At 43.1% G+C, this 72,089-nt stretch overlaps 5 protein-coding genes across 5 annotated transcripts in view; 2 read left to right on the top strand and 3 right to left on the bottom strand.

Moving 5' to 3' along the window:
* Positions 1 to 10,457: 10,457 nt before the first annotated feature.
* Positions 10,458 to 11,018, bottom strand: LOC133900521 (mini zinc finger protein 1-like). Its single transcript, XM_062341681.1, has one exon. The coding sequence runs from the start codon at positions 10,904 to 10,906 to the stop codon at positions 10,646 to 10,648; it is 261 nt and encodes an 86-aa protein (XP_062197665.1). The 5' UTR covers positions 10,907 to 11,018; the 3' UTR covers positions 10,458 to 10,645.
* Positions 11,019 to 42,400: 31,382 nt separating this feature from the next.
* On the top strand, positions 42,401 to 43,220 carry LOC133900888 (small ribosomal subunit protein uS9-like). Its single transcript, XM_062342160.1, has one exon. The coding sequence runs from the start codon at positions 42,481 to 42,483 to the stop codon at positions 42,928 to 42,930; it is 450 nt and encodes a 149-aa protein (XP_062198144.1). The 5' UTR covers positions 42,401 to 42,480; the 3' UTR covers positions 42,931 to 43,220.
* Positions 43,221 to 49,591: 6,371 nt separating this feature from the next.
* On the top strand, positions 49,592 to 53,468 carry LOC133900605 (uncharacterized). Its single transcript, XM_062341799.1, has 9 exons — positions 49,592 to 49,762; positions 49,873 to 49,979; positions 51,521 to 51,623; positions 51,745 to 51,804; positions 52,108 to 52,170; positions 52,253 to 52,453; positions 52,520 to 52,616; positions 52,695 to 52,909; positions 53,049 to 53,468. Exons 2-9 carry the CDS (start codon positions 49,873 to 49,875, stop codon positions 53,139 to 53,141), a joined length of 939 nt encoding a protein of 312 aa, XP_062197783.1. The 5' UTR covers positions 49,592 to 49,762; the 3' UTR covers positions 53,142 to 53,468.
* A 2,461-nt stretch (positions 53,469 to 55,929) lies between these two features.
* LOC133900512 (NAC domain-containing protein 77-like) lies at positions 55,930 to 57,772 on the bottom strand. The gene is made up of 3 exons (XM_062341672.1): positions 57,448 to 57,772; positions 56,981 to 57,273; positions 55,930 to 56,874 (listed from the first exon to the last, which is right to left on the bottom strand). Exons 1-3 carry the CDS (start codon positions 57,629 to 57,631, stop codon positions 56,263 to 56,265), a joined length of 1,089 nt encoding a protein of 362 aa, XP_062197656.1. The 5' UTR covers positions 57,632 to 57,772; the 3' UTR covers positions 55,930 to 56,262.
* Positions 57,773 to 71,461: 13,689 nt separating this feature from the next.
* LOC133899909 (NAC transcription factor 29-like) overlaps positions 71,462 to 72,089 on the bottom strand; it is a 1,829-nt gene continuing 1,201 nt past the window's right edge. Inside the window, exon 3 of the mRNA XM_062340941.1 lies at positions 71,462 to 72,089. This exon is cut by the window's right edge and continues 372 nt beyond it. Coding sequence (XP_062196925.1) covers positions 71,790 to 72,089 — 300 coding nt within the window. The 3' untranslated portion in view covers positions 71,462 to 71,789.

Raw genomic sequence — 72,089 nt, 5'->3', positions numbered from 1 at the left:
AGTTCAGTCACCTTTCATCCTTCTTTTCTATGAACCCCGTCACAAACTCACCCGCTACAGTAGCAACATTTTTTTTAGCTCACATTTTTATTTCAAGCTAGGCCCTCTACCTCGTTCATGCGCCAACTACCTTTCTTTAGCACTGATCCAACAAAAAAGTTCGCCCTCTTTTTGTCCTTGTTCGTGAATGTTGCCGGTACTTATATGTGTTGTCATCTTCTTGTTGTCACCAATTTTAAATAGCTCCCGAATTCGTGGATCTCCATCTACTGGCTAGCATAAAGAACTAATGTCAAGTATCATCGAATTTATCGCATGCTATCTCCATCTGCTTCCACCTTTATCAAAATCGATCAGTTATATATCCGTTCCACAAAATTTTGGATAGATGGGATTAGAACTCGATAGATCGACGCAGGTATACCCTATCTATATGTAACCCAAATAGTAGAAGCTAGTCATGTGGCATCCCCTTAATTTTATTCTCACTCGAGTATTTGGAAACAAAGTACAAAAGGGTAAAATAGAGAAGAATCATCACATATATATAGTCAACAACAAATGGGTAGCCAAAGCTCAAAGCTCGCTATTGCATGAAAGGTAAAAAGATATATATGTGACATACATGCAACCCAACATTGCAAAATCTTCCCCGATCAAACAACCAGCTTTTTCAAGAAAAAGAAGCAATCCCAATCAAACAGCAACAGATTGAGGTCCTAGAACATCCACACATAAGTAGATTGATAGCGTGGTTGTTTGTGCTTGAGCTAGCGCATGATATATGCATTGAAAGCTAAAGAGCGCTACCAAATTGAACGAGCTGGATCAATAGAAGATTGGAGGTGTGAAATGATGGCTCCGCGTCGTCTCCCTGGTGACTCAGCCCCCACCACCGTCCTACCACAGCCACACCTCCGTCCTTCTGTCGTTGCCTCCGGGGCCCCCTCCTCCCAACCAGCCAAGGCTCCTTCGCCGCCTACAGGAGCCAATCCCCCGTTTCCCTCCCTGCTTGCAGGTTTCTAGCAGCTCCACTCCCACCCGCGAATACCCCTCCCCCCCCCCCGAGATCTGGGTGGATTCCTGGTGGATTCACCTCTACCACCACCACCTCGGCTCCCTCTACCTAGCCTCGTGGATGATATCATCATCCCTGAGTCCCCTGCTCTCCCCGCCCTGCTCGATCCTATGTGGAGGTTCTCATGGCGCCCCTTCCACCGTCATCGTAGCTCCCACCTCCTCCACTACTGCCCAGACCCCTACTCCCCCAGCTCTCCACCCCGGGTGCCACACCGTTGCTCCTTCCTCGTCACCAGTGGTGAACTCCTTCTAACAGTCGCTCAGCTTGGGATGTGCCGCGTGCCCCGTCTAGATCTACAGCCTCGCCCCCTTAGGGTTCTCAGGGCGCCTCCTCCTCCGCCCTACCTGTGTTCTCATTTCAGCTCCCCACTGGTCATCCATAGGCACCACCAAGTTCCTACTCCAAGACACGCTCCCCGCAGCGCCAGGACCCCCCTCCCAGATTGGGGTCATCTCGTCAGTTGTCACACCCAGTTTTCAAAAGAACAAAACAGATGTATTCCACATGTATGCCAGAATCAAGTTTCCATACATGAAGTGACATCATCAGTGATAACATAATTATGTCATTAATTAATGATAATATTCCTTACAAAAGGACACGTAGGTCTAAAAGAAAACACTAAGAAATCTTCCAGCGGCAGTAGGACTTCCATCTATCCACAAGCGTTGTCCGGGGGAGCGCCAGCCTATGATATGGTCTTCAGAGCGACGTCTTCCTTCACCTAGAACTTAGCACCATCGTCCAGAAGGTCTTCGAAAACTTCGCCTTCTGAGTAGCATCCGGAAATTGGGAGAAGGCAAGCGTGAGTACATAGAGTACTCAGCAAGTGATGGAAAATATGACATGTAGGCTTTATGACAAGGAAAAGCTTGGCTCGGGGGTGACTGCAACTATGCCAAACTAAACTAGGACTCAAAAGACATAGCAATCTATTTACTAGGTTATGACTCCAACATTAAAGGAAACAACTCATCGGATTCCATCCGACTACCAGACTCACCAGATATCCCATATCCGGCTACCGACTCATTGGGGGTTCCACCACCCGACTACCCAAACCAACCATTCAAGATCCCCACTAATTATAAAGAAGTCCAAGCCCGCTCTTAACCATGAGCACGGCTGATTGATCAGTTTTATTACTCTGCAGAGTTTGCACACATTACCCACGAGTCGTGATTCCCGTTTTGCTTTACACTTCCGGTGTGTAGAGTCGGGGTCTCACTACAAGGCCATTACAAAGCACCTCCAAATATATATGCACCCACTAAAATTTCACCGCTAACAGGGATTCCATCCACTGCAGAGGCCTCCTCTTGTGCCACTTAACCGTCCACTGGTGCGTACAGAACATGAAGGGAAACTAATTATTTGGCCAGGCTATACCCATATAAGTCTCGTGGTTGTGCTTTTGTGCCGGGTAACAGGCTTCACAAATCGGTCCTTAGGATCCCACACATGAACAAACACAACCCTGTTGTGCAGCTCCACCTCAAACTAGCCATCCAGTTGGAATCCCTATACCATGTTACTACAAGATTACCATACCCAATTTCTTGTTACATAAATATTAGTGTAGGTTAATCTTTACCCCTACCATGACATCACTAGCACATCTACACTTTATTTCCCATAACTCTTCAATGGCTACAAGGAATGTCACGCAAATTCTAGTAGAACTCTAACTATGGGATTCCATATTAAGCAAGCATGCATCTAGGAAAATAAAAACTACATTGTCCTACAATGGTGTCAAAGTGGTCAAGGACACTTGCCTTCGAATACAGGTTGATCAAACTCCTCGAATGCCTGGTCCTACAAGCTGACACACTGCTCATCTCCTAAAGCAATCGCGCACACCGGAAAGCAAACAAACACAATAGCTAAGTACATCACACAAAACAGAGGCCAAGCACTATAAAAAGGGTACTAATGGATATTACACGCTGCTACGATCGTATGAGCGCAAGAATCGCCTAAATCGGAGCTTGTATGAAAAAGTTGTGATAGTTTTAATCTACAGTGGCTTTTCTAAAAAATTACAGGGACTAGATTGCAAAAATAGAAATCTCTAGGGACCTATATGTAAACTTTAGGGACCTATTTGTAATTATACAAAAGTTCAGGGGCAAAAAGTAAAGTACAGAACTAACCAGGGGTATATTTATGAAAATAGAAAAATTTGGGGCCTAAATGTAAAATTTCCTATTTTCAGGGAATAAGGGAACTATTTTTGTACTGGAAAACCTATTTATTGCGTCCGCAGGCTGACTGGGCTCGGTGGGCTGACGTGGCGGCTTACGCGGCTGCTGACTCGACTCAGAAGCTGACGTGGTGCCTACGAGGTTGCTGACAGGGACGGTGGACCGGTACTATGGACTGGGTCCACGGGTCCAAGGTGGACCGAAAAGGTATGGGCTCGGTTGATCTAATCTGGGCCGTCGGTGGAAGATCCTACGGTTCTCGGCGTTTGAGGAGGGAGGGGTGGCGGCAGGGGCTAGTGGACGGCGGCGCCGCCGTGGGTTTCGCCGGAGCATCACCGGCGAAGCTCAATCTAGTGCTACGAGCTACCAAACTCGACGATTTATGGCGCAAACGAACAAGACGACAACGGGGAGAGCTCAGACGTGGCGGACGGCGATCGGCGGAGCTCGGCGACGGCAATGACGGCTCAGGAAAGGAAGAGGGAGTGCATGGTGGGGGAGTTGCATGGGCTGCGGCGCATCTTAAAGCACCGAGATGTGCAAGCTGTTACGGAGATCATGGGCGCGGGGGCTGGATGTGATGGCAAAATCGGAAGATGCGGCGTGACAGTTGTGGGCGCTGGCGCGAGGTTGAAGCTGATGTACGGGGTCCGGCTGTCAGCGAGAGCAAGGAGGGAGATGGGCTGGGCTACGGCTGAAGAATTGGGTTAGGCGCGCAAAAAAATTCAGACGTCACATCGATGCTCCACCTTCACTGTGTAGATCCGTGCCCCCTCCCTTCATCACCTGTTGTGCTTCCACCTCCACGCCACCCACCTATGCAAAGGCCGTTAGGAGGTCAGCCACTTTCTTTCGCCTCCTTGCTTCGGCGGAAGTCGCTCTTCACACTACGGGGCTGAAGAACGGATGCCATAACTCCGCCCCTAGCCTGACGCCTCTTCGCTCTGGCCGCTAGTCTCATCGTCATGTTCACCCTGTGACGGCCTCAAGTGGTGCGTCTCGGTGGCCTCTGCAACCCAATGCATTGAGGATCCAACGAGATCTAGATTGGACATCGGTTTGGGGAAGATACTAGTGGCATAAAGTCTAGCAATCAATTCCGAGGCCACTCATCTCGCATGGGCGTGCCTCTTCTCGCCGCATTTCCATGACTTCTTCCCGCTTCAGAGAGCTCATGCATGGGCACTGCTGAAATTGCTTGGCACGCAACCACCGCGCTGCAGCTGGTCGTGACCCAATTCGGTGTCTCTCCTATAAACGCTTCGGCCACCATGCGAAGGAGTGTCGTCGGCGCTATGCTATGTCGCACTCAAGGCCAAATCGCCCAAACCTTGCATCTCAGTCAGTTCGATGTCTATCCTATAAACGATTCGGCCACTGTGCGAAGGAGTGTTGTCAGTGTCGTGTGACACCTCGCTCAAGGTCGAATCGCCTAGACCCTGCTTCTCGGCTCCGTCGTGCTTCTCCTCCGAGCTTTATCCCACTCATCCATGTGACCACTCAGGGTCGCCCTCATCTACCCATGCCGCCTAGTAGAACGGCCCCTACCTTGGAAAGACCTGACCACCAGCTCGAGGTTCATTCACGCTAGTGGCACCTGTACAATCAAAGCTCTACCGAAAAAGGTGCCAATTCATATGGCAACGGTCTCTCGGTGCTGCCATCGCTAGACCCCATGCTGGAGTTTCTCTCTACCCCCTCTCTTGGGTCCTAGCAACCAACCTAGGACCCCATGATTGAGGAGGTGGCGGCTGGCGGCTGCATGCTTGTCATTGCCCCTCCAATCCCTATGACAGTGGTGGAGTTTGAAGAAAACCTACCCCAAATAGCGAGCACCACTGACATGCGCCACTGGCCGGAACTTGTCGATGCCCCTCCAACCCCTGTGACGACGGTGTCCATAGCCTCCAAGCTAGGACTCACATTAGGAGGGCTGGGCCTCGACACCTTTGAGCTGGGCCTAGACATATTTGGGCTAGGACCTGACACTGTGCTGACGCCTCGGCTTGATGCGGATGGGCCGGACACCGATGCAAGCTTGGGCTTCGAGGGCTGCACGTCAGCCACAGCAACCACCTTGGGCTCCTCCACGGAACAACGATCACCTCCGACATGGACAACTGGCGAACCCGCTCGCACACCTCGCCAAGTGGTCAGCCCATCAAAGGCTTCAAAATCACTTAATGTTTGTCCGCCGGAGTGAGCATGCCAAAGTGCTATCATCACGCGTGGCACCATCAACACTGACACCACTATAGTAATTCATGGCACGGGTGTCCAAGCCAGCTGGTGGCGTCCTCCCTGATCCTTCAGTCATCAACAAGCACCGCCGAACAGCAACGCAGCCATAGTCGCTCCCATGACGTAGTCTGCGCATTGCAACCTCCGGTCACCTTTCTTCAGCTATGGCGCAAGCACAACACATCGTCATGAGGAGGCTAGGTATCGTCCAAGATCGGGAAGCAATCGACCCGGCTGTGCAAGATCGCTATGCCCGCCTCTTTGACGTGCTGTTGTCACGCGCCCACGCTGAAGTGCTTGCGGCGTTGTTCAGCTGGGTGCCCCCCAACGCCTCACAACTGTCGCAAGTCGATGCACTCGACATTGTCATTTGAGTGTCCTAGGCTTTAGACCGTACTAGGTGTGATTGATTGCTAATGGATGTCTAAAAAATCCTCGCTTGTCTCAAAAATTGTTAATTGGCGCACGTGGCAGATCTGGTGACCAGTAGGCTCTGCGTGTCACCGGTTTTAGTGGGCACGGGTACTTGCATTTTTCTACACTGAGATGGGCCGCCCCTCCCTTAGCGGTTTTCTAGGTGGTTACGGTGGATGGTTGTCCTGCTCGTCGACTCACAATCGCTCAGTTCGACAGTCTTGGTTGGGCCCTTGCTGGCGCGCTTGTTCAACTAGCTCAACCACTTTTTGTGCAGGTTTCTGGGGTGGGGAGATGCGAGTGAAAGCTCTGTTCGGTTTGCTGGTGCAAATGTAGTTGACGCCCTTGGGCGCCATTCCCTCCCTAAAGGCGGCATTTTCGCGTCTTCTCCACCTTAGATGTTTCTTCGATGAAAACCTTGTCTGAATGTTCGGATGGGCGACTGTGGCATTGATGTCATTAACTTTCTGAAGGTGTTGCTTCGAGAATCCCTTGCTCTCTTCGACTGATTTGCCGGCTTCTTCTGTAGGTTTACCCCTACGTCCTTGACTCACAACGGCTCTTCTTTCTGGATTGGCACTTCATAACACTAATTTGGTCCAATACGCGCTCCTCTGAATCGACGTGCTACTGACTTGTGTGTTAGAGAGGTGTAGTATGGGAGCAGGGCTCCGCCGAATTGAGTTGTGAGGGAGAGATTGGTTGGTTAGCACGCAAGTTGAGTTAGGTTGGTTCGATCTATTGTGTGGTTGTGCCTCTTAGTATGAGCGTCGTCTATTGAGTTGATGTCGTGTTGTCGTCTTAGGGTAAAATGCCGGTTTTACTCTCTGAAATCATGCATTTGTTAATATTTTTGGGTCTAAAATCGTACATTTGTTAATATTTTATGACCTAGTTTTCCTTATAAACCAAATCAATTATCTTCTTCTTTTTAATATATACTCAGCTCGAGCTTTATGTAGCCGTGATCTAAAAAAATTCCTACTCCGATTAACTTGCGTCGTACATGCTACTGCTACCTGAATCGAATAGATTTAGGTGGCAGCATCCACGACGATGGCCAGCTGGGTCCCAGTACATAGTTGCAGCAGGGCTAGGCACCATAGAATGCTTGGCAATCCAATTGAACAGGAGGATCAACGGACGAGGGTGGTGGCGTAGCGGCAATTAATGTAGCATATACTCGCTCGTGCAAAATTAGTACGTATCAGCAGCAACATACCAGCTGCATATCCCATGTTGGCATTTGACAAGAACATGTGATGTGCCTCCCACACAGTACATGCAGTACTCCACTTAGTTCTTGATTCGGATCATTAGCGGCCTTCAACTAGAGATGCAAATCGGTAAACCTAAGGTAACCACTGATCATTTTTAATTTAACTAATTATACTAGTTTTTTAAAAACTTAATTTTAAAAAATAATGTTATTAGTTGAACTAAGAAGGATCAATATATACCCTTAGGTTTAATAATTTGCACCCTACTTTCGACTGAGTCACGGATACTACATCTATAGCAACAGCGAGCATCAATGAATTGATAACAATGGACCAGCTGTGTCACACCCGGTTTTAAAAGAACAAACTAGATACATTTCACATGTATGCCAAGATCAAGTTTCATATATATGGTGACTTCATAAGTGATAACATAACAAAGGATAAGATTTATTACAAAGGACCTGTAGGTCTTAAAGAAAACACTAAGGTAACTTTCAGTAGTAGCGGGTCTTCCATGCATCCACAGGTATTGTTCGGGGGATCGCCAGCCTAGAATATGGTCTTCAGGTCAAAGACTTCCTTCGCCTAAAACTCAGCTTCCATCATCCGGGATGTCCTCAAAGTCTTAACCTTCTAAGCAGCATCAAGAGGTTAGGAGAAGGTAAGCGTGAGTACATGCAGTACTCAGCAAGTATGGAAAAATATGATATGAAGGCTTAAGGCAAGAAAGGCTCGACTTAGGTTGATTGTATCTATGTCATCCTAATCTAGGACTTAAAAAGGATTTAGCAATTCTATTTACTATGTGTGACGACTCCAACATTAAAGGAACAGCTCATCGGATTCCATCCGACTACCAGACGCACTAGATATCCTATACCCAGCTACCAACTCATCAGGGTACCACCACCCAACTACCCAAAACCAACCATTCAAGACCCCACTAATCATGAAGAAGTCCAAACCCGTTCTTGACCGTGAGCACGGCTGATCGATTAGTTTTATACTCTATAGGGTCTGCACACTTTACCCACGAGTCATGATCAACTCTTTTGTCGGTACCCATTGGTACCTTACACACTTCCAAGGTGTACGCCGAGAGATCACTACAAGGCTGTTACAAAGCTCCCGCTAAACTGCAAGCACCCACTGAGGTTTCACCGCAAACAGCGATTCCATCACTGCAGAAGCCCCCTTCTTGTGCTACTCAATCATCCAATAGTGCTCACAGAATCGGAGGGGTGACTAATTAATTGGCCATGTTGTACTCATATAGGCCTCGTGGTTGCGCTGTTATGCCGGATTACATGTCCATGAATCAGTCCTTAAGATCTCAAGCAGATACTCGCACATCACCCAATACGCACACATCAGCCATACCAACCAAACTAACATTCCTAGATCCCTATGTTCCATGTTGCTACAAAAGATTATCCAAACCGGTTCATGTTGCATAGACCATTAATAAAATTAATATTTATCCACCTGACTTGATAGCCCAACTAAGCATTTCTACCCTTGACACTCAACTATAACACATGTGACAATGATAATCATGGAAAGTACTAATAAATTCTAAACATGGGATTCATATTGACAAAACATGCAATTAGAAAGTAAAAGACACATTTTCCTACAATATGATCAATATGATCAAGGACACTTTCCTTCAGCAGCGGGCTGCTCAAACTCTTCAAAAGTTCGATCCTGTAGATTCACGAACTGCTCGTCTCCTATTGCAATCGTGTACATTGAAAACAAACAAATATAAACATCTAATAATAGTACACTAAACAGAAGCAAAACGCTATGAAAAACCTACTAACGGATAGTACTCACTACTACGATTGTGAGAGCGTAAGAATCGCCTAAAACGGAGCTCGTATGGAAAAGTTATGAGAATTTTAAGCTACAGGAGATTTTCTAAAAAGAACAATGGCTAATTTGTAAAAATAGAAAATTTCAAGGACTTATTTACAAATAAATAAAACTACGAGTGGCTAAAAGTAAAATAACAGGGGCGGAAATGGGCTTTTTTGTGAAACCCCAAAAGTCTAGAGACCTAATTGCAAAATTACCTATTTAAAAGAATTAACAGATTAATTTTAATTTAGAGAACCTAATTATGACATCAACATGATGTCAGCATGCTGACGTAGCTGTTAACTGGCTCGACTCAATTGACGTGGACCGACACATGGAAGGCATGTGGCGCTGACGTGGACTATGAGTGCTGACTGAGATTATGTGACACATGGCGGCTTCCTAGTGGCTCACGAAGGGGTATAGCTGGATCTAATCGTGGTCATTCATCTACGATCAGATGGTGGGGGGGGGGCTACCTTGGATCCATCTTAGGACATTGACGACGATGAGGTCGGGACGAAGGTGGACGACCAGAGAAGGACGACGACGACGCTGTGACGATCAGGGAACTCCGACAAACAATGAAAGACGATCTTCGGGCATCAGGGAGTTCGTTTGATGGGCACGTCGGCGTCAGAGCATGGCGGGGCGGCCTGGCGATGGTGAGCTTTAACGGCATAGCTTTAGCGGCGGCTAAAGTTTTGTGCGGTGGCTGGGCTTCAACGGGAAACAACGGGAGACTCGGCTTGAATGGCGTTGGGGTTGCGTGGAGAAGCTCGGCGACGGTGAGGGTGCTCGACGGAGTTCGACAGCGGCTCGTAAGCTCATGGGTGGATGAAATCCGGCGGGATTTGAAGGTGCGAGTGCATTGAGGTAAAAGAAGGCTCAACCAGATGTTCGATTTGGATTTATAGATAGGGGGAGTGGTTGCAGAGTTGAGAGAGAGATTGTGGCGATGATTTTAGCCGAGTGGGCAAGAGGGGAGCGGGGATGAGTGTGGCGTGGGCCCCACAAGCTGACTCCCCATATAAGCATATTATACTGCATAGCTCACAATTTTCACCCATAAAGTCACGAAGATCCGTCCGCATGATGAACCATGCATCATTGATCCGTGCTAGTGGGAAGATAACATAATATAGTAATCCCACCCAATTAAACAAAATAAAGTGTGCTGATTCCTTTCACAGTACAACAAGCTAGGAAAGGCATCGGCTCGATAATGCTAGAACCACCAAGTAATGCAGAATCATCTATTCATAGCCCCCGGGGAAAATTCAAAGTATGATTCGGGGACACAAGCTCCAAACAAGAAGCATATGTATCGACAGAATATTAGATCGATGTTCATTTCTATAAGGAAATAACAGTGCAATCACAGTACGACTATATACACAGACAGTGCAATTATATTGCAAGCTCATATACGTACGAACGATCGACACATATATTACATCACACATAAATTTCAGTGAGAATATATCCAAGACCAAGAGGAAAAAGGTACAAAATAAATATGGGTCCATGCAAATATGGCTGGATGCACCTACCAAACCATTTCAGTGCCCCAATGGTCTCACCCGTCGGCTCACATGCGCAAAGCAGGCACTGGTTCAGCGGGAGGTGGTGGAGGAGCAGTCGCACTCGGCCTCCACCTCGCGCCTGTGGAAGCTGCGGTGGCACCCGCAGGCCGCGCACACGAGCGCCGCGGCCGTGCCCTCCGCGCCCGACGCCATGAACTCGCGGCACCCATCCACGGCGTGCCCGCCGATGGTCGCCGCGTGGTTGCGCTGGCACTCCCTGTAGTGCACCACCTTGGTCTCCTTCCTCGCCGCCGTGCCGTTGGCCATGGACCGATCTTGCTTAGGCCCCATCGATGACGATGGAGATGAGAGGAGCTCCGGGAGGAAAGCTGAGCTGAAATGGTGGGGAGGAGTAGAAAGACTTTGTTGCTATCACGATTTGGACCTTGGAGGAGGGTGGGGGACTTTTTATACGGAGAGAGGAGGCACGGGTTAGGTTAGGTTAGGAAGCAACCGGCTATCTTCTTGGTGCGGCCTTCTGTTTCGCATAATACTGAAGTGGCAATACTTGCACTCTTTTGTTTAATTTGTTATTTCATGAACCATTAGTTTTCCACGCATTTTGCTTTTCTAAAAAGATGATGAGTCGTCAAGTGATGTAATACCACCTTTAATTATCACATCTTACCGATTTGTCTATCTTTGTAACCGAATCTGTTTCAGAGAATAGTAACACGTGCATTCCCTCCTTGTTTTATATTGTATTTTTGCTATCTTTTATTTACTTTTTTCCAAATGTACCAAGCACAGTCGTATGCTACTTTTATGAACCAAGCATTGAGGATGAGCTCATCATCTATTTTCGAAATTGAGATGCATGCACTCTTATGTATTTAGTTACATATAATTTAATCTTTCTATATGGATCGTGAGTCATGTAGTAATCCGGAACCACTTTATGAACCACACACTATTTTAATTGTTTATTTTGACGCAATCATATGTTACTCATAATAGTAATGTGTATACTCATTGTTTATTTATTTTTTCCGTTACACGTAATTTACTTGGCTAAATGGACTCTGAGTAACAGAGTAGGCTGGTACTACTTTATGAATCACACATTAGGGCAACTAGTTATCTTTGTGTGGCCTTCCGTTTCACGGAATAGGTGTGTGCACTCGCCTTATTATTTGTTATGTCTCAAGTAACATACTCAACCAGTTCGGAGTGACTCATGTGGTCAAGTGTAGTGTAGAGCATGTTTTTCAGCGGTAAATATAATTTATCGGATGTACCGAATAAAATTGAAACAAATATCATTAAACATAGTAATTTTTTATCAGGTCCATGGGTATACCCGGTTTATCACTGTTTTTTGGCCAAATTTTTTTCCCGGGTGTGGAGTGACTTATATATGCTAGAGTATAATTCATCTCAGTCACAATAAATCACCACCAACTAACCCTTTTACACAAAGTCACTCTAAGCTAACCCTTAGTTCCTATCGTCTCATTAATTTTAAGGCAATTCCTCTTTTTCAAAGAGACTATATGAACTTGCACGAATATACTGTTTTTATACATGTTTATTTTGAATTGATCTAGCTGAGCACGTTGGCACACTATGCATGAACTAGTTTTGTCTTTATTTCTGTTGGCAATGGTAAATTGTTTGCACCGACAAAAAGCTACCTCCTATCTTCTGGTGTTGCCACCAAGAGGGTCACTACAGTGGCAGTTTGGTGAGTCGTGTTGTTAATTGTTAAAGAATAAAATCCATCATGACCAATTAACCAGCATTTTTAGTAGGTCCATTATTGGACAAGATTAGATCTGAATTGACTTGACAAAACGTCTTAGGCGTCTCAGGGAGATTGAGAGTCGTACAGTTGCATTTGCGACAGGTTTTCGTTTACTGACACTGACATCTAGACGACGAAAAATGAAACAGAAAGGGAAAAGGGCAGGCCCAATTTGGCCAACATTGATAGATTCAGCGACCTGTGTAGGAGCACAAAGCAAAATAAGAAAAATTAGGCCTGAAAAGAAGTTTCTTTGGATGCACATAGGAGGTTGGGTAGAGAAGCACTCCTCTCCAGTTGACTCTTCCTCCTCCGGCTTCTCTATCTGTTCCTTGCTTGTGGCACCTTCCCTCTGGTACTTTTTTCTGATAGACATCTGACCCATTGAACTATTATATTGAACTATTTTATGCTCATGTGCTCCAATTCATCAGGTCACCAATGGTCAGTAATGATGTTTATGATGTGCAGCTGTATGATATATTGGTACAACATCTTAAAATTGAATGCAAGTCCCGACACATTTCTAGAGGGCAACTCCAACAGCTACACAAAATACTGTGCTGCAACACTGTACCACCTTTTTGCCGATCAAGCCTGCTGTCAAACCTCTCTAGCAAAGTCATTTTCCAGTGCGACAGTATTACAGAGAGAGAATGATGCACTCTAAATTTGCTGATTCTTTCTTCTATCCGTATCATTGTGCACAGATGATGATTATAGATTCCAAGGAAAGAGAAGAGTAATAAAAGGTAAAAATAGGTAGCTATAAAAGATGTAAAAAAAATACTATAATAATATTAAAGAATATTATAATAGTATTATAGAGAATAAATTTTTAAAATATTTGTTGAATATGGTCTCATAGCTGGCAGCGTTACTTCATATTATATATGTGCCTATTTGGCCACATTTGAGCACGATTTGTAGTCGGTAAGAAAACAAGCCAGGGTAGAGATCGTCCCAGATTAAGGCTGGATACATGAAAGATACCATGACATGTGCTTGTCAAGTATGAGAGATCTCTTCAGGAAACAGGAAAAAGGATTTATAGTTGTGGTAGAATTGACTGGAGCGGTAGAGTAGAGATCCAAGCCTCCAACCATGGCGACAAAGATACAGAAAGGTCGTTTTCAGCAGCCAAACTTGTCCTGTGGTGGAACCGGTGATCAAAGAATTCATGTTTTGTTCTCTCTAAAAGAAGAAATACTGTGAGCAAAATATATTCACAGCACGATTCTATTATCTGAAAAATATATTCTGTAGTGACAATTTTGTACGTATTCTTGGTCTTCCGTATTCCAGGCAGGAAATGCCATTGTTGGTCCCACTGTAAGTCTTCTCAAAGTTGTAAAATAAAAAGTTAAACAACATTGCAAAAACAGTATATTGAACAGTAGAACTTAATTTGTTAAGTTTTCACCTGTACATTGTAGTATATTGATATCACGGGGAACGATCGGAGGTAAATGTTTATCAGGATTTTGTTAAACAACATTGCAAAAACTTTGTTTTTTTAGAATACACATCACTGGTAAACAGAATGGCGAATTAGATACTAGTAACACCTGAAGTCCTTATCCTGAAAATACAGTGACAGTTTTGCTCCCTGCCTCCCTCCATTGACTGAAACTAACATATAAGAGAAATTTGTCAAAATTGCATTTGTCTTCTAAAATTCGATTGTTCGTGTACGATAATGTTTGCTAGATGTCATTATCACTGTTCCATAATAATTCTGCTTGGCTTTATGGATTAAAATAAGCACTTGATGAGAATGATAATCTTCTCAGTAGATGCAGTACAGTAATTAAAGAACATATGCACTTGACAAGTTGATATAATTTATCAACCAACCAAATGGACTTCAACCAGTTTTTAATAATTAGCATTAATTGCTGAAAATCCAACTTTGATTTGAGGAAATTGCTAGTTTCATCGTCACAAGCAACAAGAATGAACAATGGACTATTATTATATTAGTAGTACTAGTACCCCACGGGCTGCACTAAACCATATCTTGGAAAAGTTAGACAAGGACATCGGGTTAAATGGACTGGCAATTGCCAAGTGTCACTACTAGTAAAGACGGGCTCGATTTGTTTGAGCTTATGAAGTTTCAGAGAAGGGAAGGGCCTACTAGCTGGTGGATAATGTGATATTAGCGTGGCTTCACCTATCAACCAATCGTGCAACAAGATTCTACCAAGATGGAGCACACTGTCACTGAAGGTTCATCAATTTTGCTCTGCCATTTCCCTCTGTCCTCAGGCCAGCAGAATGTTTGTTTTTCATGCCAATGCCATCGAAGATCAGACGTACAGTGTTTCAGTTGCCGTCAGTGGAATAATTCAGCTTCTGAAGCTTATCATTTCTGCTCTCACCTTAGCTAGCAGCAAACAAATCACACACTATTTCATAGGAAGATGTGAAAGGAGGTCCCCTACCAATTGTTGTTGCTATTGTATGGTTTGCTTATTGTGGGGATGGGCACACTATTTCAGAGGTTGATGAATTGGCTGGCATCCTTTGCGACGGATATGAATTTGCATGTGAAGGGTTGCGTGCAACTCAAGGCCTTTTCTTTTCGGCCAGCTTGTCTTCCTCCCCACCACAAATTTGGTTGGATTCGAGCTGCTCTCTTCTCTTCTATGAACGTTTGACAGATCCAAGACAAGTGCATGCATGTCTTCCAACTGGATATGCGGTTGCTCATCTGAAAAAGGAGAGAACAGCTTTGCAACAGCGACTTGTGGTGTAAAGAAGAAGAGCGAGGTGGACCGAGAATAGCGACTAAGGGTCTAAATGTTAGAATTATTAGGCTGACTCATTTAATAATTTTTAATAAATCTCAAAGATCCATATTATAGAGAGGTGACACATGTTGAGATCCACTATCCATTAGTATAATATTGTTAATTGAGGTAGAAATAGAGAGTTTTCTCCCTATATATATGTAAGGATTTCACCTCATTGGATACACAAATAATATAGACTGCTAATTGATAATAGCCCTAAAATTAGTAACACTCTTATTACGTGAGTGTAGGTGATATGCCCTAGAGGTGAACACATATGTGGATTGGATCTGCGAGTGGGATTTAATATGATTAAAGGTCCATTAGAATTTAGAGTCATAATGGCTTTAATGTGATTAAAGATCCATTAGCGTACTCTATATAAGAGGAGGAGGGGTCATAGGCGCATGAGTTGATCCCTCCATAAAACCCTGGCCGCCACCTCTTCCCGAACTCCCTGCGAATCCCTAGCCGGGCGCGCGGTGCTAGCACATCAGCGTACGGCGTTCCATTCCTGTACGTGTGGATACCGTAAAGACGCTATTGTTATTGCAGTATTAATCTTCTCGGTGTGAAGATCGCAGCGCTATACATGCTCTGTGGTCGATAAGGTGATCGACTATTTCCTCTTCGTGATCGGGGATGTGATTGAGGCCTCCCCGTCGTGGTCGCTGCTTCCTCTATTTGGTCGAGGAGCATGACCACCTGCTCAGAGTTGATCGAAGAGCACGACCACCTATTCAGAGTTGGTCGAGGAGCACGACCACCTTCTCAGAGTTGGTCGAGGAGAACGACCATCTGCTCGGAGTTGATCAAGGAGCACGACCACCTGCTTGTAGGTTGTTGAGGAGCACGACCACCTGCGCGGGGCTGGTCGCGGATCTGATCGAGAAGCTACTTGAGGAGTTTGACGCGCACGACGTTGGATCGGTCTACTCCAACTCTTCTTCCGCTGCACTGCGCATCGAGCGGTAACGATCTATGATCTCCTACTAGCATGATTTCTTGAGTGAATGTGCTAGATATATTTTGTTTTAGGCTAGTGTAGCCTGCCTATTTTCCAACAGTGGTATCAGAGCTATCTTGCATAGTTTTTGATCTTGATCGGTCACATATAAGAGATATATGGTAGAAGTAGATTGGGTCTATTCTGTTCTTGTGATTGGTTCATGTGATGGATCGGTCGACGCACGATTCGATGTTAATAGGATTGGATGAGGTGTGAGTCGATGAAACCATATGACCACAAGATTAGCTTGATCTCCCATCTGGTCACGCGTGCGACTTGCCCCTACCGGCTGGAATCACCATCGGGGCTAACAGCGCGCGCAACTTAATGGTTGGAAGAACAGCAGATTGAGATTATATGTGTTGTTGTTGTTTCTTGAAAATCTCACGCGATGATCAATGTGATTGATCTAGTGGAAATTGAGGCATTGTGAATGACCTAGAATCGGCTTGATATGATCAATTCGATAATATTTTCATAGCGATTTCATAGATACGATCTATGAATTTTCGAGAGGTTTTCAGGGTGCTGCCCTGAAACCCGCTGGGGGTGGCTCCCCCTCGACCCCCCCTCTCGCTGATCGGTTAGTGGGACCGCCATGATGTCCGAGCCTAGGGCTTTTAAGGATAACATGTTCACGTCGTGACATTAGAATTCGATTCTACGCTTCACTCTTTTTTGCAGAGAATGTTGTGACTAGTATGGCCTTGTTATGTATATGATGCATGTGTGTAATTTTTATGGCCTGCGTGTCATGGTTAATTACAGCCCAAGGCTGTCATGTTATTGTATAACGGCCTGCATGCCGACTTGTGATGCTTCTTTATGTCATGTAATTTGTCTAGTGCTATTAGGTGTAGTAGACTAGCACATATTCATGGAGACACGAAGCATGATGACCCGAAGGACAGGAACCGTGGCGATAGAGATCACCATGTGAAGGGACTATACTATGTCATAGTTAATATGATTGCCTGTGATGTTTTTATGTTCCTGTCATAATATTCTTTCATGTTTTATATGCGATGGATATGATTACCATGATAGAGTAGCTTCTCTCAGAAAAATTAAGAGTAATTGATGCTCTTTCAATAGCTGCACCTACATTGGTTTTGATCATTATGTGGTAGGTCTGCCAAAGCAGGGTGCCATCATTTATCTTAACCAGTTAGGATGGATATCAGACATCTACACATATAGTGTTGGTTTACTTAACAAGCTATCAAAACAGTTTTTGGCTTGGGGCATGGTGTTGGGCGCCGGGGCATTCGATGCCATCCAACAAACAAGAGTCATATAAAGATGTGATTAGCAATGTGTTGCTTACCTATGTCACCTAGGTTTCTGCAGTGATGCCAAAGCTCACTAGAATTTAGTTGAATATAGATCTTGTCTCATTGTATTGCGTTTGAGGGAATTATAAAACATACAATAGGAGTATCTTCAGATAAATTATTTATTGGAGGATACACACAAACATAGTATTGAAGCGTTGCATATATTTTGTTATAGATTTTGGAAGTAGTTCCCCTTACAATTTTGAATTAAATTGTGACAATTGATATGAAATTGATTTGGGATTTTTTCTCACTTAATGATGCAAGGGATGTGTTCTAGAGGTTCTTGTCCTGATGAACTAGCTCAAAGGTGCTATCTTGTAACCCACAGAGTTTATGAGAAACATTGTGATTGCTCACTTTATGACCACAATCTCACATTGAATATGATTTCAATATGATTGAAGGGCATATTGCATTGTGGAGAACTGCGGTTAGCCGAAAGATACTTGATCTTGAAAGCCTCACTTGTTTACAAGTGTAGAAAGTGGGGTACTAGATGCCAAGTATAGCACTAAAAGGGTTGTGAACATGTCATGATAGTTCAAAACCGGGAATACTTGGAAGATCCCGAGAAAAGGAAGTGCGACTTGTAGCCCTAGATACCAATGATATCGACTTGGATCTTTCCATTTTCTCTTATAACTCTTGGGTAGCTGATACTAGAATCAAACTAAAGTTTTTGGCAAGAGGTGAAGTTGATATGTGCATCGGCAATATAGAAAATGATTGTTGTTGCCGTTGGCACTGTATCTTCGTTATTATCCTCGGAGTTTTTAATGGAATAATTGTTATTCCAATCTTAACTTGACTATGATCATAAAATCTGCTTTGAAAGTAGAGGATTGTGGACAGATATTGTTTATCTTTCTAGCAACTTGGTCTATTCATGATCTATTGGTGAATGGATTTTGAGGATATGTGAGTCTATAACATTGATTGGCCCCATTTTATTTGGCTACAAGTGGTTCTCGGTACAAATCTAATTCATTCGAAAGTTCAAGGAGTTCCAAATGAGGTACAAGATCATACGGACAAGATAGTTACATTCCAGCGATTGGATCATGGAGTTGAATACTTGAGCCATGATATGATGGTCATCTAAAGCAATGTGGAAGTGTTTCATAGTAGACTCCATACGACATGCCATGAAATGGGTGTCTAAACGGATGAACTATACTTTGTTGGACATTGTTTCGATGTTTGATGAGCCAATCTGATCTTCCATTATCTTTCTGGGGTACGCTCTAGAAATTGTTGTTTTCATGTTAAAGGATTTCCAGCTATGTCTATGAAGGAGACATCATATGAGATATGGACAAGGAAATGTCCTGTGTTGTCTTTCCTTAAGATCTGGGGTTGTGAGGTCTATGTAAAACGCATGACGTCTAATAAGTTCACTCCAAAAATAGATAAATGCTTCTTGTGAGGTATCCTTAGGAAGAATGCAAAGTGTTTGTCGCCCGAAATAGTGTTCTTCTAGAAAAGAGTTTCTGTTGAAGAAATTCAGTGGGAGCACGATGCAACTCGAAGCAATTCGGGAAACTTCAGAAAGTGTTTCAGCTCCTATTGAACCTCAACAGGTTTAGAAGATGTTGTAAGAACCCGTTGTTGAGACACAACCCCATGGTAGTCATAAAGGGCATGTCACGCACTTGAAAGGTTCATGTGCGCCATTGCTGTTGGACAATGATGAGCCTTACACTGATACGGAAGCGATGGTGGGATTAGACTCTGAGAGATGGATTGAGATCTGGATTAGAATCCATGCGAGAAAACCAAGTTTGGAACTTGGTCGATCCACCTAATGGTGTAAAAACCTATTGAGCGTAAATGGGTTTGAAGGAAAAAAGATAGACGTTGGTGGAAATGTTTACATCTATAAGGCATGATTGGTGGCAAAAAATTTCAGACAGATTCAAGGTGTTGATTATGATGAAACATTTTCGCCTGTCGCAATGCTAAAAGTCTATCCAGATCATCTTAGCAATTTCCACATATTACGACTATGAGATATAGTAGATATATGTCAAAATATCTTTCCTTAATGGAAACCTAAGTGAGGATGTGTACGTGGCACAGCCTGAAGGTTTTTGTCGATCCTAAAAATGCTAGGAAGCTATGCAAGCTTCAATAGTCTATCTGTGGATTGAGGCAAGCATATCAGAGTTAGAATTTTCACTTTGATGAGGTGGTCAAAGGAGTTTGAATCTATCAAGAGTGAGTAAAGAAACTTGTGTTTACAATAAGGCTAGTGGGAGCACATTTTTCTGATATCATAAATATTTATGACATATTATTGATCGAGAATAACAATCCTATGCATTATGTTTCTCAAATCTTCATTGAGAAATGGTTTCAAGATGAAATTGTGGGAATAGGGCATAAAGATCTATATTGATAGATCAAAGGAGGCCAATGTACATATATTGATAAGGTATTGAAAAGGTTAAATATGCATGATTCCAAGAATGGTTTCATGACAATGTCATATTGTGTTAGCTCTTGCGAGACTCGGTGTGTTGTGACACCTGAGCATGATGTCCTGAATATGATGCCCAGAGAAATGCTAATAAGATTAAGCCGAAGAACACACATTGATAAGGTATTGAAAAGATTCAATATGCAGGATTCCAAGAAAGGTTTCTTACCAATGCCATGTTGCGTTTTTGCGAGACTCAGTGTGTTATGACACCTAATGAGCAGGGAAATTTAGATATCAATCACAAGTCTTGTTGATGGTTATCAGGAAAAATCATCCTCTAGTACTAGAGAATAATGAGGATGCAACCATGATTTTTGAAGAAAAGGAAAAAGGGTCTGTCGGACCCCTCCTTTGGGGTCACCTCGTGTAGCTCATACCAGTCCCTGGATCAGTAGCTGGTACGCACGAACTCCAACAGAAGTAGACATCATAGTCATACATTGGATAAATACGATAATAAAGCACAATACAGAGTTTATTACAACTGAAGCCCGAAGGCATAATCTTACAAACCCTCAAAACACAGCGGAAACACACAAAAGCGACCCAAGCCCTACAGGCAGCTTGAGTGCAGACGAAACCGGCTTCTCTAATCTTCATCTTCTTCTTCGGCGAAGTCGGCCTCTGGATCATCTGGATCCACAATTAGCAAGTATGAGTACATAAGGTACTCAGCAAGTCCTACCTCAAGGGGAGAAATTAGATGCTTAAGGGTAGTTCAAGGATAAGGCTGTAGAGTCTTTTAGGTTTTGCGGAAAGCTAGTTTTATTGATGCAGGGTTCATTTTGCAAAGACTAACTTTTAATAAAAACACTTTCAAAAGAAATACATAAGTTGAGCTTATGGGGGGGTTGACGGCCCTGGGGGAGGTACATCCGTCCCGCCAGTTCGCACAAGACTTTGCCAGTGAACACACAGTCAAGGAGGCTTAGGGCACAAAGCCAAAACCATTCTTTTAGAAAACACGGGCACACAACCCACAGAACTTTGCCAGCGGACACACAGTCCAGGAGGCTTAGGGCTCAAAGCCAAAACCATTCTTTTAGAAAACACGGGCACACAGCCCACTCACACGCCAAGGAGTTACTCACGCCAAAAAGCTAATCATTGTGACTAAACCATAGCATGTCCTTGACCGAGGACACGGCTATCCGGATAGGTTTTAACACTCTGCAGAGGTTGTACACTTTACCCACAAGATATGCACAGGCTCCCACCTTAGCAACTGGTGAAGCCGTCATAACGAGACGTAACGACCTCACAACGAAGCCACAATATCCACCCATGGGGCACTAAGATACCAGGGGCTTTAGAAGATCACTTAGCAATCCCAAGGCTTGACTCAGCCTTAACAATATTACCAGCCGGACCTTGGGCTACACACTACCCAAGTCTTCTCCTGGTCCCCATTGCTACTACCGGCCTCCGGGTGGGTACCGCACTAAGTCAGAGGGGTTAGGTCAAGTCCTGCCCATACAGGCCATGTGGTTGTACGAGTGGATACTATGTGAGATGTCACAGCGAACCGGTCCTTATATGACCGAGGTAAGAGTCTCCCAGCAAGAACACCACAAAGGCGAACCTTGCTCCAAGGTGGCTCCCACCTTTGTGGGGCACCTTACTCACCCTCGTCAACACTACTCTAGAGTTTTCCCAAGAACACAAGTTTTACACGCACCAAGCACCAAGCACACACCATTTCACATTGTAAAGCATGATTATCATATGTAAATGATCTAGTTCTTTCTTTTGAGCAAAGCAATCCTAAGCATACTAGTAAACAAGCAATCTTTCAAACAATCATTATAGTTGATGTTGGGAATCTTCTAGGGTTTCAACGGAATAATGGTAACAATGACAAGGCATGGGATAAACAAGCTGGGTTATAACTATTCTAGCATTTCTTTAAGAATCATAAGTAATAATCTAAACATGCATACTCCTATTATTTGAAACAATGGCTCTACGGGTTGTGTTTAAAAACATAGGATCAACATGGTCAACGGTTGTAGGACTTGCCTTCGTTGAAGTCCTCGCCTGCTCCTTCAAACTCCGGGTCCTCGGGGTCGTCCTCGAATGCTCCTTCCTCTAATAATCGCAACAACGACAAAGGCACAATCAATCAAACAATTAAAATAATGACCAAACAATTCACAAAAATTATGAAATTGACATGATTGGATAGATCTCGAATTTAGATGAATATCGTTGGAAGAATCGACGAAAACGGAGTTAGGACGGAGGAGAAACGGGCTTCGGAAGTTTTGCCGGGAGAAAAATTCAGAAAAAGAAAAGGGGGAGAATATTCCAGGAATATTCCATTTGGGTCAGCTCATGGCTCGGCTCGGCTCAGACTCGGCTCAGGCTCAACGGTTCAGCTCGGCTGCTGTCGGTGGGCTCGGTGGCTCGGCTCGGTCTGGGATCGGCTCGGCTTCCACGGGCGGCTTGGCTCAAGGAAACGGGCCCACCCGTCAGCTGCACAGAGGGGAGAGAGATAAAAGGGAGAGAGAGAGAGAGAGAGAGAGAGAGAGAGAGAGAGAGAGAGAGAGAGAGCAGGGGGCGGCCGGCTCAAGCACAGAGAGGGAACGGGAGGGAGAGAGGCGGCTCAGGCGGTGCTGGCGCAGCGGCGGCGGGCCGACGGCGAAGGGCGGCGGCGGGCCTAGCCGGCGGAGGAGGATGGCGGCAGACCTCACCGGTTGGATCTGGCCGGCGGGCGGCCGAGGCCGTGGAGGCAGCGGCGGCCCAGCGACGGGGAGCGACGGGGAGGCGGCGGCGACCGACGACAGAGACGGTGGCGGCCGGCGATGAAAGAGGCCCAGGTACGCCTTCGGGGAGAGGGAAAGGAGGGGAGGAAGAGGGAGGTGCTCACTGGCGGTGACGCGCACGTAGAGAGAGAGCGGCTTCGGCTCGGCGACGGTGAGAGCTCGGGAGTGAGAGGTGAAGTGAGGAAGGGGATGGCACTGTTCACCGCTTTTATAGCGGCCGGCGGGGCTCGGAGCGGCTCGCGGGGTGAGGCAGCGCGGGGCTCGGAGCGGCGCGGGGCGCGAGGCACAGCGCGGGGCGCGAGGCTCGGGCGCGGGGTGCGAGGCTCGGGCACAGGGCGCGAGGTCTGCCGGTGGCGACAGGACGGCGAGCGGCGCTGCGCGCGGCGATGGGACGGCGAGTCACGGGGAGAGAGAGAGAGAGAAGAGAGAAAGAGAGGGAGAGGAGAGAGGAAAGGGGGGAAATTTTTTAGGGATTTGACAGGGTCATTGTAAATAGTTACATCGATGCTAGATTCCAACAAAGGAACCATGGTATGAAATTTGGTTATATGTGAATAATGGAACGGTGAGCTAAAAGTATCCTATGCAAGAACCGTTGCCTGCTCTACAACAATTGCTAAGTACATCACAGCTTTTGAAGTCGCATTTGAAATTGCTTGGATTAGAAAATTGGTTTCTGAGTTATGTGTGGTTTGCAATGTGTTCAGTCCAATGGATCTCTATTGTCGATAGTAGACCTATTTCTCGAGCACTGGGTGCATTGGTACCACCATAATTTTGAGCATCTACTTTGGCATGCATACATCATTTTGAATTGAATGAAGAAGTGATGTAAATATATGGAATGGGTATTGGATACCTATCGGACTGGATTTGTTAGCTTGTCTTATCTTACAGCCTGAAAGAAGGTGCACTATCAAACAATAGGTATTGAATACCTATCTGACTGGCTCTAGTGCAAGAAGGAAAGTTTTGGTGATATACCGAAAAGGCGATCATGGAGATGATTGTATTACTTCTATGTTTGTGTTGTCTTGAGTAATTTGTTACTCTATTCCTTGAATGACCATTATAGACATTGATCAGCAAGTGCGTGACTTGCTCATGATACTCATTGTTTGATGTCATTCTAAATGGTCCCTGGTTTCATATAATCATGAGGAACAATGATGATTCATAAACTAGCACGAGTATTGATTGGTGATCATGTTTCATGGATTATAGATATGGAGATATAAAATCAATAATGTAGACACATGTTAGCGAATATGGTGTTAGGCAGACCCACCTCGAGACACTGATGGGATAGTTAAGTGAAGTGCTATCAGTTGTAGTCTCGAATGGTGTACCTGTAGAATCCTTAGACCTGAGATCGTCATTGATTCCCAGAATGTGTAATAACACACTTAGGGGCTTCCAAACGCTACTCTATAACTGGGTAGTTATAAAGGTTGCTTTCGGGTATGTTATAAAGCATGTCATGGGGTGTGAGTGGTTAAGATGGAATTTACCCCTCCTACTTAATGGGAGAGATATCTCTGGGCCCCTCGAGATGGTTGGATTGTGAAAGTGCATGGCCATGCCAATATGATTAAATAGTTAATCATGATCAATCCACTACTTGATCGAGTGAATGGTCGAGCTGTCACAAGGGTGGCACGAATCTCACCTTGAGCTTGACTGGTATCGTGTGGCAAAGGGATTGGTGCATGAGTATATCAAGGTTTAGCCGTTATGATATTTATGTGTGCTCGAGAGTCAATATGTGCTGCTAGGTACCGCTATTGACTTGCAATTCAGAAAGAGTTTCCGGGTAGCTGCCGTTTACACATGAATCTAACGGGTCACACACTTAAGGGGATGGAATTTAAAACTTGCCTGAATCGACTCTAGTGCAAGTGGGAGATTGTAGGTGATATGCCCTCGAGGCGATCACATATGCGGATTGGATTCGTGAGTGGAATTTAATATGATTAAAGGTCCATTAGGGTTTAGAGTCATAATGGACTTTAATGTGATTAAAGGTCCATTAGCATACTCTATATAAGAGGAGGAGGGGCCGTGGGCGCATGAGTTGATCCCGCCACAAAACCCTAGCCGCCACCTCTTCCCGAACTCCCTGCGAATCCCTAGCCGGGCACGCGGTGCTAGCACACCGGCGTACGGCGTTCCATCCCTGTACGTGTGGATGAATGTACTTAAAGATTCCTAGAGGGGGGTGAATAGGCTTTTCTGAAAATTAAAACTAACCAGCGGATTAAACAGATGCCGGATACTCCGATCTATCCTGAGTATCCGGTCTAGTCCGGAGTCTCTAGTCTATACAGGAACTTGAGAACAACTAAAGTTAAGCAAGTACAACTAAGGTCTAAAAGGTGATACTTGTTCTAATATCAGCACAAAGCTTAAACAATAAGAGATACTAGCAAGATGATCAAAAAACAATTGTATGGGAAAAATCCCAAAACTACACAACTAATTAAAATTGCACAAATGATGAGACAAGAGATTATCTCGGAGTTCAGCCACCTCACAAAGAAGTATCTACATCTCCGTTGAGGAGCTCACAAAGAGCCGGATCTTTTTCAACCCTATCCTCTTCTAGCGACCACAAAGATCAAGCTAGAATTTCCTTACTCAAGTCGATGTCGATTACAAACTTCCCGTGGCACTCCACAATGATTGGGTGCTCTACGGGCGATACCTTGCCGTCTAGGAGCACAAGGCTCCAAGAGAAATGATCACAATGTATGCTCGATGATAAACTCAATGCTCAATTGACTCAACTTCACTCCAAACACAATCTCACGAATTTGGCGCCAAAACTAGGCACTAGAGATGTTTGGAGGGATTTTAAATGCTCTTGGAAGGCTTTATGAAAGTAGAGCTTAGCAGTAACAGCAAGCCTTTAATGCTTGGGGGTATGGGAGTATATATAGCTCACCCTCAAAAACTAGCCGTTACTGTTCTGACATACCTACCCCGGAGTATCCGGTGAACACCGGAGTCTCCGGCCTAAAATCCAAAATGGCGTCAGAACGGTTTCAGAACTGTGTCAGAACTAGCCGTTACGGTTCTGTTAAACTGTCCGAAGTCTCCGGTGAACACCGGAGTCTCCGGCCCAGACTTAGTTACCACCGAGAGAAAGTCCGGAGACTTGCTGGACTCTCCGGCCTCTCCAGGTACCGGAGTATCTGGTGAATACCGGAGACTCCGACCTTTTAAAATAAATACTAACTGAGCGACCCTTGGTGGAGTCTCTCTCAGAGACTCCGGTCAAAAATATTTTCCTACCGGAGTATCCGATGAACATCGGAGACTCCGACCTTTTTCTACCAAAAATAAATGCTTAACCGAGCGACCCCTGGCGGAGTCTCCCTCGGAGACTCCAGCCAAAAAACTCACCAACTACCGGAGTGTCCGGTGAACACCGGATACTCCGGACAATTAAAATATTCGGAACCGAGGCTCTTCTGGCGGAGTCTTTCTCGGAGACTCCGGCCTAAGCACTGAGGACCGGAGTATCCGGTGAACACCGGAGACTCCAGACTCAGAAAACTCTGCCAATATTCTCGGTGTCCGTGGGTAAATGTTTCTCTCAACTTATTGGTCCTAAAGGTTATTTTGAGCATTGAGACACCATGAAAGCTAACAAATGCAAGCCTCTTAATAGTACGGCTAACCTAGACTCAATTTCAAAGATAGAACAATTTAAAACCTATTGAGTACTACACATTGCTTCTCTTTTCTTTTCGAAGGGCGTCAATCGTCGTAAGTCTTCACAATTGAGACTAAGACCTGTTCATAGCTTCGATAAACATATTAGTTACTTAATCGTTTTGTCATCAATAAGCCAAAACCCACTTAGGGGGCCTAGATGCACTTTCAGTGGATACCGTAGAGACGTTGCTACTATTGCGGTGTTAATCTTCTTGACGTGAAGATCGCAACGCTATACATGCTCTATGGTCGATAAGGTGATCGACTACTTCCTCTTCGTGATCGGGGACGCGATTGAGGCCTCCCGTCGTGGTTGCTGCTTCCTCTACTTGGTCGAGGAGCACGGCCACCTGCTCGGAGTTGGTCGAGGAGAACGACTACCTGCTCGGAGTTGGTCAAGGAGCACGGCCACCTGCTGGGAGTTGGTCGAGGAGCACGACCACCTGCGCGAAGCCGGTCGCGGATCTGATCGAGAAGCTGCTTGAGGAGTTTGACGCACACGACGTTGGATCGGTCTACTCCAACTCTTCTTTCGCTGCACTACACATCGAGCGGTAACGATCTAGCATGATTTCATGGGTGAATGCGCTAGATAAATTTTATTTTAGACTAGCGTAGCCTACCCGTTCCCCAACAGTGAGTCTATACAAAAATTAAGATTTTTGCCTCTTTCTCTTTCTTTTGCATTGTCATTGTAGTCTACTCTATCCCGGCATCAACGTGCATCGGCAACCAGGAGAGCAGGTCTCTGAAACACTCGTTCTTGAGATCTTGCACCAGGAGATGATGGATAAGGTTTTTGAAAAGCGCTCCATGCAACTGCTTAAGTTTTTCACCATGACTCGTCTTACTGGTCGCTTGGGCGTTGCCCGCTATCATCGTCAACAAATTCAGTGCTTCATCAGCAGGATTGATCGTGCCGATGCAACCAGCATCTTCAGCAACCTTCACAGCGTAGGACCAGTACGTAAAAACTATGTTATTCGTACTTTATTTTTTGTGGTTTCTAATTTCAAGTATAGTAGATCTAGACATATGTAGTGCTTTCATACACATGAATAGATTATGCTCAGGTAATATGAACATGTTAGTTTATCAGTTTATGCTCATGAATTGTTTATGGATTAAATTAAACCTAAAAATATCATATATTCCAACAATCCAAAAACCTTATTGTATGCACTTTGGTTTATCAATGGCTGGATTTGTCGATGCATTGAGGCTTAGACAATTTGGTGTGCACTTTAAAAGATGGCAAGTCAAGATCACTCTGTGGCTGATGGCTTTACTGGGTGGCTAATAGCAAGCCGCAAGGAATCCTTACTGCTGAGCAGAAGAAGGATTTCACGGATGCCAATACACTCTTTATAGGATGCATTATTAGCGTTCTTGGTGACCATCTTTGTGATGTGTATATATACATACAAAGCACGAAGGAGTTGTGGGATCCACTGAATGCTAAATTCGGTGCATCAGATGTAGAAAGTGAACAATATATCATGGAGCAGTATCATGACTACAAGATGGTTGAAAATCGCTCTCTAGTTGAGCAGACTCATGAGGTTCAGTGCATCGTGAAGGAACTCAAACTCTTCAAGATCAATGAACCCGACAAGTTAGTGGCTGGAGGCATCGTTGCCAAATTACCTCCTTCGTGGAGAAACTTTGCCACTATTCTAAAGCATAAGAGATTATTGTTAAGAGTTTGATCGTGTCTCTTGATATTGAGGAGAAAGCTCGAGCTAAGGATGCGAATCTAAAAAAAGACGAGGAACAGACTAGCGCCAATATGGTGTAAAAGATCTTTCACAACAAGAACAAAGGGAAAGATACTAAGCCAAACAAAACTACCACCTTCAAGAAGCAGAAGATGAACACTGCAAAACTATCTTGCCTTGTATGCGGTGAGATTGGACATTTCGCCAAGGATTGTTCAGACCGCAAGGGAAAAAAGGCTCCACAAAAATAGAACTCAAAGATTGCTAATGTGGTGACCATTGACGAAGCTGGAAAGGGAGTTGCAGCGTATGGAAATTTACCTTCAGTGTTTTTAGTATTTCAGTCTACTAATTGGTGGATTGATACATAGGCCAATGTGTGTGCTGATATCTCAATGTTCTCTTCTTATCAGGTCGTCTATGATTCTTCTTTCATAATGGGGAATGAGTCATATGCTTCTGTTCATGGTGTTGGTACAGTAGATCTAAAGTTTACTTTGGGAAAGATCGTGCAACTGAGGAACGTGCAACATGTCCTACAATGACCAAGAATCTAGTTAGCGACTCACTTCTCTGTAGAGACAGGTTTAAGGTGGTGTTTGAGTCCAATAAAGTCAGTAGTGTCAAATCATAGATAATTTATTGGTAAAGGCTATGAGTATGAATGCTTGTTCTGTTTTTCCCTTTTTGATTTCAGGAATAAGTCTGTGAACCATATTTGTGGCAATGTTAAGGATGAGGCTAGTGGTTGGCATTCGAGGTTATGTCATTTGAATTTTGGATCTATGACTCGACTTTCCAGTATGAGTTTAATTTCAAATTTTTTCATGGTCAAAGGTTCTAAGTGTCATAGTTATGTGAAATCAAAACAACCTTGTAAGCCTCACATGGCAGACGAGGAGAGAAATTTGGTACCTCTAGAACTCATTGAAAGTGCATCTAGCCCCTATGTGTGGTTTTGGTAATTAATGACAATACCTATGGACTAACAATGGTGTTGAGTTTGTTAGTAGGTTGTTCCATAGGTGATGCATAGATGAGAAATATGTATGAGCTCTAGGTAAATGGGGAGATTGAAAATGCATCAAGATGCATGAGCTCTAGGTGATGCTCGGGTAAGTGATGACAATGCCTATGGACTAACAATCATATTGAGAATTGCTATTAGGTTATTCTATAGGAGATGCATAAATGATGAAGCATGGATTCTTTGAGAAATGCCATGAGTTCAAAGAATTGCATCAAAAGTCATTAAGATTTTAGTGATGCTCATAAGAAGAAGAAGAAGCTCAATAAGATTAGCAATAAGCTTGAAGGCTAAGTTGCTTGTGAAGATCAAGTAACTAAAGGTATGATTTGTTAATAGAGTTTTATGGACTAACCCGTGTGCTATGTGTTTAAGAATGAGTGGGGTTAGGTTCTATATGAAGATTGACAATATGCATGAAGGCTAATAAGTTACTTGTGGAGATCGAGTAACTTAAGGTATAAATGTTGTCATTTAGGTTTTATGGACTAAACCATGTATTTTGTGCTTGAGAGTGAGTTGGGGTTAGGATCCATAAGAAGGCATGAGTTAAATTGAAATCATATATGACAAGAGTGAACAACAAGAGTGGACTCCATATATGAAAAAGTGAATTCCTTGAAGATGTCGAATACAAAGTGGTTTTCTATGGCAAGACGGTGAAGGGCAAGCAAGACTCAGCTGCGATGGACCATCCGTGGTGAAGGGCAAGCAAATGGCTTGACGCCGAAGGACCAAGGCGGTGGTGAAGAGTGAGTGAAGGCTTTGCGGCGATGGACCGTGCGAGGCTATGGGAAACTATGGATGATTCACATCAATCATATGAAGAATCAAGAAGAGATGGAGTGAAGAATATATGGAAGTTGGCAACCCTCAAGGTTTGAAAGAAAAAGAAGCGGTACTTGAAAGTTTTCAAATGCTCAAAGTGGTTCAAACGAGTTTTATCTTTGAATTTGAGTATAGGTATGCCGCACTATTAAGAGGGATGCAACGTGAGCTAATTGTCGCATCTCAGTGCTCAAGAGTTCCCAACCAAACCCAAAGTGAGAGTTTGTTGATAAGAGTCCGGAGCGGAAAGTGCGGAAGTGTCCAAAATGGGTTTGGAGTGTTCCTAATGTGATCCTATGTGTTTTAGGTCATGAATTCAGTTGGGATGTGTAGCCCTCTGAATAAGCTTTCCATAGAGTCTAAAATCGTCGAAATCGGACTCCGGGATCAAAAGTTATCGCCGTTTTTCGGAGGTCAGCTGTGCTGTGGCCGGAGACTCCGGTGTAGGCCGGATACTCCGGTACCTGGAAAGGCCGGAGACTCCGGTGAAGTTCGGATACTCCGGTACCTGAAGTGGCCGGAGACTCCGGGAAGTCTCCGGGGCTGTTTTTTGTGTTAAGTGCCGATCGGATACTCCGGTGTAGGCCGGATACTCCGGTAAAAGTCCAGAAAAGAGCATAACGGCTAGTTCTGACACATTATGTGACCGTTCTGACGCCGTATTTGGATTTAGGGCCGGATACTCCGGTGTTCACCGGATACTCCGGTCAGTTCTGACAAAAACAGTAACGGCTAGTTATTTGGAGTGGGCTATTTATACCCCACTCACCCTATCCTTTGGGGCTGCTGCAAGGGGCACGAAAGAACACATTTTTAGAGCCAAAAGAACCTCTCTCACTCCATTCTAGTGTGTGATTTGAGAAGAAAAGTGAGTTGGGTTGAGAGATTGGAAGATTGAGTGCAAGTGAGCTAAATCCATTCTTGAGCACTTGAGTTCTTGACAAGAAGTTCTCGAAGCGTTTGTTACTTTTGGAGGTGAAGCCTCCTAGCCGGCTAGGTGTCGCCGGTGAGCTCCCGTGCTTGTGGTGAGCCGCGGGAAAGTTTGTAAAGGGCTCGATTTTGCCTCCGCAAGGGAAGAAATCAAGAGTGGATCGAGGAAAGCGGTTGAAAGAGACCCGGCTCGTTGGAGCTTCCTCAACGGAGACGTAGGATTCACGGTGTTGAATCCGAACTTCGGGAAACAAATCTTGTGTCTCCTCTCTTGTTTCCTTACTTTTAAGTTCTTGCTCAATCTTTATGCATATTGCTCGATCTACTTGTTTGTGTGTATTTGAGTGTAGGTTCTTCGTGAATCTACTTGGAATCATCTCCGGGAACACACGACATCACCTGGTTTGAGCTAGAACTCTCTACTCATCCTTTATATTCAGTTTCGGGCTCAGTTCTGTACAGAACCCGGAGAATCCGGCCTTTACCGGAGTTTCCGGACCTGTACAACCCGGAGAATCCGGTCTTCACCGGAGTCTCCGGTGAACAGTAATTCCAGGCATATGAACAGTGTTTTCAGCCTTTTTCAATTTAAGTTTTATTGAATATCTCTTGCTAGAATTGAATAATTTTAGTCACCTTAGGATTGTAATTTCCACACTTATTTAGGGTGATTGTGCACTAGTTGAGCCTAGCATATTTAGGTTTTTCATTTGTGAAAGTTTCGTTAATTTATATTCCGCTGCAAGTTTAGGCCAATAGTAAAAGGGTACGAATTTTTTGTAAAACGCCTATTCACCCCCCTCTAGGCGACATCATTGTTCTTTCACTCATACATTCAGATCTGTGTGAAATGAATGGTGTGTTGACGAATGATGAAAATGATATTTCATGACTTTGATTGATGATGCGACTAGATACTGTTATGTTTATTTGTTGAAAACAAAAGATGAGGCTCTAGATCACTTTAGAATCTATAAGGCAGAAGTTGAGAATCAACTAGAGAGAAAGATCAAAAGGATTAGGTTGGATTGTAGTGGAGAGTATTTCTATAGTGATTTTGACTTATTTTGTGATAAACATGGATTATTCATGAGAGGGCGTCTCCCTATTCACCCTAATCAAATAGGGTTGCCAAAAGAAAAAACCGCATATTGATTGACTTGTTTAATGCCATGTAAGACACTGCGGGATTATCTAAGACATGGTGGGGGAGGCCCTGTTGACTTCATGTCATGTCTTGAATAGAGTTCCTTTTAAGGATAATGAGAAAACCCTATATAAAGAATGAGAAGGGAGAAATCTATCACTTTCTTATTTGCGCACTTGAGGATGTTTGGCAAAAATTAATGTACCAATAACTAAAAAACGCAAGCTCGGACCTAAAATAATGGATTATATCTTTCTAGGATATGCTCATTGGAGCATTACTTATAGGTTTTTAGTGGTTAAATCTAAGGTACCTGACGTGCATGTCGATATAATGATGGAGTCTCGTGATGCAATATTTTTTAGCACATATTTCCTATGAAAGATTTACATAGTATGTCTATACTATCTTCTAAGATAATTTCTAAACCTACTCCACCTCTTGAGTTTATTGAACAAACACATGAGCAAGATCCTGAGGAGGATGACAGTGATTCTCTTAGGAGGAGTAAGAGACAAAGGGATACAAAGTCTTTTGGTGATGATTTTACTGCATACCTTGTGGATGACACTCCTAAGTTTATTTCAGAAGCGTTTGCATCTCTAGGCGTAGACTACTGGAAGGAAGCTGTTCGGAGCGAAATGGATTCCATCCTCGCAAAAAGGACTTGGAAGGTCACATAATGACCCTATGATTGTAAACTTGTGGGCTGCAAGTGGGTGTTTAAGAAGAATCTTAGGCCTAATGGTACTATTGAAAAGTACAAGACTCGGCTTGTAGCCAAGGGTTATCCTCAAAAGGAAGGCGAATACTTCTTTGACACTTATTCACCTGTTGCGAGATTGACTACTATCCGAGTGCTACTTTTCTTAGTTGTCTCACATGGTCTTATCATTCATTAGATAGACGTTAAGACAACTTTACATAATGGAGAGTTGTACGAGAAAATTTGTATTGAACAGCCTGATGAGTTTGTAGTAAAAGGTCAAGAAGGCATGGTGTGTAAGTTGTTGAAGTCATGTATAGTCTTAAATAAGCTCCTAAGCAATGACATGAGAAGTTCGATAAAACTTTAACATATGTAGGCTTTTCGGTTAATGAGGCAGATAAATGTGTGTACTATCGTCATGGTGGGGGTGAGGGAGTTATATTGTGCTTGTATGTTAATGGCATACTGATATTTGGAACAAACCTTGACGTGGTTAATGAGGTCAAGTCTTTCTTATCTCAAAGCTTTGATATAAAAGATCTGGGTGAGATTGATGTAATCTTAAACATCAAGTTAATCAAAGGAGAGAATAAGATTACTATTACACAATCTCATTATGTTGAGAAGGTCTTGAGCGGCTTTGGCTACCAGGAAAGCAAGCCTTCTCCAACACCTTATGATCACAGTGTGATACTTCGAAAGAATAAGAAAAGTGGCAGAGACCAACTGAGATACTCTCAGATTATTGGATCACTCATGTACTTAGCTGGTGCTGCAAGGCCTGACATCTCACTTGCTCTGAGCAAATTGGGTCGGTTTACTTTTAACCCATGTGATGAATATTGGCGTACGCTTGAGAGAGTCATGCACTATTTGCTTATTATTATGAGTTATGGTCTTTACTATTCTAGGTATCCATCAGTACTGTAGGATTATAGCGATTCAAACTGAATGTCTAATGTTGATGAGATTTACACCACAAGTGAATATGTATTCACTCTATGTGGTGTTGTTGACTCATAGAGGTCTTGCAAACAGACTATCTTGATGAGGTCAACTATGGAAACAGAACTCACTGCATTAGACACAGCCACTATTGAGGCAGAATAGCTGTGTGAGTTGTTGATGGACTTACCTGTGATTGAGAAATTGGTACCAGCTATCCTTATGAACTGTGATAATTAGACAGTTATTATCAAAGTAAGTAGTTCTAAGGATAATGAAAAATCCACAAGGCACGTAAAGAGACGATTGAAGTCTGCTAGGAAATTGAGAAACTCTAGAGTGATAATCTTGGATTATATCCAAATAGCTAAGAACTTGGTAGATCCCTTTACAAAGGGACTATTACAGAATATGATAGATAATGCATTAAAGGAGATGGGTTTGAGACCCATGTGAGTTATACCATAGTGGTAACCCAACCTATGTGATTGGAGATTCCGTAAATTATGACCTGGTAAAAACAAGCTATTGGTCTAACTAGAGGAGAGCAGCTTTATTTTTGATCTACTCGAGTGAAGATGCAATACTCTCAGAGATCTATAAATTAGGTTGGCTATTGCCTTAATGTGTTATGTTTGTTTTAAGTAGCGAAGATGCTGACCTACATTACATTCTTAAAAGAACAGACCTATATGAGTCTGATTGTTGATCGCAGTCCATGAGATTTGGGTTATCTCTAGTAAACTCATGAAGAGACCATGAAGTAGGATTTATATGCTCCACCCACAGGGTAGCCTATTGGAAATCAAGTATCAGTTACGACTTTAAGTGAAACTTGTTTGCATAAACCTTACAATTCAAGGTATAGTTCATTGTTCAAGTTGTGAATGAGTGTAGCTTGATGTTCTAGACGGATGTTCAACTTAACAGTCTCCACTGTAACACTAGTATATCAAACAACAGTGGGAACATGACAATTCTCTATAGAACTTTGAGATTTGGTGGGGGATTGTTAGAATTATTAGAGCCGGTCCATGTAATAATTCCTAATAAATCTCAAAGGCCCATATTATAGAGAGGTAGCCCATGTTGAGACCACCCTCTATTAGTACTATATAGCTAATAGATGTAGAGGTGGAGGCGATTTCTCTCTATATATGTGCAAGGACCCCACCTCATTGGGTACACAAATAATATAGACTATTATTTGAGAGTAATCCTAAAATTAGAAACACTATCATTACGTGAGTCTATATAAGAGTTAGGGTTTTTGCCTATTTCTCTTTTTGTTGCGTTGCTGTTATAGTCTACTCCATCCCAGCGTCAGCGTGTATTGGCAACCGGGAGAGCAGGTCTCTGAAACCCTCACTCTCGAGATCTTGCACAGGGAGAGGGTGAATAAGGTTTTTGGAAAGGGCTCCACATGACTGCTCAAGTTCTTCACCACGTCTCGTCTTTCTGGTTGCTTGAGCGCTACCCGCTGTCATCGTCAACAAATTTGGCGCATCATCAGCAGGATCGATCGTGCCGGTGTAACCAGCATCTTTAGTAACCTCCACAGCGTAGGACCAGTACGTAAAAACCATGTTACTCGTACTTTATTTTCTGCAATTTCTAATTTCAAGTATAGTAGATATAGGCATATGTAGTGCTTTCATACATATGACTAAATTATGCTCCGATAATATGAACATGTTAGTTTATCAGTTTACGCTCATGAATTGTTTATGGATTAAATTAAACCTAAAAATGCCATATATTCCAACAGTGAATAGGCACGTTAACAAATTTCTTTTGAAATAGGTGGCTTTTTCTATTTTGTTAGCTAACGCACCTCACAAGAGAGTCACAACAAGGCACAACAAAAGTGCAACGGAAACTCGACAAAAAGGCGAAGTCAAAGGACACTGAAAGATCCAACTAGAAGAGGGAATTTAGTACTGAAAATACTGTTCATTGCTGAAAATACTGTTTATCGAAACTTTCAGGTTCAATTTAGAATATCCAGGTTCTGAAAGTTCTGGATGAACTTTTGGGTCAGGGTTCCCTGTTACAAAGTGACACTTCAATCCGGAAATTCCGAGTTTGTACCGGAAGTTCCGGGTTAGACAGAACAGCGGTTCGAAATTCAAAATCCACACTTATAAATCCAACAACATGTTGGTGTAATAGTTGGAATTGAATACTAGGTTCGACAATAAACCAATACATGACTCATTCCCATACAAATCTTGGAACTTGAGAAAGTCACCAAAAGATCAAAAGATGTACACCAGGTGAAGACGGTCTCCAAGTTAATGGATTAGAGGCAAGATAATTCAATACCCAATTGTGTATGTTTTGTACGCAAATTTTATGCCTCCAACAATGATAAGATCAACTCCAACAAGGTGGAAACTTTTAGCTCAAGCACGAAAATGAAAATCGCAACCGGGAATGAAAAACTTGCAAATATGCAAGAAAACCAACATAGGGGAAACTAGAAAGAGAGGAATTCAAAGTACATGTAAAAATATCAATTTCATTTTTTGCAGAGGTCAGCTCTATTGTGAGCGGATTACAAAGTTTTTGCATACAAAAGCTTACACCTAATACATAGACTAAGCACTCATCTCTCTCATCTAAAACCCTAGCACAATGCTCTCATATGTGTGGCACAAGGGACTCAAGTGGCTGGTTCACCTCTCCCATATAGTCCTACCACTTTATTTATGGCTTAAGTTCCTCGACCTCTAAGTTTCTTAGCTTGTTCCAAAAATATTCCTACCTTTTAGTATACTCCTACCTATCACTGAGGATATTTTAGTTCATTTTCTCCTCTATTCATCGAAGACTATGGCGCCTTCATGACTTAGCTTTGCATCAACACAATCTTCGCAATGATACCATATGCACTTCCACCCTTCCCGTGGTTTTAAGGCCAAACTACGAAACCCCTTACACACTTCTCAAAGTGTGACTCACTATCACTTGCTTGGCCTCAAGCAAGCATCCCAATATCGACACGTGTACTCCTCTTGAGATCTTATCCAGTGGCAAGTCTCTCTCGTTTCCGATCCTTTAGGCCGTTTGTCACTTGCATCGGCATCTCTTTTGTTTAATTTTGTTAACACGTCGTCTCCATCCAACTTTCATGCTTCGTTTGGCCTCCATGTATACACATAGGATCACCTTTGACTCCGTTTGGCCTTCTTGGTCGTCCGGCACCAAGCACCCTGCTTGATCCTGATCATCCTGCCGTCGACCGTCAAGTTGCACCAACACTTACACACCATGAGACAAACAAACACGTGTCTTAAATTCCAACTCAGAAGTTCTGGATTCTGAATGGCTCATATGTTCCGGTTTTGAATTGAACTGAATTTCATGTGAATCTAGTTCAAACAATCCAAAACATAACAAACCAAATCGATAACTTATCGATCACCAATCGCATATAAATCAAGATATATTTTAACTTAGTATCCCAAAGGACACGATTCCGTGAAGAAAACAAAATCGTCAGAATACAAAATCTTGTTGTGGTTATATTTGTGATGAGTTGAGATTCTGCGCATCAAATCGATTGATCCATATAATTATTGACCGACCGGAGAACGGGGGCAGTAGGAAGGCAGGGCGTCACCGTGTCTGCCATTTGTGGAAGTATCGTTGCATATATTCTGGTCCACGTCCAATCAGCCGTTGGTAGCAGCGACACCAAGAAACAGATGGACTGAAGGAAAGATACAGATGAATTGATAGGGCAGCCCACTTCAGGCACACACCTAGACTAGAAACGGAAGGAGTCAAGGAAGGGAGATCTCTGCTCGTAGTGCCTGGCCTAGCTATAGCAATATGAAGTAGTGGAGCAGCATCTTGCATCTGTGCATGATGTCGCAAGTCAACTGTTACTCAAATCCTGATCGGCCAATCGATCGTAGTGATCAATCGTTGATTTGACCGTGTGCAGGTCTTGGGACAAACCCAAGTGATTGGTCTTACTCTTCAATGACAAGAGAGCAACCCGTGTCTCGGTAGATTAAGCTACACATTTGCAGAACAACGTCTCATTCAGTTCGTCACATTGGTTGCAGCAAGATGAGCAAAGCCAGGCACATGCATGTACACAGCTAGTGCTTGTTCACGCACTGAAAACTGATTGATAGAGAACTTTCTTTGTCCATGAAAAGCATCCACTGGTAGAGAGGCCCACCTTTCTTGGTCTTCCACTCTTCCAGTTGTTGTAGCAGGGGCAGGCCTCCTTGTTGCCGTAGTAGCCGGGAGGCACTTGGCGCAGCACTTGTTGCAGAAGAAGAGGCACGGCTTCTTGTGATGCCTCCGCGAGCACCTCCGGCTGCACTCCCCCGAGCACTCTGCATCTGCATTTGATCTCGATCGCGCAAGCTTTGATTTTGAATGGTCCTTGCTGAAGCGAGAGCTTCAGCTAGCTGTTCGCGTCCCATGATTCAGTGCATAGTATGGTTAGGGATAAGCAGCCGCTCATACGTCCTACTGCTGGTAAACTTATTGTCTGCACGATGTTATGCTGTCGCATTGTTCAGAGAGCTGAGCTGCTCCAGCAATGGCGTATGGCAAGGCAAACTAGTCTGCTGTCGCTGAACTCATTTGGTTTTCAGGAATGGACTCAGCAACCTTTGGAAGATCACCGCTACATGTTACAGTACACCTACATCTGTAATTTGATGGCTTCATCTTGTTCATGTAAATCTTTCGATTTATGATGACTGTATAAGCCAGTTCGCTTTGATTCTTAAGACGAGGTGACATTTTTATTTCAGTGGTTCTCCCCCCTGCATATTCAGTTTGTGCAGTGTGGAATGGGACCAGTACCTTCGTTGCATTAAGCGCCGGGGTTAAAGAATCTTTTTAGCCACTTTATCGAAGAGGGTTTATCATAATTCTACAACTACACTACTCTAGGGGCTCTATACAGTGCATGGGCTGCCAATAGCCCCCAGTGGCACCCCTCCCTCTTCTCCAGATGCTTTCTCCCCCGCACCGCCTTCCTCCTCCATATCCAGTGTGCCCCCACCGTTAGGTTCGCGCCCACCTGCCACGCGCTTTGTCAGGACATTTTCTTGCCTCCCCGACGCCGCTACCGTCCACCGACCGTCCTCCGCCACCTACGACTGACAACGCCCCGCAGCCTCGTCGCTCAGTCAACCTCCTGCCGCCACTAGGCCGACACTCTCCCAAGGCATTCCCTTTAGGTTCGGCAGCAATCCAATCACGAAGCCCCATGCTTCAATATAAAAACCTAAACTGTAGCATTAATTTGGAGACAACCGTAAACCCTAACCATAGTTCGACGATAGCCGGAGGTGGTTGGAAAAAGGATGTGTGAACTTTTTTTCTTCTTTTGGTTGGTTTGGTGAGGTGTACGCATCATGTGACCCCAATGAGAGGTTAGGCCTATTGCATTAAACCGCAAGGTGGAACGCTCGGAAGGGTCCAAGGAATAGCTTTACTGATACATGACTATGCAATTGGAAAGGCTATAGGCTGCACATGCGAATAGAACATGTAGGAGATAGTGATATATCAAGTTCAATGATATAATTAGTATTTCATTTGGATAGGCTTTTTTCTGATTTTTTCTAATAAAACTCAGAAGCTATCTAAGCAGCTGACTTTTGGTCCTGACTTCCAGTGGTTTTTAGTTGGTTCAGGAAGCGATTATGGGTGAAATGAACTAGAAACTGAGATGAGTTTTTTTTAGTGTGCTGAGAAGCTAAAAGTTTATTCTAAAAGCCACAACTAAAATTCAATAGCTAGTTAGAAATTTTAAAGCCATAACTTATTTAAACTGGACCCACATATGATTTTGTAGAGAATTCCATAGACTGTTGTATCTACATAAAAGTAAGTGGAAGCAAATTACTTATTTTAATACTATATGATGGGGTGTTGAGCCTGCAAACACGGGTGTAGTTACGTGTGGAGTAGTCTCGGGATCTTGGTGGCACGCATACTTGTCCCATTGCCATTCGCGCGGGGAAGCGGGTGGGGGTGCCCCTACATGTGATGGTCTGGGAACCAAACAACGACGATAGGGAATAATAGAAAGCAAAATTCCACTAGATATGCAGTTATATGGTTTATCGGTATCATTTATTTACGTTGTGATGTATGTTGAAAGTTATATGAAAAAAATTATAAGGTATATGAGAAAATTAATGGAGGAATGGGTATTAGTATGTGAGGAAATCCTACAAAAATTTAGAATCTAGTTCGATCTACAGAGGGAGAAATCGAAAGGAGAAATTCCTGCACAGGGAGGTCGGTAAACCAAATACCGAGCAGGCATGCTGCCGAGCCACTGGATGATCTCGCGTATGCGTGCATGCCAATAGTGCAGAGGCTGTACGAGCTGGGCGCGCGTCGCGTGCTGGTGCAGGTCGTGGGTCCGATCGGTTGCGTGCCGGCGGAGCTGGCGCTGCACAGCCTGGACGGGAGCTGATGGCGATGCTGGCCGAGCTGAACGCCCAGTTCGGCGGCGTGAACACGAAACGGATCCACAACGACTTCATCGACGATCCCGAGGCGTACGGGTTCGCGACGTCCACGGAGGCATGCTGCGGGCAGGGGCGGTTCAACGGGATGGGCCTCTGCAAGGGCTACGTCTTCTGGGACGCCTTCCAGCGGAGGCCACTGCGCGGGGTGGTGCTCGACATGGATATGGGGCTCTGATGTTGCCCGTGATGGCGGCCGTGGACATCCTCCACTGCACCGAGTCCTGAGCGCCCTTGCTGGCTTGATTGCAGAACCGTAGCTGTGTTTGGTACCACAGTTTGTTCGTCTGTGTTTGGCTGGTTGCAGTTTGGCGCGGTTTTCGCTGGAGTAACGGAGCTGTGCGGGTTCCTGGGCGCAAAGCAGTTCCCAGATGTAGGTGGCCGCGGCACTGTCCGGGAGGAACAACCCCGACATAGCGACGTGCTCCAGGTGCGCGTCCTCACCGGCGGGAGCTTGATGAGGACACACTGCACGCGTATGGCGGCCGGCGATGCAGAGGACGCAAAGTGGGCGAAGCCCATCTCACGCGCGACACAACAACTCGATCACTCATGCATCTCGATCGATTGAGCCATGAATTGTGTACTCGTGGCGATGCATCAGTGCCTGCGCTCGACCAGAGTCCGGACATGTATCACAAGAGTCCTCCAAACCCACACAAAACAGCCCGGTCTGGCGCCGCGAGCCCGCGAGTGGGAGCCATTTACCGCCATTTTTTTTAAGGATGACCCATTTACCGTCATGCCAAGCAGAAGGACACAGCAACTCAAAGCCAAAACTTACACTGTATGCATATACCTCGGCAGTCAGCACAGATGCGATGCCCTGTCGACTCCTCGCTCAGCCAACCTCCCACCACAACCGTCAGGCCAGCAGTCTCCCAAGGCATTCCCTCTAGGTTGGCGGCAATCCAATCATGAAGCCCCAAGCTTCAATCTAGAACCCTGAACCCTAGCATTAATTCGGAAGCGACCACGGACCCTAATCGTAGCACGATGGTAGCCGGAGGTGGTGGGGAAGAGGATGTGTGAACTATGTGTTCTGCTCGCATGTGCGGCCTATAGTCGTTCCGGTTGCATAGTCATGTACCACTAGAGCTATCCCTTGGACCCTTCCGAGCATTTTGCCTGGTGGCTAATCTGTCAACCATGCTTCATTCTGGAAGCTAATCATTTCATCAATGAAGGTTCAAAAGCAGTAAGCGTGAAACATAGTAAAATCACTCTACTAAACTATTAAGAAGAAAACAAGAGGCAAACAAATAAAATGAAAAATGAAAAATGATAGGTTTTGAAGGTCAGAGAAAAGAATTGAAAGAAAAACACACGAAAGAAGAAATCTTGTGAATTATTTGTTGTTTGGGTGAACCCGCGCGGCCATCATCGCGCACACTTCGATCGCGTGCAATCGTTATTGCTTGCCGCAGGTGGCAACTGTGGATGCCAGTGCCACAGACATGTACTACCTTGTGGCCGACGGCGGTGAGAATCGAGACGTGAAGATGATCTACAGCTCTCATCGGATAGAATCCCGTGGCCGCCGGCGAGGAACGCCGTGATGTGAAATGGAATCATGATGGCATGATATTTAGTCGATTACTTCTCCTCTGGTCCTGGATTCCTCTATATGAACGGATACAGAGTCTACATCTGCGAGTAGGCTGCGAAGTTAAGTTTAAATCAAATTTCACTCCTAACTCAAAATGATGCCGTATATTTGCACCCGCTAGGCCAGTATGCAACAACAGATACAAGCAATCAAATAGACTTATTTTCGAGATTCTACTCATACACTAGGGCAAGATGAGAAAATACGGGGAACCAAATACACGCGTAGTGTTTTAAGGGCTGAAACCCTAGCTTCGTTCTCCTCCTTCGGCCATGGCCTTTTATCATAAGACTTGGGCCTTACTACTATTGCTTCTAACGGCCCAGTTTGATATGAAGCTGTGGCCAGCCCAATCAAATCTTACCGGCCCATCAAGCCCGTCCATAACCTCCTCTGACTGTCTTATGGGCCCAATCACCCATACGGTCCCACATGTCATTCTAATAGCCGCCGAGATCACACAAAAACCCTAACGCTTCCTAATTATAAAACCGCTCTCTCCTTTCGCTTCCCTCTCCCACCTCCTCAAGTAGCCAAAGCCCTAGCGCCGCCGCGATCCCAGCAACCGCCACCGCAACCATGGCTGCCGCGCTCACACGCCCGCCGGCCGGCACGGTCCAGTGCTTCGGCCGCAAGAAGACGGCGGTGGCCGTGGCCTACACCAAGCCGGGGCGTGGTCTGATCAAGGTGAGCGGCGTCCCCATCGAGCTGATCCGTCCGGAGATGCTCCGCCTCAAGGCCTTCGAGCCCATCATGCTCGCCGGCCGCACCCGCTTCAAGGACATCGACATGTGCATCCGCGTCCGAGGCGGAGGGAAGACGTCGCAGATCTACGCCATCCGCCAGGCCATCGCCAAGGCGCTCGTCGCCTACTACCAGAAGTACGTCGACGAGGCCGCCAAGAAGGAGGTCAAGGACATCTTCGCCCGCTACGACCGCACCCTCCTCGTCGCCGACCCCAGGCGCTGCGAGCCCAAGAAGTTCGGAGGTCGCGGCGCCCGCGCGAGGTTCCAGAAGTCGTACCGTTGAGCGGCTCTTGTCGGATCGTTGTGGGTGTTCTTGCCTTCGTTTCCTATAAAAAAAGCTACTACTCATCTGGTTCTATATCTAGCAGCCGCATTACCTTCAAGTTTAGATTTTTTAATCCTAGTGTCGAACCTTTTGACATTGTGACATGAGTGTGAGGAGAATTTGAACACCATTGGCTAGTCTCTGAAGTATGGTTTTGCTTGTTACCTATGTCGAGGAAATACGGTATCATTGCCGTATATTTACTCGTTGTAAGAGTAGCCTTTCAATTTTACTCGAGTATCTGTTTACTTGTGGTGTTTAGTTGTGCTAATTTCTTTCTTGTTATTCTCAGTTGAATGGATGCACAGCTGTAGAGAATGAGGCATTATTCGTAATAGATAGGTGCCACGTTGGGGTATTACTACGTTGGTAGATTGGGTGATTCTTAACTTAGCTGATGCTCAGATCAACTAGGGAATTCATAGGAAATGTGTCACATTACTACAGATGCGAGTGAAGTCCATCTGGTATTGACCGTGCAGTCTCATATATGCAGGAGTCTTTATCTAAAGGAAAACGGATTTTAAATAGAAGTGGTTGCTAGTTTTTTATTGATGTGAATTCTGAGGACCTGCCTCCTCATTCACTGGAGTTTCAGGATTTGTCAGTTGTCACTTGATGTCCCACTGTCATGTAACGAGCGGCAAATCCATGTTTCCTACCAATTTATTGATCTGCCCATCAAGTTCGGTGATTATGTCTATGCTGTTTTGTATTGAGTTTAGTCATTTTCAACCTTAGCGCCTTTTGTTATGAATGTGGTGGATGTTTTAGACATTTTGGTGGGTATTTTCTTTTGTTTCCTTTACCTCTGATATGATATCTTTGTTATGAATGTGGATTCTTTTGACTGGAATTGCTTGTCATTTTCTCATTGCTTTTTTGCCTGAATTGTTCTATTACGAGTATTGCACACCTCTGTTATTGTAGTCAGGATTTGGATTATCCTGTCTGAGGGGCATTATTTCTGACTTGACACAATTGACATGTTGTTTTAGAGATGGGCAAAATAGTAGCCAGGCGATGTTGTTGTGCAATATATGTAGACAAGTGATTTTTGCATTGGAGAAGATAATAGGGTTTTGCATCAGTTGCAAGAGAATCCTCAATAAAGTTAAGAGTATTCGTGGCAGAATTCTTCTCAGGCTAATGGTTTACTTATGTCGGAGAGTTATAATTGCCCGATGATCCTTGTATGTGGTGTTGCTCTGACTGTTTTCTCTTTATTGGTTCTGTAATAGCTCACTTGGTTAACTTTTGTTTGCTCGTGTTTTGTTGAATTGATAGTCTGACTACCTAGTGATGGTGTGTGGTGTGTCGCTGGTGATCGATTGGTATGTTTTTGGTTCTTGCCATATTGGTCCCTCCGCCCCTGTCTGTGCTTACTGAAGTTGGTGCTGCATTTCCAGGGTGAAACCGAAACTGCCGTGTTCACTTTTATTGCATCCGTAGTTGTTGCTTTGTGGCTTTTCTTCTGGTTACAGAATACAGATGACTGACGTTCTTTTGTGGAGCTCCTGGATCTTGAGAGCCGACGCATAGCACCTGAACGTTGTACTATAGCGGACTACGCGAACCCATCAGGGCTTGCTAATTTGTTGCATCTTCAACTGCAGTTGATACCAGTTGGCTCTTGGTTTCTTGTTCGGCTCCCTCGATCTCGCCGGACACCTCAACTATCTTCTTCCTGACACGGAACATTGCCAAGTGGATGTCACTCGCAATGCAAGATTGCAAATCGACCACGCAGTCTCATTACGCCATCAGTCACAGTTCACAACCGCTCGTTGATATAGGTGCCGTCAGTGCTGTCCAGGTCCGTCACCACCAGGCTCCTGACCTTCCTCCCCAGCCGGGCGTGCGCGCGAGAAACTGCATCAGATTATGCGCGCAGGAAATGCAACATCCAATTAATCGTCGAACAAGTTCATTCGGTCCTGGTTCCTGAATTTGCCAATGCATTCCGCTGCATTCACGGTTGCTAAACAATTCCAGGATAAATGGGCAGAGTACAGGCGCAGTAGTAGCTGAATTTTGCAAGAACTGACATGTACTATATAATGCAAACATCTCTCTATTTCTTTACTTCTACTGCAGTACATTATCATGCACTTTAGTTCTACCACTCATGCACCGGTCACGCCCGTCGTAATGCCCGCTCCTCCGAGTATTGGCTCCCTGACGGCCTCCTTGGGAAACACCCTGGCTGTTCCTCCAGGCGACAAGGATGGGGACGCCCTTCTGTCACCAAAGAAGCAACGACGGCTGCTCCAAGCTCTATCAACATGGTCTCCTTCGAGAACCAAACTCATTGAAATTGGATCTTCAGGATGTGTCGTGGCCGTTTTCTCCCCAGCGCCATGGCAAACTACGCCCCTCCATTGTCTTCCCTTGGCTTCGACCTCAACTAGCTGGTAGGAGATGAACAGGAATCCATGTCCGCTGCCAGGTTTGACATCCAAGCCGCCCTCGCCCCATTATAGGACCATCCTCGTTGGTCTCCTTTATAGCGGCCATAATGGAATCCAGCCGGGCTGAGGGCACCATAGCGGCTAGATCTTCCTTTGCGTTGGTCTTCATCGACTCTAGCCTCGAGGTAGAGGAGGCATCCTCCGATACGACCTCCACCTCAGCCTCCACTGATGCTGCATCGCCCACCATCGTCTTCGCCACCAACAATGGCACCCTAGCGACTGGATGTAGAAGTCCGCCCTTCTTCACCAACACCGCCGCCTCAAGCACCCGCACTGAGCCCTCTCCACCAGCATGTCGCCTCAGGCTCAATTTAATTAAGCCTAATGTGCTCACACAAAGAGCTTAACTCAAAGCAGAACTTAATGTAATTTTTTAATTGATTATATTAATTTAATATTTGCGAAACACAAGGTTATATAACTATGTCATCTATCACATATTTCTAGATTATTCAATACTACTGTGATACTGTGAGGTCTACATTTTTTCATATTGACTTAATAATTACCTTCAACATGTTCTTTCAAATATTCTCTTTAACATAACACAAGATAATAGGAACATAGATATCTACTGATAAATGTCAGATTATACTTCCTACTACTACAAGATCTATATCATTTTTAGTGATTATCTTCAACGTGTTAACTATATAATCTAAGATCTACACTATATAATTCAAGTCTCAACTTGACTACATAATTTTGCTTTATTTACAATATTACTATGATTCTTTAATTTACTCAAAGTATAAATTCATTCAATTATTAGTCATTTTTGTAGGATAAAATGTCCAACGTCGAGTTCGACAGACTTGATTTAGATGGTCGAAACTATCTAACTTGTGCAATAGACATGAAGATAATTCTATCGCTACGTGGACTTATAATGACGAATAATCCTCCTCAAAAAGGAGATCCGCCACTTCTAGATAAAATCAAGTATGAGGCTCTATACTTCATAAGGTCATATCTTCATCTAGATTTAAAATATGTATAAATGATGGATGAGAATCCATCTGATCTATGAGACTCGCTCAAAGAGTATTATGAACAGGAAAAGACGGTCCTTCTGCCTGAAGCGAGTGGTCTAATATTTGCCTTCGAGACTTTAAGTCCATTGAAGAATACAACCATGTTGTTCATAAGATCTGCTCTAAGTTGCTATTTTGTGACAAAGCTCTCACAGACGAGGAGAAAATTAAAAAAACTTTGTCTACCATATTTCCTTCACATAGGGTATCACAACAACAATATCATGTTAGGAATTACCAGCACCATTCTAAATTAATTCACACTTTACTTCAAAATAAAAAGTATAATAAACTTCTATTGAAGAATCATCACCAGCACCCTACAGACACTGCTCCTTTACTTGAAATAAATTCTAATATTCAGAATACCACAAAGTTCAACAGCAATAAACGCCACCCAAAGAAATTCAAAGGCAACAAGAAGCAAAAATTTCATAGATACAATAAGGGAAAGGGTATTTTCAAGAACAACAAAGACATAATTAGCTCATGTATCTTGCAAATCGCAACAAGATTAATATTGTATTTGTATATAACTTACTAGCTCAAAATAGCGTAGCTCAAATAACATAATTAGGTGGGAGTCAAAGAGGATTACCACATATATCTTTATGGCACCAAAGATCTAAATTTATTCTATCAGAAAAATCAAGATATGACCATAGTGGGATATTCAGATACTAGCTATATAATTGATCCCCATAATACAATATCACAGACTGATTTTATGGTGATACAACATTCTCATAAGAGTTATCAAATGATTCTAGTGGCTATATCCACAAATTATTCTGAAATAATTGCATTATATAAAGCAACACGTGAATATGTATGACTTCATAAAATGATAAACCGCATACAATCATGTGATATTGGTTTCATTGAATCATCAACCATTATCTATGAAGATAATTCTTCATACATTGCTCAAATGCAAACATGTTACATAAAGAAAAATATAACCAAACATAATGCCTCTAAATTATTCTATCCTCGTGAACCGCAAACTAATGAGAACATATAAATCTTGCAAACTAAATTATGTGATAATTTCGCTGATTTATTTACTAAGTCGTTACTAACTTCCGTATTCCAAAATATATTCATAGAATTGTTATACAACGACTACAAAATTTGCAAGGTTAAGGGGAGTTAATCCCTGAATAATAACCCGTTATTAATATATTGTACTCTTTTCCTTTATGAGTTTTTCCTATACGGTTTCTTATCTAAGGTTTGTAATAAGACAATATCTATCTTATTCCTCCTATTTTTAAGTGGTTTTTTGAGGTTTTAATATGATCAATACATCATAATTATTATTCTCTAAGCTCACCAATGAGTTTTTCTATCTAGATTTTTCATATGAGTTTACAATGAGGAAATAATTAATATATATCATATCATTTTCTCCTTATATTTTTTTATTGAGTTTTAAAGGAGTTTTAATGACATAGCAACATATTATTTTCTTCTCATATTTTTTCATAAGTTTTTAGAGGAGTTTCAACAAGAAATTTATATTATGAATAATTGATTAAGAGAGAGTGTTATGAATAGACACCCTTTTATTGTTAGTTATGTGATCCATTAGAAAGTAACTAATTAACAGTTACTAAACCTAAAAATCACAAACATGACTGTTCATATAATATATAATGCAAACACCATTCATCAACGAATACCAGCAATCATTCTCTCTTAATCTCTCCATCTCTCTACTTCTACTACAATACTAATAACAAGTAACAATGTTGTTTTCTCGAATAATAATCTGACAAAGCAGGCACAGTATACCTGAAAAATATTTGGAGATGTAGTAGTGCTAACTTGCAGATGGCACCAATTGAATATGACGCAAGATAATTTCAGAAGAATTGGACAATCATATAGCCAGGTTTGTAGCAAACCTGCAGGCTCAAGAAGCCATCTTTCTGAAGAAACAGCAGTTGATGGGCCATCAGTGACACTGGAAGAACACCTCCGGGAGCTGCTTCTGCTGCTCCTCTTGCTGTTCAGCCTTGGTGCAGCGAGGCAAACTAGATGTCGATGCGTTGCAGTGGAGGTGGAGCAGATGTTGCAAGGAGGCCGAAGCGACGAGGGGGAAGGCAAGGTCGCTAGTGATCTCCCGGGACCGGAGAAGAGGAGGACCGGGGAGGAGATGGTGGCCACTGCTGCTTCCATCAGATGGCGCTGCTGGGCATGGAGGGGAAGGGTTTTGTTTGCAAATTGCTCCTTGTCTGTTGCTTTTGATTTCTTTGTGGATCATTGGAGAAGAGTTGAGGCTGCTGTTGCCTCCTTATTTTGTCCTGTGTATAATCCAATCCTGCTCCGAGGATTTCTCATAGCCAACCAATCCCCCGGTCTGTCATCTGCTACTCGCCAAGGGAGAAATTCTACTGTTACCGAGGGAGAAATTCTACTGTCACCGAGGATTCGTATGCTTATGGTAGATTTTGGAGGAAATAATACTTTACTAAACTGAAAATTCTTTTCCGAAAACATCCATTCCAAAATTTTCCTCCTAAAACATCGCATTGCAATTAGGGACCCGGCATAACTAAAACACGGCCACCTAACTCTAATTGGATTGAAGATGACCGTAGCATGGCAGCCAGTCAGACACTAACCCTAACTCCAATTGCTGAGACTGAAGATCACCCGGAACGTCATTGTTTACATGCTACTGTTCCAAGATTGAAGATCTGCATGTATTTTACTGAACACATGTATTTTACAACCTCGTGATCGTGAGAGTTGTATGCGGTATTCACACGACCACAACACAAACTCCGACATACAAGAAAGAAACAGACCCTGAAAGGGTCTCAAATTGCTTATCATCTTTTTCCTATAAGCTCTGGAAAGAGAGAAACAGGAGGATCTTTGAACAAAGGAAACATCAGCCAAGTCGGATTGCTGGAGCGCACCATCTTGGGCACATGATTTTACAAGAATAGACTTTCGCCGTTAGAAACCCATATGACTCATGAACCTGTTGGGTCACTTCTTTTTTAATTTTGTGTATTCAGTCTGTCGGGTTTTCTTCTAATTAATATAACGGTAGCTCTCTCCGTTCAATTTTTGTAAGAAAGATAGCAACTGACGTATGGGCCCACACGTCAGCATCTCTAGAGTTAGCGTGGTACTCCGTAGCAACTAGCGACTCTCCTTGTTGGCCCCCTTCGCATCCAGAATCCGCGTCACCAATTCAGAAGCCGAGATAGAGAAGCGAGCGAGGCAGCACAAATCCCCAATCCGATATCACTGCTCCGCCCAAAGGTAAGATTTTTTCGAGATCTCCGTGCTCTATAGCCCAGATCGGTTTTGTCGTCGATTTTCCTCAATTTTTTGGTGTGTTTTCGGCGATCGACCGGATTCGATTCCATCAGATGGCGGCGGCATGGGTGCTGCTGGCGGTGATGCTGGTAGCAGCACAGATGGCGTCGGCGGCGCCGGTGATGGCGCCAGCGTTCCTCTGGGCGCCCAAGAACTACGGGTAGCTAGCTGCTCTTCTCCTTTTCGTTTCTAGCTCTAGATCTCTTGTGTTAGATATGATGCGTTCTGTTAACGTTGACGCAGTTTGGAAATTCTTCTTCATCTAGAAAGTACAAACCATTGTAGAGCTGTATACAAAATTAAAAAGTATTGACACGTCTCATAAGATTATGAAGCTCATGTATTGAAGGCCTCACTTTGCCTGTATGTTATAGAAGAGGCAGACCACATCTTTATGTGAGGAAATAATGGTTTACTGACGAAATCGATTTGCACTTTGTCACAATATATTATATCAGTCACATTGTTCATCCAGCATATGTTGAAAAATCAGAGTTAAGACTTTAGGCCTTGGGTGAACCTAAATTCGATTGCCCTTGTGAAAAACTCAAAGTTTATATATCTTTCATTGATCCTTTTCGCTGCTGGACCAAGCACATATCCTTGATAGCTGCAACAAACCCTAGTCTACTAGGTCCATATTACTATACAGATCCTGGTTAATTATAGCCACCTTATTTAGCGATCTCAAAACCACATGACCTGACCTGGTTGGGGTTTCCCTCTTTTGTGGGCTTCTATTAATCATGATCGAGGAGTTACATACCAATACGTCATTTCGTCATCGATAGCAAAATGTATAATTTTTTTCAAATTAAAATTCAGATATGAGTAGGTTGGTTGGAAATAACTTCAGCCTACTTTGGTTAGGACTGGAGGTTTGATGACAACGCTGGATGAAACCCATACAATTTAGTTCCCCGCACTTTTTATTCACATAGAATGATATATCATTATCAACTTACTAGTTAAGCTGGAGCAACAGAGCGGAGATTCTTTTGCTGTCATCAATTTGCTTAAGTATTGCAGAACTATTGTTCAACCTGTATGCATGTCTTCTCCCTCATTTTGTATTGTCCACTAAGAGTATAAAAGGTCAGCATCAGCCAGACAGCCAAAATGAGCATTTTGATGTCTCACGGTGGACATCGTGGGACGTCATTGTGCCTGAAAATAGTTTATGTCCTTATTTAATACCTGAACCGTGAACCTGGAGTTGCTTTTGGCTCTTACTTTTTGTGGACCACCTCACCTGTGGCCTCTAATTGCTATGGAACTCTGAAGCAATGAGTTTAATTGAACAAAACACTGACTGGTACTAAGCATTACGGATATTTTTATCAGAAAATTTAACATCAGTGCAGTAATGCATCTTAACTTTTAAGCACTGCTCAGCACTCGCTGCCTAGGTTACATGTTGGACCTTGTTTCTGATGCAGATTATGCATGCAATACTTGTCCAATACTCTGATGTTCCTAATCAGTCTTACACAATGATATGATTTATGTTACTTGTTGACTAGATCGGAATTTTTACCCTGTTCATTTTCTGTGTCTTATCAGTTCACTTAGTTCCTGACTGGAGCCAAATTTACCGGCTCATCTTGAGTATTATCAGACCATCCAATCATTATTAAGCAAGAATATCTGAGTTCACTGTTTTAGAATTTGGACTACATTTCATATACCTTTATCCTCCAGATTCCGTTCCAATGAGGCCAAGGAAGTAGTCCACTATCAGACAATCTCTCCAAAGAGTTTAGCTAAATCTGTTCTTCAGGAAGGTGGCTGGTCAAACTTGGTGGTGAGTTCACCTCCCATATCCCTATTGGCGAAACTTACGTTCTCATGCAACTTCATTTAAATACCAGTTGTTGCATTGACACGAGTTTAATCAATTCTTATTGTTGCGATTTCGTTGTTAGTGTTCAAGGGAGGATGCTCATAAAAATGTTGATGTTGCTGTTGTTTTTCTTGGCTCAAAGGTAATTTTTTGTGACTCATCTACTTTTCACTGGTATGAAATTATCTGTTTGGAAATTATTGTTTAATTAAACACATTTTTTGTTAAAGCAGTCCTTGTACATAAGTTAAAATTCCCTTTTCTTGATATTTCTGATAAATAGTAGTATAGTACTGATCAATCCAAGAAGTCATGAAACTAGCAAATTTTCCACCTTCTAATCTATGTTGTGAAGTTACTACTAAGACAATTTTTTATGTTGAAGATGCTATCGGCATTCTCAGTTCAGTTGTCACTGACCGATGACTTGGTACTTTTTCCTTAGCTACAATCGTCAGACATATCTAAAGATAAGCAGGTCGATCCAGCTTTAGCAGACACATTGAAGGTAGTCACAAGCACTGATTTTTCTCTTTCAGTTATACAAGCAATGGATTTTCAATTGCTTATAATTGCTATGCTTCTACCAGCTCTCCTTCACAAGTTCAGAGTTTTCCATGGCATTCCCTTATGTTGCCACGTCAGATGATGAGAAATTGGAGAACTCATTGCTATCTGGATTTGCTGAGAATTGTAACAGTGGTTTTGAAGGAAAGCATATCACCTACACAGACACGTGTACTGTGAGTGGTCAAGATCTGAAGAAACATCGCAGCATGGATTCTATTCATGTAAGTATATTTTTTAGTGCTACTTTTTTATATCTGTTCCATATGTTGACAGTATATACGTTGCAGGACTTGGTGATGTCACGGATGGGAAACAGCCCACAGACTGATCTAATTGTCTTCTGCAGTGGTGGTTTTGAGGATTTAGACCCTGCGAAATCAGAAGGTTAGGTTAAGCACACTAGCATTGTCTTTCACTTTCAACTGTACAGCTGAAAGCTGAACTGGTACTCTGTCACTGCAGGAGAGTTGCTTTCGGAGCTGGTTGCTATGCTGAAGAAGTTTGGGGCTAAATATACGATTCTTTATGCTTCTCAACCAACTGGTTTATTGGAGAACCCTTCCAACCTGCCATTAGGCAGGTATCTTGCAGAGAAGATCAATACTACTAAAGCTGGCCTGAGCAAATGTGATGGAGAGTGCCTAGTCATATCAACTCTTCTGGAAGGAACTTTTGTCGTAAGTTGCTACTTGTACTCTGTTTCTTTATTGGTTAGCTACGTTTTGAAATGTGGACACTACTGTAGAATGCTTGTTTGTAGATCACTATACCTGATATGCTTGCATTTTTTCCCTCACACTTGTCTACTATATGCAGGGAATAGTGCTTCTTATCATCTTGATATCAGGACTCATGTGCATGATGGGAATTGATACTCCCTCAAGGTTCGAGGCTCCCCAGGAATCCTGATCCCACTGTAAAGATCAGGTATGGGAGCTTTAGAAGGAACAAGGAGTACGAACGACCGATGTTGTTGGTCTGCGCTATGGATGTAGTTAGTTTCCTATTCTAAGTGCCTTGTGTATTATATTGAGCCAACTACAATGCGATCATTTTTTGGTGTAATATTACATCTCATACCTACGGAGATCTAGCTGAGCTTATGAAAACAGCTACTTGAGCAATGATTGTGTTGTACCAGATTTAGCATTGCTTCCAGTGTTTTCTGTGAATAAACTGGAACTCATCTGGCAAATAAGATGTGTTCATGAAATAAAAATTTGTTATTTTACTTAATCAGATGTTGGCGCAATTCAACATGAATCGCATCTATTACTATGTGTGCCTCAACTAAAACTGTAAATTGTGGTAGCACTGTATGTTTGGTATTGCAATGCATTGATTCTCTTGAAATACAAAGGATGATAACCTCTCTTATTGGGAAATGCAACTCTGTAATGTGTTGCGAATGCATGATCTATCTCGGTCATTTATCTCTCTGTTATCATTTCAGCACAAATCTTAACGCAAATGAAATAAGCATTATATCCACCTGCCCTTTGGAAATTTCCTCTCCTCTCGTAGGTCTTTATGCCTGGTGAAGATTTTTTGCAAGTTGCTTATTATGTTGCACAGTAATGCTTAGGGAGTGTGTAGTTGCCATCTGAATTTCGTTACTTGTTTATGAATCAACAAATAAGATTGTTTTAATCAGTAACTTGGCTGATTGGGACAAAAGCCACTTTTAAAGCATTCATCATTTTCCAGCTTTCAGTGGTGAGGTTACTGTCAGGGCAACCTTATTGCACAAGTAGTCATTTGACTGAGATAGGAGCGGAAGAGTCTGCTTATAAAAATAGGCAATCGACTCGACTCCAGTCTTTCTGCTAGGCCAATTTGTCCTTTATGCTGGTCTGTCTTGGCTTAGCACTCAAGTATGTGAATTGCTCAGGTCCTGTACCTCGTTAATGACAGTAAATGCAACATAATTTTACAATTATGCTTTGTTTTTTCTAAAATTGTACGTCTCCTCTCGCGAATTGAGGATCAGATATAACTGTTTGCAGTGACGTTTGACTAAAATATGGAAAACTACCTGAACCACATGAGCTAGAAAATTTGAGTGAATGAAATCTTTCCATTGCAAAAGATGCCGAACTAAGGACGAGATTATCACACGCATACTGCAACTGCAAGCCGCTGCCAAATGATTTAGCCTTACATCAGCTGTACCACATGGTGCACTGATCATGCGATGAAACATGAAAAAGTCTCGATCTCCTTGCTCTTTCCTGTTGTGCAACTTTTTCTTGCTCTTTTGTTGGCACTGGTTAGCATGCAGTGCCACCTGTTCAATAAGTAACAGACTAGAAATACTCTGGTATCACACGGCAATAGATCGATCCCATGCTTATGATCGAAAGTTCGATACTGGTTTGAAAATGACATAGCAGATGAAAGCAAATTTGTTCAAGGCAACTTATATGCACTAGATTTTCTTGTTGTCGGTAGTGAGGACGACATGTTGGCCATACATAGGTTGCCACATAAGTGCTGTTAGGTTCTGAGGAGCCAAGCCGCAAATGTTGCCACTGCAAAACATGACTTGTAAGAAAGATCAATAGAGTAATCAATGGACAGGCACAGAGTTCTTCAGAAGATTGACGGTACGAAAATGGCCATCACTTGGGAGTAAAGAAACTCCCATCCATTGGGGATTGTTGTGATGCCCTGATGCTAGTAAACAGGTATGTGTACTTATGCGTGGTTCCTAATTATGCGGCACGTGAAAACAGATGAGATAGGCTCAGCGTAACTTGCACCGGCTTTGGATGCACGAAAGATGCGCAAAGGCAGGTAAAAGGTGAATAATCTTGCTAATCATCTTTCCCCGGCTTGCATTTTGCAACCATGCATGCATATGCAAGCTGGGTGCCATGGGTTTGAAAACTTTTAATTCCAGTTACTGCTTTACTGGCCATCGATCATGCAGGTAACAGCTCTCAACCTTTTTATTAGTTATCTTTAATTATTAAGACGTTATAAGTTGTGGACTGATTTTCAAGATGAATCTATGACGAACATTGTGTAACTTTCACATGATTCCTCATGGGTTTTCAGTTTCTCACACGATTTTCTTCTTTTTTCGCGAACCATGCACACGATTTTCTTATGTGGAAACACATTTATGCACAGTACCCCTACCGGAGAAAATGAATGGAAAGGAGCAATGTTTAATAATTAAATTCAGAAGAAACAGCTGGCCAGAATATGAGGACTGACAAATATAGATAAGCTCTCAGCATTTTTGGTGATTTGGTAAAGAAGTAATGAAGAGATAGAAGAAAAGGGTTTTATATAGATGAAACAATCTGGACACTCTTTTGCATGTGTTGTCTATGAATAATAATGTATTGTATGAGACTATTCCAACCGTCATCTAAATGCACTTTTGCTTGCTTATATGACACTCTTGGAAACACAAATATGAAACCTCCAATTAGAGGTAGTCTTACGATGGATCCATGCTCAATGTACACTGTCACTGCCTAGCAGTCGACATGCACTATCCAACGGTGAACGTAGCGAAGTCATAAGGACTAATCTTCTTACTCCTTCTCTAATAAAAATAGAGGGGAGGAGGAGGGGCTTGGCTGATCTTTTTTTCTCCTCCATCTTCTCCTTCTCTTGTAAAAAATTGGGGGGAGGGGGGTTTCAAAGAATTCAATAGTTCACCAAGGGTAAGTTGTGGGCTAAGTAAAAGAGTCATATATATATATATAGAGAGAGAGAAAAGAAACAACACCAGCACCAGGATTGTTTAAAAAAAAACAATATCAGCACCAGCAACGAACAAAATCTCACAAACAAACGAACATTGTCCTTTTTACAAGACCTAAAACAAACCGTATGGCCTCTCAGTGTGCGAACCAATTAATGAATTAAGCAACCAACAAAACTGCCAGAAAATCACTAAAACAACCATTATTCTCATTAATCCAGCAGTGCCCTAGCCGATGCCGATCACCCATTCTTAGCAGCTGGTCCAATTGTAGCAGCAGTGGCAGAAGCACTAGTAGTACCAAGATAACTAGCAGGATAAGTATGACCAAAGCTCCCGATCGAGCTTGTTCTGCGGCACGCTGAGCGGCTTCTGCTCCAAAACTCCGGTCACCGGCGAGGTCATCGGTGATAAACCTTTGGAGACAGCAGCAAAATTTGGAGCCATGGCCCCTCCTCCTAGGGCTTTCACCATCATTGCCTGGTGATGATCATACTGTTGATGCAAATCGTAGCTTCCCATCGCGTGGGATGCACGAAGCATATCCCAGGAGGCGCTGTTGCTTTTGCTACTTGTCGGAACCGATGAACCGGCCAGCTTGTCGTCGTTGCTTGTTGTGTTACTGATGCTGTAGCTAGGGAGGTCGACGAAGTTATTACTCCTACTCGTGGATCCCGCGGCGGCAGAAATTGAGTAGTCCTCCGCGTTGTACGGCGCCGCGGCGTTGATGGCCGTCGTGTTGGACAAGATACCCACCGAGTTGAAGGGCATGGGATCGACCATGAAGTCAAGAAACTCATCGTCGCCCTCGCCGGCATCGACCGACACCGAGCTGACGTTGGGCGTTCCGGCAGAGTACTCCACGGCGGCCTTGTTGGCTTCCTCTTTCTTGTGGAACACCTTGCAGACAACCCATTCATCCTAACACGCCCAGAAAATAAGAAAATAAACCAATTAGTCACACTTTGTGTTGCAAATTATTTTTCCAACACAGCTAGACGACGGTTGAAGTTGTGTCCGTACGTACCTTGGGATTGAAGCGTAGGTTTGTGTTGTTGTCCCTGGACTTGCCCTCGAGACGGTACTCGTGCATGACCCAGTTGGTCTTGGATCCCCTTGGAGCCCTGCCCGTATAGAACACCAGCGTCTTCTTCATCCCGACCAGCTCGCGGCCATGGCCTGGCTTGAAGATCGCCTTGTCCTTGCCGGTGGCCTTCCAGTAGCCCTCCTTGGTGGCGCGGTTGGCGCGCATGCCCGTCGGGTATTTCATGTCCTTGTGGCAGAAGAAGTACCACTCCTTCTCCCCCATCTTCGCCTTGCCTTTTGTTCATTAATTTCACAAGGGGAAATATACATATAAAACATCAATTAGCTAGCTACCTCGATCAAATTAATCCGACCTGTTCAAAATAAAAAGGAAGCTAGCTCTAGCTGCTTCCTGCAACTACATGTATGTGGTGCAACTGAAGAACACAAGGCATGCATGCGACTTACTTGGGAGATCCCATGGCTCGCACTTGTTGAGATCCACCTCCCCGACGGCCCGTGGAGCAAAGCTAGGGTTCAAAAACTTCTTCAGGAGATAGCTTGTGATGATCTCCTCATCTGTGGGATGGAACCTGAACCCGGGAGGCAAGAACAAGTCGCCTTGCTCTGGTTTTACACTAGGCTCCACCATGATCGATGTCGATGAAAGAAGGAAGAGAGAGAAGCTAAGCTAGCTAGGGAAATTAAAGCTTGTGAGCACAAGAAAGGGGGATATCGATGGAGGAATCAATAGAAAGCTAGGGAGAGATCAAGGAGGAAGCCAAGTTTTATAGTAGAATGGGTCTATGGGACCTATCTTCCTTTTGAAGAGCCAAACCTATAGCTTGCCTAGGAAGGAAATCTTCAGTGTTCACTCGGTTTGATTTGATTAGAAAAAATCTTTTCGGTTTAATTAATCATCTCGTCTACGTGGCTGCGGTTAATGCCATCGTGGCCATCGGATCAGAATTAAGATGTCATTAGAGGCATATGATTACTATTTGTTTTAAGCTTGGTTTGTTTTTATTTTTACAGAAGTGTGACAGCTACTTAGCCATCTCCAGCAGAGGCAGCATTTTTGCAGATCCCGCTGCTACAGTGTTTTGCGGGCACAGTGCGCTGCAGTGTTGCTAAGTACTGCAGAGAGAGAAAATGGCTCTGCGAATCTGCGGAACTACTGTAGCACCCGTAACACTGTAGTAGTAGTGTGGCAACACTGTTTATAGAGACTGACGGTGGACCCGAAGAAAGGAAACACCATCTGTTACTGTATCAATACTGTAATTGTACTGTTCATAGAGGCTGACAGCGGATCCGGAGAGAGAAAAAGAGGAGTGAAGTTAGAAAATATGGTAGCTGGAGATGAAAAAATAAATGATGCTGTAACAGTGATAGGGGATACTGTAATAGTATTTTTGAGAATGAAAATTTAAGGTAGCTGCTGGAGATAGCCTTATTACAGCAGGTAGGGATTACAAACTGTCGGAAGGCTTGTGTAGTAGGCCACTTGGCTTTCGATTTTTTGGTTGCATATATTTCTGAGAAAGAGATACAAATTAATCGTATCCCTCGGCTGAAGGGGTAATTTTCCGTCACGGCAATTTATTAGTTCTCTTATATTTTATTAATTTCCCCTCCCGTACTTTAATTTTGTCAACGGGCATAACATTTTCGTCCCTTTTTTGTGTTCGACTGGTGATCGAGTTTGCCCGGTCTTCTAGCTAAGCAGGTTTAGAATTAGATTAATTATTTCGGATCAATATTTATCAGGTACTAGTACAAGACGATGTTGATCTGTTAGTTAACAAAGATGTGTGCATCAGTTGGGTTCGGTTTCTTGGCAATTGCCATCGATCTCTTTTGACAAACTGAGCGCGTCGCCATCGGCACCTACTCTATTCTTGTACAATTCCATGTACACATTGAAACATGCATGCAGTGCTACTCCAAGCCTACAATTGTATGTAGCAGGGAGGATATATGTAATCATACATTTGCATTTAGTTGACCACAAACACATACATAATTTAATTTACTAGTAATTTGTGCTTTACAGTACAACTAGTAAGTTGGCAGCTGAAAGATATGACTGACGGTCAGTTGAATCGCCAGAGCCTGAATGACGGCTGTTCATACTATGCATGGTTGGATGAGACAATCGAAAACTCGAAATTGGTCAGGTCCTCTTAGGCCACTCTAGAAGAATCTAGCGATGTACGTGGTGTTCTCTACGACACGTGCATGCATGCTAGCTCCAGAGCACAATGCACGTGCGCACGCGCAGCCCAGCATATGTGCCGACTGAACGCGACCGGCCGGCCGGCCGGTGGACGTACAGTGGTATTGGATTTGGCGGCCGCTCAGATCAAACTCCAACCTTGACCAAGCCACAGTATACAGTGAATTGATTTATTGATCAGCTCAGCCGTACGGCTAAATGTTCTTTTATCTAGTAACATATAGTATCTTATGTTGTGTATTTATTTGACTTTTCAGATATCGATGATCAAAGCGAATTTTTGCTTTTAACTAGGCAGCCATGAAACAAATTACTTGCTTCGTCTCAAAAAAGAGGACGTTTTAAGTTGAGTATAAATATTAAAGTGAAAGATAAAATAATGAATCCTATCCTTTTTAATACCATTTATTACGTGCGAAATAAGATTTGCATTGATAATGAAGTTACTTAACGGAGAGAGTAAGATTGAAAAATTTAGGTTAAAGTTACATCAAAATCATATAATATCATGTATTTTGAACATTGTAAAAGATGCTAAAACGCTATTTATTTTGAGACGAAAGGAGTATTTAATTGCAATATGATTTTTTATGTAACCTTAACAGCTTTTTATCATCTGAGATCTAAGACCTAATCAGTAGCATGACGTTAGATAGAGGCAAGAAATGTTCTTAGCTAGCTGTACGGCACAAATTAATCGACGTATCTTTCTTTAAATATATAGTTGTACATACACATGAATCTACCTGTATAGTCTCTTATAAACAAAGGCAATGCAGAATTTCAGTACCTGTCAGCAACCAGCTCATGGGTCGTATTTTATATATTCGAAATGCTTGTTCTTAGCGTGTACGAAACTGCATAGACATGAGTTTATGTAACATATATAACAGGGTCAAGAAATAACAAATGCAGATTAAGGACATGTTTATTTTTTTATAATGATTGTGGATTCTAGCTTTTAAAATTAGAATTGAAAACAAACAGTCTGATTCTAAATCCAGAATCTATAATCTGAGGCCAGATTATACCATAATCTATAATCTAGTGAAATATTGCTTCTGAATTATAGATTATAGATTATAACACATATTTACCCATCATTACAACTACAAACATAACGTTTCGCTTGTTTCTCCTCTCTCCCGAGCTTCGTTTCCTCTCTATCTCCTCATCTCCGCTCCCCTCCGCCTTCCCAGATTCCTCTACACCGCTATGGACGACCTCGAGCAGGCCATCCTGCTCGCATCCGCTTCCCCGGTGGTCTTTGTCGCCGCCTTCCTGTCCGCCCGTGCATATGCGCTCTCCTTCTGCGCCCACGTCCGTGATGAGTCCCCATTGTTGTCGCTCCTCTGCCTCTGCCTCTCCGGTCTCGCCTCCTCCCTACACGCGCAGGTCCACTTCTGGTGCCTCCAGTCCCTCCACGACGCACTCCAAGTGAGCTCGGTACGCGACGGTCGGCTCCTGCATCGGTGGAGAAGTCGCAACACTTGTCGAGATTGAGCTCCTGCAGCATGTGATCGCGTGTACGGATGAGCACCGCGATGTCGTCGTCCATGACAGTCATGTGGTGCAGGTGGACCGCCTTGACGGTCATGCGGTGCCAACGGTGACACACCAGCGAGGCTACCTCCTGGTCGCGCGAGTCGTCGACATAGCTGAACACGAGGTGCAACGCCTCCTCAGGGATGCCGCCACAGCCAAAGCTGAGCGTGCGGCTCAGGCACTGTGGCTTTGGCACCTCGCCACCCATCAGATTGGAGGTGAATCGGCTACCCCATTCGATCGGCTCGCCGGAGATCTAGATCGGCTCCAGGCATGGAGGTTTTTCTCCCCTCTTTTGCTCTGATTTTTGTGGGTGTGTGGGCTTGTGAGAGGGGAGAGATTCTAATAATTTGGTGCTGTTTGTTTTAGATTGATAATCTAGATTCTAACAATCCAGATACTAGATTGTAAGAATCAAAATCTAGATTGTTAGAATCATAATAAAAAACAAATAGCCATAAGAATTATGAACGGTGCCAACTCGAATAGGCTTAAAATTGTCTAATCTCCATGCGCTTAATTATTTCAAACTTTAATAATGGACGCCCGATCCGCCGTCATATATCCTGATGTGTGTTAAACTCCTTCTCCCATATTGATCTCATCACTATTCCAAGTCTTCCACTATATCCTACTCAATCCAGCATTGTCTTGAACAAATCGAACAAGCTCTACAAGAAATCTGTTATTCAGTGATAAGAAGTTTCATGACAAACTCATAACAACATGAATGATGAACCATTAGTGACGATATTGACACTTTTTTATGAAACTAGGGTTGGCCGCTCTGAGCTTCTATTTTGTGACGAAACATAGTTTTTCGTCATTAAAGGCAGAACTCTTCATGCCAATATATATATTTCCGTCACTAAAGGTATAACATTTTATAACAGTAGCATATTTTCATCTGTGTTTCACCACAGTAGAACACGCCATCAGTGGCGGGTTTTGAACCACCACTGATTACTTAGCATTGAAAATTAGCATCAGCGCTGGTTCGTAGATAAAATCAGCAGTGATAGTCCACCTATCACTGCCAGTTGGTTTTACCAACCGGCAATGATAGTGTTTCCCGCCCTCTTTAAATTTTGGCTGTTGCCGTCAATAGTGTACGGTATATTCATAGACATGCACATATAAATTTAATTCATGAGATGTCAAGTTTCATCGCAGCATATATACACAAGTACATATAAATTTAAGTCATAAAACATCAAATCTCATCACAATATATATACACCTCATACATATCAAGTTTCGGTACAACAATATCAAGTTTCATCACAACAAGGATAAGAAGATTAACACTACTACAGAACCAGTTATAAGTAGCTCCTCATCACTGCCGGTTATACAAGAACCGGCAGTGAAAGTATATCACTACCGGTTCATAACCTCCCGCACTTGAATCATGGTAAAATTGCTAAGAACCAACACTGATATGGACTATCGGTGTCAGTTGTAATTAATACCGATATTGATAGTATCAGTGCCAGTTTTTAATACAAATCGGCAATGATGCCTAGCCTGGACCCAAATTTTCAATGGAATACGATTTTGGCACACCCCTCTCGCGTCCGCTCGGCTCGGTCTCGACCTTATCCTCACGCGCACACGCTCAGTCTCTCCCCTCATGCGCTCAGTCTCTCCACCATCTATCCCTCTTCTCTCCGACCACCCTCCCGATCCAAATCTCCTCATGTCTGGCAGGATCCAGAGCCAAGGTCGCCAAGGCCTCGGAGATCCTGTCCTCAAACCACGCCTCCTACGCCCTCCTCCTGGTGCCACATCTGCCGGGATCCGGATCCAGGACCTTGTTCGCACCGGCGCGTGCCGCGTCGTCGTCATCGGCATCACACCCATCAGCTTTGTCCCCTTGCAGCGCACCTTGTCGGGCGGCCTTAAGCGTAGATGCTCTTGATCCGGCCCCTCACCGACATAATCGATTGGATTGTTGCCCAGGTTAGTTGATCATCTCGATTTGCTAAAGTTTCAGCTCTCCTCTATGCGCAACTTGTGCTCTTGAGCACATGTCTCTCCGGAGTTGATGGCTGTGATTTTGTTGGGCATGAGGTTTTGCAGGGATCTTCACGTTGCTGGTGGCGCTCATGTTCAACTACGTCAACAAGGATGATAGAGGGATCCAAGGCGGAGTTGTGTGATTGAATCGATTCATTTTGTGATGTTGAATCAGGCAGCGACGACGGCAACGGGAGCGACATCCGAGCCGGCTTGATTCCGAGCCAGCTCGAATGCCGCTCCCGCCGCTACCAACTCTTTTTTTTTTAATTCTCTGGAAATGGTAATAGTGCCAGGTGGGCAACCAGCACTAGTAGTCTCCGACTATCAGTGCCACTTATGGAGTGCCGGTTCAAATACCGGCACTGATGAGGTATTTTGGTGTAGTGTAAGGTTTCTTGCCAAAATACATGTTATAATTTACATGCCAAATATATATTCATATTATGACATATTAACTTAAATACATGTACAATTAATTAAATACAAGAAAAATTAAATGAGGTAGCTCAAACACACTACTACTACACTTCTGCATGGTCCTTCCTTACGAAATACCATAATTGGACAAAATAGCTAGGAAAACTATTAGGCAAAATTGTACAAGAAATTGAAGGTTCCAACCAATTAGGTTACAATATTTCATATTTATTATTAAAGTAGCATGGCATCACATATTTATTATTAAACATGATATTACATGAAAGTGATAGTATTTCATAAGCACAAACATCTTTCATTATGTTTAAAGCATCAAAAGAACATCAAGTTCTCTAGAATTCTCAAGTTTTAAAGCATCATCATGGACAGTGCTATTGTGCCGAGTGAGAGAGAGCACATAATCTGAACAAAAGGATGCAAAATAAGTACTGACAACACCTAAAGGCTAAATCAGTTGCAATATCCCGAATAAAAAATAGCAAGCACTCTCCCAACCACAACAACACTTATACCATGGATCTAATTAACAAGTAGCCCACTGGAGTGTGAACAACAGATGTTCCTCCATGTACAAGAACAGATCAGGGAGTAGCATCAACACAACCTCCAGGGGTTACCAGATTTAACAAACAACTGGAAATATGACAGGTCCAAACTATTGTACTTAGACAATATGCCCAATCTCAGAGATTATATCCATCCTCGAGCATCACTACACATGTAACCTTACTGCTAAGAATAGAGAAAGGGAGAGAGAGGAGTGAAACCGAAATGTAAGTAAAATTGCTATGCACTCAAATGAGTAAATAATCGAGGCTAGGCACGGCAAGGGACTAATGTAAGTGAAAATGCTCTCTGAAGGTATATAACAATTGGCCCCAAGACTGTCGTAATCCTGCTCCCTAATTGTCCTATCAAATACATCTTTGATTGGGCAAATTTTCTAAGTTCAGCAAGTAATTAGAACCTGGGTAGAATTCTCAAGTTTTAAAGCATCATCATGGATAGTGCTACTGTGCCGTGTGACAGAGAGCATAAAATATGAACAAAAGGATGCAAAACAAGTACTGACAGTAGATAAAGGCTAAGTCAGCTGCAATATCCCAAATAAAAAATGGCAAGCACTCTCTCAACCACAGCAGCACTTATACCTTGGATAAAATTAACAAGTAGCCCACTAGGGTTCCAACAACAGATGTTCCTCGGTGTACAAGAACAAATCAGGGAGTACCATCAACACAACCTCCAGGGGCTAACAGATTTAACAAATAACTAAAAATATGACAGGTCCAAAAATGCACAATCTCAGCACCACTTGTTTTGCATAAAAAATGCCCAATCTTAGAAATTCTATTCATCATCGAGCTGCAATATCCCGAATAAAAAAATGTCCAATCTCAGAAATTCTATTCATCATTGAGCATCACTGCACATCACTACAATCATCTACCAACCGAAGGGGGAGGAGATGGACGGGGAGGAGCGGGTGGTGAACCTCAACAGAGATGGGGGCAGGCCAGGATCGACGAAGGCGACGACGACAGGGCGGTGGCCTCAGTGACGATGGTGACGGGGATGGGGCGACAGCCTCGAGGACGAAGGCGACGGGGACGGGGACAGGGCAGCATCCTTGAGGACGATGACGTGGAGGTAGGTGGTGACAGGGACGACGGTGTCGGGGAGGGGGACAGGGACGGCAGGGAGACGGGTACGGGGTCGGAGGCCTCGGGGACGGTGTGGAGAAGGCATCGGCGGTGTTGGGAGAAGAGCGCAGAGGAGGTGGATGAATGGAGCAAACGAGTATGCAGCTAAGTGCGTGCTATATATAGATAAGGCATCAGTGCCGGTTCTGAGTAGTAACCGGCATTGATACAAGTATCACTGCCGGGTCTAGGTACAAACCGGCACTGATATATGTATTAGTGCCAGTTACCACTTAGAACCGGCACTGACAATAAATAAATACAGAAAACAATCATTGTTCTCTTGTTAAATTCGACTGAAAACTTGAAAAATTCATTGAAAAATGATTAGAGTTCAAAAAAATATAAAACAAATTTGTTGTGTTTGTATTATTATTGCCTACATGATAAAAATACTTGTCTACATGAAATGTGCACTAAATTATCGAGGACATGTATGGATGATGTAAGAATATGCTTTAATTTGTATCAAGGGCATGTATGGAGTAATAATATGTTTTGATTTATATTTAGGGACTGTATTAACTAAGAAACTTTTTTTATTAACTATATGCATTGCCTTATGTAACAAAAATATCTAATATAAAGTTTATCCTAAATGTATACAAATTTCAGCAAATACATCAAAGCTACTTTCATTAAACGATTAATGCTATGTTATAGTCGCGACATATGTAGGTAGCTTCCTCAGTGTCATGAATGAGAGATAGTTCAACATTCTCTCCAAAAGTAAACAGGTCATCGAATTTATCGTAGTTTTCTTCGTCGACAACATTCTGAACACCGACAATATTTCTTTTTCCTTGAAAAATCACGTGGCGCTCCTCCTTATTAGCTGGGTCTGGATCCTTTACATAGAAAACTTGTGCAACATCCTTGGCAAGCACGAATGGTTCTTCTCTGTATCTAATGAGTTTGAGGTCCATGGTAGTCATATCGTACTTGTCGACCTTGGCTCCCCTGGGAGTCTAACCCATTGGCACCGAAACAGAGAGACCATCAACTCACCCTATTCAAACTTCCAAATCTCATCTATGAATCTATATTAGGTCTCCCTATTACCGGTGCGATCATAGGCATCAATACGGATACCGCTATTTTGGTTAGTGCTCTTGTTGTCTTGTGCTCTCGTATAAAATGTATAGCTATTAATCTCGTATGCTTGGAATATGCGAATCGTAGTAGATGGACCATTAGCCAGCAGTTCCAATAGATCATCATCGGTATCCTTACCCATCATGTGTTTACGTAGCCAATTACCGAAATTATTTATGTGCTCTCTTGGGATCCAATCCTCTGACTTCGTTGGATTTGTGGAGCGTAGCATGCTTACGTGCATATTGACATACGGGTCCACTACAAGTGATTGTTGCAGAACTGCGAAATATACTTGAGTGAATAAAGCACAATCTTTGATATGGATTGAAGTATGACCTATCGTCCTTTTCCGCTTTAGCATCCTCTCATAGCGAGTTATAGGCATACCAATTGCATTCTGTTTCATGTAGTCAATGCAAAATTCAATGACCTCCTCCGTACTCCACTCTTGGGCAATGCAACCTTCCGAATGACCTCGGTTACGAATATATTTCTTTAGAACCCCCATGAACCTTTCGAAAGGATACATGTGATGCAGAAACACGGGGCTAAGGCTTTTTATCTCACCCACAATGTGAATAATTAGATGGGGCATTATATAAAAAATGTTGGGGTAGTATTGACCATGTCTTCCTGGATCTTTGTCAGTTTGTTCGGATCAATGGCCTTTTGTGAAATTGCGTTGAAGAACAAACACAACTTTATGATTGGATCTTGGTTCTTATCCAGCAGAATACATCTAAATGCAACCAGAAGCATCTGCGTCATCATCACGTGATAATCATGAGACTTCATGCTAACTAAGTTCTTATCTTTCATGTTTACTAAGCTTTTGATGTTGGAGGAGAAACCAATCGAAACTTTAACATCATGTAAGCAACCACACAGGTTGATCTTCTATTCCTTGCTCGTAGTGTAGCAAGCTGTGGGAAGTTTCTTTCTGCCATTGTCTAATTATATGTAATATAGGTCCTTCCTGAGGTTCATTTCTTCCAAGTTTAGTCATGCATTTAGTGTATCTTTTATTTTGCCAGATATGTCTAGTAAGATGTCATCTTAAATAACTGTTCTCCAGTGCGAATCTTCGGAGCTTGACGAGGCTCCACTATCCTGTCAAAAGCACTTTTAATCTTACAGTATGGTTGATCTAGACGAAGTTCTCCAAACACTAAACACATCCATTGTACCCTTTTATAATCTATCCTGATAGGTTACCAAGGGTAGGTCAATATGAGATCATTATGAACAACATTACGCATAGAGTGAAATTCTTATGTCTGTACTCATTCCATACTTGTACACCATCTTTCCACAGTACAATAATATCTGCAACCTGTGGTTTGAGGTACACATCGATATCGTTGTTTGGTTGATTTGGCCCACTAATCAACATAGGCATAATAAGGTACTTTTGCTTCATACATATCCAAGGTAGAAGGTTGTAGATACATAGAGTCACAGGCTAAGTGCTATGAGTACTTCTGATGTTGCCGAAAGGATTTATCCCATCCATACTCAACCCGAACCTTATATTCCTCACTTCATCTCTGAATTCCTTGTATTTTGTATCAAATCTCCTCCATTGCATGCCATCAACAAGGTGTCTAAGCATTTCACCTTTCTTGCGCTGTTCGGTATGCCATCGCATCAACTCAGCATTCGCTTTGTTAGCAAACAATCGCTTCAAACTGGGGATTATAAGAAAATACCAAACCACCTTAACGGGGGGGGGGGGGTCTTTTCTTCTTTCTCTTCACCCCCACACCATCACTCTCAGTATCATCAATGTTGCGCTTGTACCATGGTGCATTGAAACGCGACACGCTTCCAAGTCTGCATCATCGCCTCAAAATAACATACAGTTGTTTCCACATGCATGTATTTTCTCTACTTCCAATTACAAAGGGCAAACAACATGTTTGGTATGGTACGTGTTTTTGGGCAACACGTTCCCCTTTGGAAATAATTCACTCAAGAATTCTAATAATTCATTGAGCCCTTATCAGCCCAGCCATTACTAGCCTTCATTTGTATCAGTGTCAGCACCACATGCAACTTATTGTGCTCATCTTTACAGCTCGGGTAAACTGGTGTTTTAGAGTCATCTACCACGTGCTGAAACTTTTAATGTTATCTTTCACTAGTGAAATCCCCCTCCCCATCACGCAATATTTGTTCTATGTTGTCTTCATTGTTGCCAACAAAAGTATCACCTCCATCGTCTCGACAAAAGTATCTTTGAATGCCAATATATCGAACTCTTCGTTAGCCGTCATATTGTTGCCTCCGTCTTCTTTGACTGTTGGTTGCCCTTCATGCACAACATCTTTAAGTTCACCGTGCTCAGTCCAACAGGTATAGCAGCTTTGAAACCCTTGCGAATTAAGTGTGTATAAATCTGCTTTATGTTTGAAAATTGCTTATCATTCTTGCAATCAACACACGGACATCATATATAGTGATCGGCATGTTTTCTTTTTGGCTTCTTATACACCATGGTAGCCCTAAAAAAGCCTCAACAACGTTAAAGAACTCTGGCCCTTGATCATTGTACATCCACGACCGATCTATCTACAAATCATTATAATTAAACCCATACAACTTATAATCATTAAATATTTTAAAATCTAGAATAAATTCATTGAATTACCTAGCATCTTGATTGATCCCTATATGAGGGTCCATCTCCTTTCGATACTTGGGCTGGGTCGGGGGACCCATCTTCCAAAGGTTGTCGTCCGATTGTGACTCGTGGGTGGACGTGCCATCCCTACAACATAATGTTACATTAATTGTGTTAAATTCACTATGTTGATTAATGAATAGAGGAAATCTATTGTATTAGTATTTAAATTCAAGACTTTAGATATATACGCAATCCACATACTAGAAAATTGGAGCTAGATTTTAGGGGTATTTACAGATACCTCCTTGGATTTTTATTTTATGCAAGGATGCCACTCAAATAACAATTCTAGTGGTATTTTTGCAATTTTTAATGGCAAATTTGCAATAATGGTTCAAGTAGTGGCAAATTTGCAATTGTCACTAGATTTTAATGTAAGCACCCACATCTATTTACATGTAACTTTAATCTACTCCTTAAATCATCTACAATAACAAAATTGTGATCTTTCTCTAAATTATAGCTCAATTGGAGCTCTTAGCTCCTTCCAAAATCCAACACCAAGAAACAACCATCTAAATTCAAACCTAGAGCAATCTAGCAACTAAATCTAATTAAGAATGAAATATAGATTATCTCTATACATCTAACAATGACAAAATTATAAACTTTTCCTAAATTAGATCTCAATTTGATCTCAAGATTTATCACTATGGAACAAGCACCAACCATCAATCCTAGAGCAATCTACCAAGTAAATGTATCTAAAAATGAAGATCATCTTACTAACTTAGAGCATCTTGACTCCTCTAAATTTTGAATGCTCCAACCGCAACGATGACAAAAATGGCGACCAACGCTATTTTGCGTGGGCTCGCGGTGGCTCTGTTCTGATTAGGCTTAGAGGAGAAGGTGGGAACCAACACTGATAGTCATTTTCAGTGCCGGTTCTTAGAGGCTCAATCATTATCCACGTACGAGAGATTAAGAACCAGCACTGATACATTTTCGGTCGTAGTTACTGTTCAACCGATACTGATGAGACGGCACTTATGACTAGCTCTATAGTAGTGTTTGTGCGTGGGTGCGGGACGGGGTGTTTAGCATCTACTCCCCACTAATTCTACTGGTAAAACCAAAATAATCATCATTTCCCCCTCTAAAAATAACATTAATTCCATCAATTCTCGCAAGGATTACAGCACGAAATCGTTTTATCCTCCCATGCAATCTTCCTTAGATAGCCTTATAAGCAGCTCAAGTATGTGTGGATTTTATTCTTACAGGATGTAACCGCAGACAAGGGAAGAAAAAAGATTTTGTGGCTTGGAAATCTAGAAGATCAATTCTGTGGCGCTGGGCTTTTCGGCCCATATAAGTTTTGGCCCAGGTTACTCTCCAAATTAAAGCACCATTTTAGCTTGTGATTAATCAAGTCTGTCAAGCAGGCAAGCACTTCGTGCAAAGGTTCCGGCCGTACCAAACATCAGGAACTCGTCATGATAACTCCAACTCCAAGCGGATTCAGGATCAGACCACGGGCAACCAATTATTAATAGCCAGTGGCTCATTCTAGAAGAGGAATCAACCATGCATGCCAATATGCCATGGTCCATGGATAAGCTAGCCTTGAACCTATCGACAAAGTAGGTGCAATGCTAAGGTCCTAGGATGACAAAAAAAACTTCGAATTAGCTTTTCGTAAGCATGCGTGCTTAGAGATAATCTATGATATGTTTCAGGCATGACTTCAGCAGCTAGATTTTGACACTCCTCTCTTGTCTAGCTACTTTCATCAGTCATCACCTCTTTTTAGCTAGCTAGACACTATGTATCTTCTCCGGCACTTAAACTAACGCAGAATTAAGCATCAATCGTACATAGTTAGGCTCTTTAACATGTGACCTCGTGCTCTGCAGCTAGTTTAATTTCTTCGCTGTTGCTTCAAAGCATAGGCTTGCAGAGGTAGACCACATCGAAAAGTTAGCTGCATGCATTATTTGCATTATCTCTTTGTCTATGATGGTTTGAAAGAGCTAGCTAAAATCATATAAACAAATGGGTGTCTCTAAGGAGAAAATGTTTTAGTAGGGCACTTCCGTACAGACCGTTCTACGAAGCCGCTATGCAATGTGCGCCGCGCCATTGTCGTCATCCGGTGTCTTTGCGGCCATTAGAATACCAATTGTTTCGGTGATGACGTTTTGCCATTGCATTGGTCCACCGACGTCGCATGCACCATGGCTAAGTGTGACCAAACATGCATATATGCTTCAACGTTGAACAATGGATTCTTAACTGTGGTTAGTTTGTCCTGAAGCTTTTGACTTTTGGACCTTGGTTTGCGGTGCAGTGACAGATATGAGCAAGGAAGGATGTTGTGATGTGGTAGAACTGATGATACTACACATACGGAGCTGTATAACTAAGCTACAAGTCGGTATTGCAGTGCCAGTATTAATAACTAGGTCTGTACGTACTAAGTTACTTCTCTCGTTTTCATCTCTACAATAGCAACATCAAACTCTTATGTGATTGTATCTTCTTGCTACGACGATAAGAATTAATAAAGCTCATTTTTCAATAAACAATGGTATCATCAAGAAGCAGCTAGGTATATTCCCAAAGACTTAATCTAAAACCGAAAAACAAAGGGCGATGAATGAGGTTTTTTCAACAAGCCGTACAAGGAGCTCTAGGATCCTACCCCTTGGACTAATCCACTACTTCTCTTCTCACCAAACTGGTCCAATAAGGATTCAAATAGCACATACAAAAGATAGCAACATAGCATAGTATTAGTACTATACGTACAAGAAACGTGGTCATCATTCATTGATCTCCACATGATGGTATGCAGTACACCCCTAATCTACAATCTTTTACATGGAAAATGAAAACGAACAACTCATAAATCCCATATGGGAATTTCTGATTTGTTCCCTGCAAGAACAAGAATAACCCTTCAGTCTGTCCGTCTGCCTGTCGTGAATCTCTACAGGAAGTTCAAACCTCTGTAGATCTCTACAGGAGTTTCAATAATCTGTAAAACTCCGCAGCCGATCTGTTTGTCCAACGAAGTTTTAGTTGTATCAATTCACATCTGGATCGTGCACTAACACAATGGAGGCCTGGCTTGCTACTGCATCTCGAGGTGGTTGTTCAGTAGCGGCAGCTGCTGGTTCAGAAACGGATGGCTCAGCAGGCTGCTGTACTGAAAGCTACTGGTGTCTACAAGCTGCTGGTTGCAGTAGCTGCTTGTGCTGCCAATATTGCCATTCCGTGAATCACTTGGCAGTTGCAATTTTTTCACGAAATTGCTGCCATCATCGAAGGAGCCAGCACCATCCATCGGCATTATTACGTTGTTCCTTTTCATGCCGTTATAGTTGATACTACAATATGAAGATGCATCTACTTGTGGTGTCATACTGATGTG

This window comes from Phragmites australis, chromosome 19 (assembly GCF_958298935.1).
Source record: "Phragmites australis chromosome 19, lpPhrAust1.1, whole genome shotgun sequence".
NCBI lineage: Eukaryota > Viridiplantae > Streptophyta > Magnoliopsida > Poales > Poaceae > Phragmites > Phragmites australis.
The sequence above is the reverse complement of the archived record's forward strand: the minus strand, read 5'-3'. Positions and strand labels throughout refer to the sequence as shown.

What these genes read in the sequence shown, in the direction of transcription:
- LOC133900521 (XM_062341681.1), bottom strand. Translation starts at nt 10,906, where the DNA reads ATGGGGCCTAAGCAAGATCGGTCCATGGCCAACGGCACGGCGGCGAGG.
- LOC133900888 (XM_062342160.1), top strand. Translation starts at nt 42,481, where the DNA reads ATGGCTGCCGCGCTCACACGCCCGCCGGCCGGCACGGTCCAGTGCTTC.
- LOC133900605 (XM_062341799.1), top strand. Translation starts at nt 49,873, where the DNA reads ATGGCGGCGGCATGGGTGCTGCTGGCGGTGATGCTGGTAGCAGCACAG. An exon ending in TGGGCGCCCAAGAACTACGG is followed by an intron (nt 49,980 to 51,520) that starts GTAGCTAGCTGC and finishes TTTATCCTCCAG; the next exon opens with ATTCCGTTCCAATGAGGCCA. An exon ending in GCAGCATGGATTCTATTCAT is followed by an intron (nt 52,454 to 52,519) that starts GTAAGTATATTT and finishes TATACGTTGCAG; the next exon opens with GACTTGGTGATGTCACGGAT.
- LOC133900512 (XM_062341672.1), bottom strand. Translation starts at nt 57,631, where the DNA reads ATGGTGGAGCCTAGTGTAAAACCAGAGCAAGGCGACTTGTTCTTGCCT. An exon ending in CGAGCCATGGGATCTCCCAA is followed by an intron (nt 57,274 to 57,447) that starts GTAAGTCGCATG and finishes AATGAACAAAAG; the next exon opens with GCAAGGCGAAGATGGGGGAG. An exon ending in ACCTACGCTTCAATCCCAAG is followed by an intron (nt 56,875 to 56,980) that starts GTACGTACGGAC and finishes TGGGCGTGTTAG; the next exon opens with GATGAATGGGTTGTCTGCAA.